The 72,089-nt window shown below is 42.9% G+C and overlaps 1 long non-coding RNA gene across 1 annotated transcript; it reads left to right on the top strand.

The window, feature by feature from the left end:
- The first annotated feature begins 29,780 nt into the window (after positions 1-29,780).
- LOC139176721 (uncharacterized) lies at positions 29,781-47,077 on the top strand. Its single transcript, XR_011561139.1, has 4 exons — positions 29,781-30,016; positions 34,356-34,421; positions 39,263-40,583; positions 45,911-47,077. It is a non-coding gene; the product is annotated as an uncharacterized lncRNA (long non-coding RNA).
- The last annotated feature ends 25,012 nt before the right edge of the window (positions 47,078-72,089 follow it).

The following is a 72,089-nucleotide window of genomic DNA, read 5'->3' as shown; positions in this document are numbered from 1 at the left end:
TGGAAAATAAATTGGAGTGCCCAAGTTCCCTTCATGTAGCAGCTAGCAGGAACACTTACGTGGAAGGCTGGCTGGGGTCATAACTGTGAAATATGGCCCAAGAGAAGGGAAGTTATGAGACTGATCAGATGCTGAAACCAAATGCTGATGCTTTTCTCTATTAGAACAGCTCCGGGACATAACATTACCTAAGAAACAATGATGCAATTTGTTCCATCTTTCTTACTCTTCCCTGTTTTGGGGGATCCCAAGCTTAATCCAAGCTTGGTAACTGAGGTGTGAAAATCACTTCAGGGCCAAAGCTGGTGACTTGAGGATCAATATCCCATCTGGTTATGGCTCATTTGTCACTTAGTTTGCTGGTGTCTTCTCTTACTAATTCGATGGGCATTATTTTGTTTTTGTTTTTGTTTTTTTTTTAGAAAGTGTAATTTCTTCATAATCTATTGCTGGTATCGTATTAAGAAACCCGATTTTATTTCTATTAGAAAAAGAGAGGCCTGTGGGATACTAGTTCCCTAACCAGGGATCAAACCCATGTCCCTTGCAGTTGAAGTGTGGAGTCTTAACCACTGGGCCACCAGAGAAGTCCCCCAAATCACATACATGCTTTGGGAAAAGATAAAACTTGAAAAAACACACCAGAAAATAGACCACTTAGAGACTGTGTGTGTGTGACCTAAGTTGCTTCAGTCACGTCTGGTGTCTGACTCTTAGTGGCCTTATGGACTGTAGCCCACCAGGCTCCTCGGTCCATGGGGAGTCTCCAGGCAAGAACTGGAGTGGGTTGCCATGCCTTCCTCCAGAGGATCTTCCTGACCCAGGTATCGAATGCATGTCTCTTACATCTCCTGCATTGACAGGCAGGTTCTTTACCACTAGCACCATCTGGGAAGCCCAAAGCTGGCAGAGTCGTATTTTAATTAGACACACTTCATTCACTTTCTTCACAGGTGGAGGCATATATACTCATACCCCTCTGACACACACACATCAGCTAAAGTCAATTTGACTTTTAATATTCAGCTAATTAACGAAACTTTTTATTCCATATCTTTAAGCAAGTTCATTATCTTCACTCTGAATTTGCATGCTTGCTAAAGGAATTAAATTTTATCTTGTTTGCTCACTCCATGATGCCTTTGGGGTGCCTTATCTGAGCCAGGTTCTGTTCCAGGCCCTGAGGTCTTCACAGCAGGCAGATGAGCCTCTGACTCATGGGTCTTTCACTGCAGAGATTTCCCGGGGATTTCCAACTCTGTGTCCAACTAGATTCCAGTTTGTCTTCTAACTCTACTCCTGCTTCCTGCTCCACTGCTGGTCTCATGGGACCCAGCCACTCTCACTTGACTTCTGCGCCAATTATGATGTTATTGCCTGCCAGTTCTAAATTTACCCTTTTTGCTTGGATTGTGTGATGGTTAATGTTGTGTTTCAACTTGACTGTGCTAAGGGACGCCCAGAGAGCTGGTAAAGCATTATTTCTGGCGTGTCTGTCTGGCAGGGTGTTTCTGGCAGCGATTCAGCATCTGATTCAGGAGACCAAGAGCGTCACTGTCAGAAACGTCACGGTACACTGTCAGCTGCAGCTTCTCAATCTACTTCCTCCCCAGATACGTGGGCTCCTTTTATGGTTAAAAGAACAGTGATTTCCCCCTCTATCCAGCTCTATTTTAAGCCAGTTCTAAAGGTACTTCAGAACTTGCGGGCTCCCTTACCAGGTAACATAGGCTTGGATCCCACCCACCACCCTCCCTGCGGTGTTGCACCCTGGTAAATCTAGCCATTTATATCCAGACTTCTCAGGCTTTGTAATTGCCACAGGGTTCTCAAAACCCAGTCCATCTACTTCCCTTTGAGGGTGAAGGCACCTCCCAGAGGAAGGTGAAGTTCAGGGATGGAAAAATGATGTGTTGAAAAATGGTCATCCTACATGATGTGTTATCTCAGGTTCTCCAATTGCTTCTCTGACGCCCAACGGGTGGGGGTATAAGAGAGATCTGAGTAGTCATCATCCATTCCTCCAAAGGCCCAAAGAGAACAAAAATCAAAGGAAGGCCAAGTTTTCTTTTCTAGACCTGGGATGTCCACCTTCTCCTACTCTTGGTCATTGGAGCTCCTGGTTCTCAGGCCCTCAGACTTGGACTGAATTAGGCCACCAGCTTTCCTGGTTCTCTAGCTTGCAGATGACAGACTGTGGAACTTCTTAGCCTCCGGAAAGAAGGTCCATGCATGCTAAGTGGCTTCCATCCCACCAGACTGGATTCTGTCTGTCCATAGGATTCTCCAGACAAGAACACTGGCGTGGGTTGCCATGTCCTTCTGCAGTGAATCTTCCTGACCCAAGGATCAAATCTGTGTCTCTTATGTTTCCTGCATTGGCAGATGGGGTCTTTATCACTAGCGCCACCTGGAAACCAGATGAGCCACCTCCTATATTAAATCCCCTCCTGTATACTTCTATCCAGATATCCAACTGGTTCTCTGGAGAACCTTGTATAGCACAGACTGCAAAAATGGATCTGAGCCCTTCATTTTTTCTCCCTTTACCCACTGACACTGAAGCTTTGTCAGTAGAGGGTGCTGGAGAGACAGTACAGAAGACAGTTACACTGCTCCTAGTTCCAGAATTAGAGAAAGGCACAGCAAGGTTAGTTCATGGATCACAAAACAGTCACACAATTTAACAACAACAAACAACTGGAAGGTGGGAGTGAAGCTGGGAGGATGATTCAAGTTAGGGCTCTCAGGGTCAGAAAGGGCTTCTGAGAAGCTTTTAGGAGCAATAATGTGGGGACATAGAGCAATTGCAATTGACCTTTACTGTTGCCTTCTGCAAAATGAAAATGAACATTCTCAAGTTGTCTAAATTCAATGTAATTAGCTCTCAGGGTGATGGGTTACAAGATTAAATCTCTAAAAATTTTGCCTCCTGGATCATCCAGAAACTGCCCAATGTTACTGTTCAATATTCCACTGTCTAACTGGGCAGTGCTCTTACTGGCTTTGGGTCACATAAGAAAAGGGGGAGGAGGATTTTGTTCAGTCTTTTTTGTCCTGGTTGAATTGACTAGAGCTAGCAGCAGCAGATTTGTGAGATCAGAGTCAGTGGTTTAATAATCCTAAGTTCTTGAGTAAAATCAGCTCCCTTTGGCTAACTTGGGTGTGTGTTCAGTTGCCAAGTTGTATCTGACTCTTTGTGACCCCATGGACTGCAGCATGCCAGGTCTCTCTGTACCTCACCATCTGCCAGAGTTTGCCCAAGTTCATGTCCATTGAATCGGTGATGCCATTCCAACCATTTCATCCTGTTGCCCTCTTCTCCTTCTACCTTCTATCTTTCCCAGCATCAGGGTCTTTTCAAGTGAGTTGGCTATTCGCATCAGGTGGCCAAAGTATTGGAGCTTCAGCTTCAGCATCAGTCCTTCCAATGAATACTCAGGGTTGATTTCCTTTAGGATTGACTGGTTGGATCTCCTTGCAGTTCCAAGGGACTCTCAAGAGTCTTCTCCAGCACCAGAGTTCAAAAGCATCAATTCTCTGGCCCTCTGCTTTCTTTATGGTCCAACTCCCACATCTGTACATGACTACTGGAAAGACCATAGCCTTAACTATACGGACCTTTGTCAGCAAAGTGATGTTTTTGCTTTTTAATACACTGTCTAGGTTTGTCATTGCTTTCCTGCCAAGAAGCAATCATCTTCTAATTTCATGGCTGCAGTCACCATCTGCAAGGATTTTAGAGCCCAAGAACAGGTACTTTGTCACTGCTTCCACCTTAGTTTATATCATTAAAGTCAACTCACCTGTTTGTTTTCCAAAAATTGTCTAGTGAATATAATTTTCAATAACAGCATTCAGTCTCATGAATAAAAATCAAATCTTTTTAATCATTGAATAAATCTGTCAATATTACAAGAACATCATTTGCTTTTTTTCTAGAAATAGATTCAAATTTATGATGACATGGTAGAGAATAAGAAAATAAATCTGATTTAAATGTTAAGATTCATGTATGGATGTGAGAGTTGGACTATGAAAAAAGCTGAGCGCCAAAGAATTGATGCTTTTGAACTGTGGTGTTGGAGAAGACTCTTGAGAGTCCCTTGGACTGCAAGGAAGTCCAACCAGTCCATCCTAAAGGAGATCAGTCCTGGGTGTTCATTGGAAGGACTGATGTTGAAGCTGAAACTCCAATACTTTGGCCACCTGATGCGAAGAGCTGACTCATTTGAAAAGACCCTGATGATGGGAAAGATTGAGGGCAGGAGGAGAAGGGGATGACAGAGGATGAGATGGTTGGATGGCATTGCCGACTCAATGGACATGAGTTTGGGTAGGCTCTGGGAGTTGCTGTTGGACAGGGAGGCCTGGCGTGCTGCGGTTCTTGGGGTCACAGAGAGTCGGACATGACTGAGCTACTGAACTGTCTCACTGACTGAAATGTTAAGATAAAAGTGGAATGTAAATGCTGGCTAGATTTCCTTTTATTTATCTTTATTTATTTTTTTTTTTTGGCTAAGCCATACAGCATGTGAGATCTTAATTCCCCAACCAGGAATCAAACTTGTGCCCCCTACATTGGGACCTCAGCATTCCAATCACTGGACCACCAGGGAAGCCCCTCCTTTTATTTATCTAACCATCATGTCAATAGCTTCTTACTATTTCTCTCAAAGTTGTTAGAAAATTCTGTGGTTTTGTCTTTCCTTTTAATCAGGTCTGAATTTAGAAATTTATAGCTGACATGTAATTATTGTTGTTTATGTTTTATTGCTGATCAACCTCTAATCAAAATTTTCACTTTCCACTTCATTAAAATTGTGACATGTTTCCTAGCTTTTCCCAAAAGCATCTCATCTAATAATTACCATATAGGGATTTCCCTGTGGTCCGGTGGCTAAGATTCCAGGCTCCTGGTGCAAGGTGCCTGGGTTCTGTCCTTGGTCAGGGAACTAGATCCCACATGCCACAACTAAGAGTTTGTATGCCACAACTAAAGATCCCATGTGCCGCAACTGAGACCTGGCACAGCCAAGTAAATAAATAAAAATAATAAATATTAAAAAATGACTGTATGTCCCAGCAACCCATGTTATAAGTTGAAAGCCAGTATTTGCCTCCCACCTCTGATATGAGCTGGATCGTGGATTTCAAGACAGCACCATGTTGTTAGTTCCCAGTGGCCAAGAGTGCAAACCCCAAACCTCAAAGACAGCAACCCCATATCTTAGGATGATTTACTTTGCATAAATAATAAGACATGGGATACCCAGACAAGTACAGGTAGCATGTGAGTGACTTCCTGTCTGTATTTAGTTTATATTTATTGCTGCTGCAAGGTATGTCTCAAATAGTAATAGAAATTCTTGCAAGTCCATGATCAAGCTAGCTTTCCCAAGATTTCATTTAATGATCCCCTATGGCCTGTTCTATTCTAATTGGAAAACATACATATTTTTCTGCATGCATGAGCAATGCCTTGGGATTTCATCAAGTTGGGTTTTCCCCCATCTGTATTTTCTACTGAAATAATAGTTTTGTCTACATTAATCTGACAACTTGGGTGTGAATTCACTCAAAATTTATATTTTTGTTGCTTTTGTTGCTTGATTTACCCTGTCTCCAAGTATAATATAGGAATTCATGCTAATGTTGCTTATTTTATAGTGTGCTTTGTTTTTTAGCCACCAATATTCTATGAACTATCATACTGGCATTTGTCTTCATAATGATACATCTAAGGAATAGATTCAATTTACTAGCATATTTGTGGTATTTCTTCTTCTGCACTCCACTATTATTCACTGATGTGATGTATATTTTTTGACTATATGATTTTATAATTTTTCAACACTGGTTGTCTATTATTTCAACTCTAGAACTGTTTCCTCATATATAATGTACGCATATTGTATTTACATGAGCAACATTATTTTTCCTATAAAACAATTTTAAAATCATTTCCCATCCATGGATGATATCAAGTATTTAGATTTTCCCCCATAAATATTTGTCTTAAAGAAATAGGATTGTGTTTTATACTCAGTTATGTCTTATAGACTAGAAAATAAACACTTTTGCAAGGCACACTAAATGAATAACAGGGAACTAGCACTTACTAAGCACAGAATTTTTGCAAACTATTTAGTTAATTTTAAATAAGATTGCGACATAAAATATGTAGGGCATCTAGTTAAATTTGAATTTCATAAAAACAACTTTGTATTCTGTTTATTTGTTTTAGGATAAGTATATCTCAAATAGTACAGGGGATATACTTATGCTAAAATAATTTGTAGGTTATCCAAAATTCAAAAAAGGAACCAAGTGCCCTCTATTTTCTTTGCTAAATCTAGGGACTCTGTCCTCAAACAACCCTGTCTGGAACCAACTTATACTTATTTTTTCCCTTTCCTCCCCTTCTATATTTCTTTCCTCCTACTAAAGAAGAGATTTCTTTGGGGAGTATGGGAAACTTGAAATAGCTTCCAAAATAGAGATTTGGAAGCTTAAAATTTTAAATGAAGTTATTCATAGCTTGTCCCTTATGTCTGAAAACATAGCAAAATAAAGACTATCTTCACTTTTTAGCACATCGGGTTATGGATTTTAAATTAGAATAATAGAACACTCATGCCGGAAGCAACCTTGATAGTTGCCTTATGAACAGCTTTGCTTCATAGACGTAAGGCACATGCCCCAGATGCCTCTACAACAGGCTACCTCCAGTTAGGGGGATATGTCTAACAGAACTGATTTTTGCCAAAATACGTATGTGACACACTGACAAAGGAGAAAGTTGAGGCCATACCAGGTGTGAGGTTGTAGGAAGGAAGGGGAAGAGGGGGCAGGATGAAGTGGGGAAGTTGGGTTGAAGAACATCTTGTATTTTCTTGGCAGCTCCTGGACCCTTGTGGAAGGTTTCCCAGTCTCTCCACCCATTTCTTCACTTTTCTTGGGACCACCACCAACAATATCAGTAGAACACAAGGTTTCTGTTTTGCACAGTAAGGAAACCATCAGCTCAGTTCAGTCACTCGTCATGTCCAACTGTTTGCAACCCCATGGACTGCAGCACACCAGGCCTCCCTGTCCATCACCAACTTCTGGAATTTGCTCAAGGTCATGTACATCGAGTCAGTGATGCCACCCAACCATCTCATCCTCTGTCCTCCCCTTCTCCTCCTGCCTTCAATCTTTCCCATCTGGGTTTTTTCCAGTGAGTCAGTTTTCCACTTCAGGTGGCCAAAGTATTGGAGCTTCAGCTTCAGCATCAGTCCTTCCAGTGAATATTCAGCACTGATTTCCTTTAGGATAGACTGGTTGAATCTCCTTGTAGTCCAAGGGACTCTTAACAGTCTTCTCCAACGCCACAGTTCAAAAGCATCAATTCTTTGGCACTAAGCTTTCTTTATAGTACAACTCTCACATCCATACATGACTCCTGGAAAAACCATCTTTTGACTAGATGGAACTTTGTTGGCAAATTAATGTCTCTGCTTTTTTAATATGCTGTCTACATTGGTCATAGCTTTTCTTCCAAGGAGCAAGCGTCTTAATTTCATAGCTGCAGTCACCATCTGCAGTGATTTTGGAGCCCAAGAAAATAAAGTCTGTCACTGTTTCCATTGTTTTCCCATCTATTTGCCACAAAGTGATGGAACTGGATGCCATGATCTTCGTTTTCTGAATGTTGAGTTTTAAGTCAACTTTTTCACTCTTTTCTTTAACTTTCATCAAGAGGTTCTTCAGTTCCTCTTTGCTTTCTGCCTAAGGGTGTGTCATCTGCATAACTCAGGTTATTGATATTTCTCCCAGCAATCTTGATTCCAGGTTGTGCTTCATCCAGCCTGGCATTTCACATGATGTACTCTGCATATAAGTTAAATAAGCAGGGTGACAATATACAACCTTGACGGACTTCTTCCCAATTTGGAACCAGTTCATTGCTCCATGTCTGGTTCTAACTGTTGCTTCTTGACCTGTATACAGATCTCTCAGAAGGCAAGTAAGGTGGTCTGATATTCCCATCTCTTGAGGAATTTTCCATAGTTTACTGTGATCCACATAGTCAAAGGCCTGAGCGTAGCCAATGAAACAGAGTAGATGTTTTTCTGGAATTCACTTGCTTTTTCTATGATCCAACAGATGTTGGCAATTTAATCTCTGGTTCCTCTGCCTTTTCTAAATCCAGCTTAAACAATAAACAAAATGTAAAGATAATCTATGAACTAGGACAAGATATTTTCAAATGATGTTACAGACAAGTGGTTAATTTTCAAGATATACAAAAAACAGCTTAAACAATTTTAATATAAAAAACCCAAACAACCCAATCAAAAAATGGCAGAAGACCTAGATGGACATTTCTCCAAAAAAGACATACAGAAAGCCAACAGGCTCATGAAAAGATGCTCAGTATTGTTACTTAGAGAAATGCAGATCAAAACTAAAATGAAGTTATCACCCCAAACCAATCACAATGACCATCATTAAAATGTTTACAAATAATAAATGCTGGAGAGAGTGTCGAGAAAAGGGAACCCTCTTACATTGTTGGTGGGAATGTAAGTTGGTACAGCCACTATGGAGAACAGTATGGCGGTTCCTTTAAAGGCTAACTAAAAATACAGTTGTCATATTATCCCTCAGTCCCACTACTGGGCATATATCTGGATAAAACTCTAATTAAAAAAGATATATGCACCCCAATATTCATAGCAGTACTACCTACAATAACTAAGACATGGAAGCCACCTAAGTGTCCATCGGCAAATGAATGAGTAAAGAACATGTGGTGTATATACACAATACAATATTATTCGGCCACAAAGATAAAAGAATGCCATTTGCAGCAACATTAATGGACCTAGAGCTTATCATACTAAGCGAAGTAAGGCAAAGACAAATATCATATGGTATCACTTATAAGTGGACTCTTTAAAATGATATATTAATACATGAATTTATTTAGATAACATGAATAGTCTCCCAGACATAGAAAGGAAACGTGGTTACCAAAGAGGGTAGCAGGATAGGGTGCTGCATGCATGCTCAGTTGCTCAGTTGTGTCTGACTCTTTGTGACTCTATGGACTGTAGTCTGCCAGGCTCCTCTGTCCATGGGATTCTCCAGGCAAGAGTACTGGAATGGTTTGCCACAATCTACTCCAGGGAATCTTCCCAACGTAGGAATGGAACCCACATCTCTTATGTCTCATGCATTGGCAGGCAGGTTCTTTACCACTAGCGCCACCTGGGAAACCCAGTGGGGTGGGGTGAGGGAGATAAATTAGGAGTTTGGGATTGACATACACACACTGCACTGTGCTGTGCATAGTTACTCAGTCATGTCTGACTCTACACGACCCCATGGGCTGTAGCCCTCCAGGTTCCTCTATCCATGGGATTCTCCAGGTGAGAATACTGGAGTGGGTTGCCATGCTCTCCTTCAGGGGATCTTCTCAACCCAGGGATTGAACCCAGGCTTCCCGCATTGCAGGTGGATTCTTTACCCCCTGAGCTACCTGGGAAGCCCCATATACATACTGCTGCTGCTGCTAAGTCACTTCAGTTGTGTATGACTCTGCGACCCCAGAGACGGCAGCCCACCAGGCTTCCCCATTCCTGGGATTGTCCAGGCAAGAACCCTGGAGTGGGTTGCCATTTCCTTCTCCAATGCATGAAAGTGAAAAGTGAAAGTAGAGTTGCTCAGTCGTGTCTAACTCTTAGCAACCCCATGGACTGCAGCCTACCAGGCCCCTTCACCCATGGGATTTCCCAGGCAAGAGTACTGGAGTGGGGTGCCATTGCCTTCTCCACATATACACACTACTATATATAAAATAAACAAGCAACAAGGACTTATTGTGTTATACAGTATATATGCATATATACAGTATATATCTGAATGACTTTGCTGTATACCTAATACTAACACAACATTGTAAATTAACTGCACTTCAATTTTAAAAATGGTAATAAAGATAATAATAATAAAGTCCAGAGCAAAGAAAAAAAGTGTTTGGCAAAATTTACCTGTTTTTTTTTTTTTTTTTTTTTTGAGGGGGTAGGGGAAGAGATCCCTGGGGACAGGCCTCTTTTTTTTTTTCCTTCTTTTTAGCTAAGCTAGGTCTTTGTTTAGGCCTGCAGACTTCTTGAGTTGTGGCATGCAGGTTTATTTGCCCTGTGGCATATGGGATCTTAGTTTCCAGATCAGGGATTGAACCTGAATCCCTTCTGCACTGGAAGGTGGATTCTTACAATTGGACCACCAGGGGAGTCCCCTCAAGCTTCATTTTAATATCTATGTTCCTTTCGAAGAGAAGTTAAAAGGCCTTTCACGTCACAGACACCTCCTTCAGTCACTGGAGTATGATTCTGGTAAATTGTATTCCTCTTTTAAAAATTAACAGAAAATATCACCTCTGACTCGGAATCTCCAACGCAAACCTGATACCTCCTCTTTACATTGCTCATGCTTGCACAAGTCAGCTTTTAAATCCCGTTCAGCTCCACCTGAAGTGTCAGTTTTGGGCTAGACTTTTATAGCTTGTGATCTGTAAGCAAATATAACGCTGTGGACCAGGAGAGCTAACATTCGAAGAAAGAAAGGGAATCTCTTTTGGAATGTGAATAAGCATCACAGTATTTATTAATTCTCCAAATGTCAGCTTTCACACATAAAGGCTTGTCAAAGTTGGGTTCAGCTAGGGAAGTGATTCATGCTACGGTACATCTGCTCCCCCCAGACTAAAATGGTATCTCTAATTCAAGGATAGTTAGAATAGTTACAATTGGAAAGTGAAAGTGTTAGTCACTCAGTCCTGACTGACTCTTTTCGACCCCATGGACTGCAGCCCATCAGGCTCCTCTGTGCATGGGAGTTCCCCGGGCAAGAATATTGAAGTGGGTGGCCATTTCCTTCTCCAAGGGATCTTCCTGACCCAGGGATTGAATCCAGGTCTCCTGCATTGCAGGCAGATGCTTTACCATCTGAGCCACCGGGGACATGGTACCAAGTAGCTTGCAAGAGTGCAGAATAGGATACAGGAAGCACACATTCAGAGCCTCCAGGGCTTTCTGAATTGGTGGAATGATTTTTCTCTGAAATATATTAAAACCAGGGAGAACGTTGGTGACCCAGAGTCCGATCCCTGCATCTGTGAAAGCTTTGGGAGATTTCAAACTAATTTCACAGCACATCCCCTGCTGATGTTTTCATCACAAGCATCTCTTCTTATTGATCTCAAAAGAGGACTCAATTCCCCAGGGACACGTGGACCCAATTATCAGTGTTTCTGTTACAGATGTCTCCACTTTTTAAAAAAGTTCTGGATAGAAAAAATGCTTTTTAAAAAAATCCAGGACTTTGCTTTAGTCTGTTGAAATGAAACTAAAAACCCCAGAATATCCTGTGAAGAAACAATATACACCATAAAGAAGCAGAAGTGTTATTGGCTTGTCCTTCTAGAACAGATCTACACAGAAATTTCAACCCATTAAAAAAAAAACCTAACTCCTGTCACTACTGCCTGATTTCAGAAGCAGTCACCGAGCTGCTGACAAAAACATCTTTCACACATTAATCTCAAATGTCCTCGTGAGTCGTTGTTAAAAGTTGATGTGAATGCTTGGCTTGTGTCAATATATCCAAGTTTCCATTTGAGATACATTCTAAAGACAGTGCTAATGGAGGAAATGGGATTTATGTGTACTTTTCTAAGGTGGCCAATGGCTATTTCAAAATCCAAATGGTTTTTTTAAAAAAAATAAAACTGAAATGAGTCAAATCATCTGACATAGAAAGATAACCAAAGATCTTTTTGGAATCGTTTGATTATTTTTAACTGAATTTTTATTTTCTATTAGAGTATGGTTGCTTTTTAACACTGTGTTAGTTTCTGGAGGTACAGCCAAGTGAATCAGTGACACATGTATCCAGTCTTTTTTAGATTCTCTTCCCTTGTATGTTATTACAGACTGTTGGGTAGAGTTCCCTGTGCTATACAGTAGGTCATTTGATTTTTACTCTGGGGGTTTGCTTGGTGCTGGAGAGGAAGGGTGAGTTGAAAGGGAGTCAAGGTGTAGGGCTTCCGTGGTAGTTCAGACCATAAAGAATTTGCCCGTAACACAGGAGACCCAAGTTCGATCCGTGGGTAGGAAGATCCCCTGGAGGAGGGCATGGCACCCCACTCCAGTATCCTTGTCTGGGAAATCCATGGACTGAGCAGCCTGGTGGACTACAGTCCATGGAGTTGCAAGGAGTCGGACATGACTGAGAGACTTTCAGGGTGCAGGAATGCCGCCTGCCCCCGGAGCACTCGGACTGACATCAGGAAGACGCAACGCACGTAATTTCCTCCTGACCGTGCCTTAGGGGCACAGCCTGGCACACCTTTCGGAACAACCTGAGGTGAGGCTCCTGCCCTCTGCCCCAGGTGCCCCTGTCGGCCAGAGATGAAGGAGGCTGGAGGAGTGAGGACCACTCAGCACCCTGGTACACATCAGGGGAGCAAGGGGTTCACGCACATGGGGTGGAGCTATGATCAATGGAAGGTGGGATCAGGGGTCAATTCGACTTCCTCCCTCTCAGTGGGCTGTTTAGACCCCCTCCTTCCCACCCCCTCTCGGAAGCCAGGCCCATGGGTGGAGCAGTTAGTCCTGCTGGATGCTAGGCAGTGGCCAGCTTGGCAAAGACTCTCCTCCCTCCTGCCTCCCCCGGTTTGCACAGCCTAGTAAAGTCAGCCTGCTGAGACATCACAGTGGTCTCACGCCTGGATGTACTCACTGGCGGGCCTGTGATCTAGAGTCTAGTGAAACATCTGCTGGTGGGGACATCCCTTCCTAAAAACCCCGAGCTCCATAGGCAGGCTTGCTGCCCTCTGCCCTCCTCCCGTCCACCTGCCTAGAAAATAGACAAGATACCTGGAGGTACAACAGCCATTTCACTACGAAGACATAAGCCAACCTGCTGATGATGGGGCAGAAAAATGCCATGATCTTAGGTTCTTGTTTTTAGTATTTAAAATTTTTATTTTAAATTAATTTTTATTGAAGTATAGAAGCATAACAATGTTGGGTTAGTTTCTACTATACAGCACAGTGAATCAGCTATGTGTATGCATATAGCTCCTTTTTTGTGTTTCCAACCCTTTCAGGTCACTATGTAGCACTGACTAGAGTTCCCTGCACTATACTAGGTTCTCATTTGTTATCTATCTTATACATATATCAGTAATGTACATACTTCAATCCCAATCTCCCAATTCATCCCACCCCTTTCCATCTCCTCCTGGGGCCCATATGTTTGTTCTCTACAGCTGCGTCTCTATTTCTGTTTTCCAAATAAGATCATCTGTATCATTTTTCTAGATTCCATATATATGCATTAATGTATAATATTTGTTTTTTTCTTTCTGACTTACTTCACTCGGTATGGTGGTCTCTAGGTCCATCCACATCTCCACAAATGATTCATTTTCATTTCTTTTTATGACTGAATCATTTCTTTTTTTTTTTAATTTTATTTTATTTTTAAACTTTACATAATTGTATTAGTTTTGCCAAACATCAAAATGAATCCATCACAGATATACATGTGCTCCCTGTCCTGAACCCTCCTCCCTCCTCCCTCCCCATACCATCCCTCCAGGTCGTCCCAGTGCACCAGCCCCAAGCATCCAGTATCGTGCATTGAACCTGGACTGGCATCTCGTTTCATACATGATATTTTACATGTTTCAATGCCATTCTCCCAAATCTTCCCACCCTCTCCCTCTCCCACAGAATCATTTCTTATGACAGAATTGAGCCACTGTATGAATCCTGTTCTTCCTAACTCCATACTCCTTGTTATGTGAGTCAAACAAACCCTTGTTTGTTTAAGCTAACTCTAATAAGCGGTTTTGCTAATTATGCCCGATCCTACCTGGTACCCTGGCCCTGTGCATTTTTTTTTTAATTTAATTAGTTACTTAATTTATCTTTTGGATCTGTGGTCCTCATTTCGGTGCTGGCTTTCTCTAGTTGCAGGGAGCAGGGGCCATTCTCTTGTTGCGGTGTACAGGCTTCTCCTTGCAGGAGCTTCTCTCGTTGCGGAGTACAGGCTCTAGGTGCTCAGGCTTCAGTAGGTGTGTCATGAGGGCTCAGTAGTTGTGACTCCTAGGCTCTAGAATGCTGGCTCAATAATTTTGGCACTCAGGCTTAGTTGCTCCAAGGCATGTGGGAGCTACCCAGATCAGGGATCGATCCCATGTCTCCTGCTTTGGCAGGCAGATTCTTTACCACTGAGCCACCAGGGAAGTCACCCTGTGTATCTTTGTGATCTCCATGAATGTTCTAATCCATCCCATAGGCACACTTGCTAGCTTGATCAGAGATGGAGAAGTCAGCGAGAGGCAATCTCTCCTGGGCTTCTGAGTTCTCAGCATCCAGAGGCACATCTGGGAGAGGTGAAAATGAAGATCCTTTTCTCTGCCATGTCAGGGGTTCCAACTGCATCACATGGCTCCTTCTAGCCCACATGAATGACTCATCTTTCTGTCTCTTCCTCCAACCTCTACAGCACATCTGAATTCAGAGCTCCAGTCCCCACATCTTTCCTGGTAGCTCCGCTGGTAAAGAATCTGCCTGCAATGCAGGAGACCCTGGTTTGATTCCTGGATCAGGAAGATCTGCTGGAGAGGTGGCTCAGATGGTAAAGAATCCGCCTGCAATGCGGGAGACGTGGATTTGATCTCTGAGTTGGGAAGATCCCTTGAAGAAGGGAAACGCTATCCACTCCAGTATTCTGGCCTGGAAAATTCCATGTAGTATATAGTATATGGGAACGCAAAGAGTTGGACATGACTGAGTGACTTTCACATCCCCTCAGCAAATTGCAGTATCTTGTTCTATCCATTTGCCAGGTGAGAATTCTAACATGGTCACAGAGATAATATCATTAGCTCATCCTCCCAAGCTGGTTGAGTGAGTTCAGTTTGATCTGGTTCTCATTTCATAAATCAGGCTCAGTAGGATAACCCCCAGCAAAGAATTTGCCTTTTTGTTCGAGGAAAGGTTTTCACATTTGGATTTGATTATTATAAATTTTATAATACAAAAATTTTCTGGTGCTGGAGAAGACTCTTGAGAGTCCCTTGGACAGCAAAGAGATCAAACCAGTCAGTCTTAAAGGAAGTCAATCTGAATATTCATTGAAAGGACTGAAGCTGAAATTCCAATACTTTGGCCACCGATGTGAAGAACTGACTCACTGGAAAAGACCCTGATGCTCGGAAAGTTTGAAAGCAATGAGAGAAGGGGGTGGCAGAGGATGAGATGGTTAAGATAGCACCACCAACTCAATGAACATGAATTTGAGCAAACTCTGGGAGGTAACAGAGGACAGAGGAGCCTGGTATGCTAGAGTCTATGGGGTTGCAAAGAGTTGGACATAACTTAGTGACTAAAAAATAACTGGTCTTTTTAGTAGGGCCTGGGACCTTTAACTTTGAAGTTTTTCCTCCATTTTGCAGGGCTGGAGAAAGTACCTTCGAAGTGGCCACAGTTCGGAGTTCCTATTTCATGTCTATGGAATTAAAAGCTGTCAAGTATCCTGAATTCCCCAAACCAGACAAGCTGTCAAGTATCCTGAATTCCCCAAACCAGACCCAACGGAGAGGACAACATCCCGGGAGCAAGATATACAATTGGTCTAAGTTTACCAGGGACTTCCCTCGTGGTCCAGTGGCTAAGGCTTCACACTCCCAGTGCAGGGGGGCTTGCGTTCGATCCCTGGTCAGGGAACTAGATCCCACAACAAAGATCAAAGATCCCATGTGCCACAGCTAAGACCCAGCACTGCCAAATAAATGAATATTTAAAAAAATAAGTTTAAAAGTCATCTCATAGAGGTATTGATTTTCCTTATGACCCTGTTCATGTTTGTGGTAAGACTGATGGTAAATATGTATGTGAATGGAAGAAATACTGTAGGATTGAATTTATGGCTCAGAAATTCAAACACTCATTTAAAATTGCTTGGACGTTTCCTCCAGAACATTATATATACCTCTTTTTATTATAGAAAAACCAAACACAATGGATCTCATTTACAAAGGTGCCAATAAAGTATAATTTATTCACCCAATTAAATCAGTCAAGTCCTGAGTCGCATCTCCAGAGCTTATGAATTGCATCATCTGGGCATATTGATCAAACAGCTGAATGACCTGATTAGATTTAGTGCTAATGAGAATTATTATATTGAGTCCTACCTCTGGCACTGAATTTTCTAATAATGACTCAGTCTACCTAAAAGAGAATGAATGTGACCTGGGAACCAAGAGTCCTGCCACACATCAAAGACTCAGCTGGTGTTTTTCCCATCATTCCAGGCATCTTGGTTTTATGATGTTATCTAGATGTGCGAATATTTTGAAAATTATGGTGAAATCTGAAAATATATAGGGTGTGTCAAATTACCTCTCACGCATGTCTTCTAGAAAGGTGATTCTTCCCTCAGATTGGGAAGTAAATAAATCACAGGTGTTGGGATTCAGACAGACCTGGCTTCCAAATTCTGCTCTGTCAATATTCAGCTGTGTGCTTTTGGGCAAGTGACTAAACCTCTCTGGGCCTTGGCTAGATTATCAGTAAAATGGGGCAATAGTATCTGGTAGGGTTACTGTGCTAGATTAAGGAAGCTGGAAAGGCCCAGGGTATACCAGCTGTTCCCTCCAAGTTATTGTCACCAAATTAAGTTTGCTGTTAGGAAAATCTAGTGCTTTAATGCTTTTTAAATAAAACTTGTATTTTTCTTATTCTTTTTAAATTAATTTATTTTATTATTTATTTAGCTCTTTGTGTTTTAGTTGCAGTGTACAGACTCTCTAGTTGCACACAAGACCCAGAGCATGTGAGCTCAGAAGTTGTGGCAGCATGTGGGATCTTATCAATAGTTCCCTGACCAGGGATCAGACCTATGTCCCACGCATTGCAAGGCAGATTCTTTACCACTACACAAACCGGGAAGTTCCTAGTGCTTCAGTTCTTGAAGACTAGCTGAATTAAACTTCAAGAGATTAAAATGTTAGAACTCACAAGTGCTTAGAGATTGTCTGGAGTTAGATACTTAGCTTACAGACACGAGAAAAAGAGAGCCAATGAGGGCCAGTGGACTGCCTCAAGTCATGTGGTCAGTAGACAGCAGAACCTGACTGAGTGTGCAGGTCTAAATAGTCCTGTGCTAGTATTTAGCTCAATCACTAATATCTCACCGACATGATCTAAATGAAATTTAATATTTAGAGTCTCAAGTAATAAGGGGCCTGTTCCTAGGCTGATTAATTACATAGCTCAGTGATATCATCAAAACCCAGACTTTCCCCCCATCTTTGGGTATTACCATCTCATATATCAACACTTTCATGAGACCCACTCCTTCACTGTGACAAGTTCAAGGAGCCGCATACATTCTAGTAAATCCAGGAATTGTCAGGCCTAAAACTGAACAGAGTAGCTATTCTTGGAGGGCTTCCCAGGTGGCACTACTGGTAAATAACCCACCTGCCAATGCAGGAGACTTAAGAGATTGGGGGTTTGAACTCTGGATTGGGAAGATCCCCTGGAGGAGGGCATGGGAACCCACTCCAGTATTCTTGCCTGGAGAATCCCACGGTCAGAGGACCCTGGCTGGCTACAGTCCATAGGGTCACATACAGTCAGACACGACTGAAGTGACTTAGCACACACAAACACTATTCTTGAGGCACGAAGGAGACTGGAGGGTTTGGAATGTCCTGTGTGCGTGCATGTGTGCTAAGTCACTCCAGTCGTGTCCCATTCTTTGCAACCCTATGGACTGTAGCCCGTCAGGCTCCTCTGTTCTACATGAGGCTTCAGGGATCAATGAATAAGGTGTTGGTTATTTCTGCTTCTAGCATATTTTACCTATAAAGTCATATCTTTACAGCAACTAAAAAAACCTTTACGGAATATCGGACTCATGGTAAACAAAAGAAGAAAATAAATATCTATATTAATATCAGGCTAGACTGTAGAAAATTCTTAAAGAGATGGGAATACCAGACCACCTTACCTGTCTCCTGAGAAATCTGTATGTAGGTCAAGAAGCAACAGTTAGAACTGGACGTGGAACAATGGACTTCTTCCAAATTGGGAAAGGAGTATGCCAAGGCTGTATATTGTCACTCTGCTTATTTAACTTATATGCAGAGTACATCAGGCAAAATGCTGGGCTGGATGAAGAACAAGCTGGAATGTAGATTTCTGGGAGAAATACTAATAATCTCAGATATGCAGATGACACCACCCTTATGGCAGAAAGCAAAGAGGAAACTAAAAAACCTCTTGATGAAGGTGAAAGAGGTGAAAATGCTGGCTTAAAAACTCAACATTCAAAAATGAAGATCATGGCATCTGGTCCCATCACTTCATGGCAAATAGATGGGGAAACCGTGGAAACAGTGAGAGACTTTATTTTCTTGGGCTCCAAAATCACTGCAGATGGTGACTGCAGCCATGAAATTAAAAGAAGCTTGCTCCTTGGAAGAAAAGCTATGAAAAACCTAGACAACATATTCAAAAGCAGAGACATTACTTTGCCGACAAAGGTCTGTATAGGCAAAGCGATGGTTTTTCCAGTAGTCATGTGTGGATGTGAGAGTTGGACTATAAAGAAGGCTAAGCCCTGAAGAATTGATGCTTTTGAACTGTGGTGTTGGAGAAGACTCTTGAGAGTCCCTTAGATTGCAAAGAGATATGGCCAATCAATCCTAAAGGAAATCAATCCTGAATATTCATTGGAAGACTGTTGCTGAAGCTGAAACTCCAATGCTTTGGCCACCTGATGTGAAGAATTGACTCACTAGAAAAGCCCTTGATGCTGGGAAAGATTGAAGGCAGGAGGAGAAGGGGATGACAGAGGACAAGATGTTTGGATGGCATCACTGACTCAGTGGACATGAGTTTGAGTAAGCTTCTGGAGATGGAAAAGGACAAAGAAGCCTGGGATGCTGCAGTCCATGGGGTTGCAAAGAGTCAGACAAGACTGAACGAAGGAACAGCAAGTACACTTCACAACAAGACACATTATTGAGATAAGGAGGGATGTGACAGTAAAAGGGTCAATTCTGTGAGAAGACACAATAATCCTAAGCAATTTGCATTCGACTCCCAGATTTTGACTTCCTGGGACTTCCTGATGCTGACTCCCATTTAACTTAAAAACTCAGCTTTAAATGCTTTATCCAAGACAATGCCTATTATTTCTACCAAAACAGTGATGCAGGAAGGATAATTACAAATGGGATAAGAAAATATGTTTCCACTTTCCTCTTGTTATGCAACAAATGCAGAGTGAAATTAATAGTCTATATTCTCTGAATTTAAGAAAGACAGCTGACTTCAATATTGAAAAAGCAAATCAGAATGTGCCCGCTTAGTATGTGTGCAGCACAGATTATTATCTGGGGATAAATATCCAAAACTCTCCACATATCACTCCCATCTGGACTCTGCCTTCATCTAAAGCTGACACAGAGAAGGTAGGCATGATTGGGGCTCTTCTCAAATATGGTGACTCTCACAGAAGAACTGTACAAAAAAGATCTTCACGACCCAGATAATCACGATGGTGTGATCACTGACCTAGAGAGAGACATCCTGGAATGTGAAGTCAAGTGGGCCTTAGAAAGCATCACTACGAACAAAGCTAGTGGAGGTGATAGAATTCCAGTTGAGCTATTCCCAATCCTGAAAGATGATGCTGTGAAAGTGCTGCACTCAATATGCCAGCACATTTGGAAAACTCAGCAGTGGCCACAGGACTGGAAAAGGTCAGTTTTCATTCCAATCCCAAAGAAAGGCAATGCCAAAGAATGCTCAAACTACCGCACAATTGCACTCATCTCACATGCTAGTAAAGTAATGCTGAAAATTCTCCAAGCCAGGCTTCAGCAATATGTGAACCGTGAACTTCCTGATGTTCAAGCTGGTTTTAGAAAAGGCAGAGGAACCAGAGATCAAATTGCCAACATCTGCTGGATCATAGAAAAAGCAAGAGAGTTCCAGAAAAGCATCTATTTCTGCTTTATTGACTATGCCAAAGCCTTTGACTGTGTGGATCACAATCAACTGTGGACAATTCTGAAAGAGATGGGAATACCAGCCCACCTGATCTGCCTTGTGAGAAATTTGTATGCAGGTCAGGAAGCAACAGTTAGAACTGGACATGGAACAACAGACTGGTTCCAAATAGGAAAAGGAGTTCGTCAAGGCAGTATATTGTCACCCTATTTATTTAACTTATATGCAGAGTACATCATGAGAAACACTGGACTGGAAGAAACACAAGCTGGAATCAAGATTGCCGGGAGAAATATCAATCACCTCAGATATGCAGATGACACCACCCTTATGGCAGAAAGTGAAGAGGAACTAAAGAGCCTCTTAATGAAAGTGAAAGTGGAGAGTGAAAAAGTTGGCTTAAAGCTCAACATTCAGAAAACGAAGATCATGGCATCCGGTCCCATCACTTCATGGGAAATAGATGGGGAAACAGTGGAAACAGTGTCAGACTTTATTTTTCTGGGCTCCAAAATCACTACAGATGGTGACTGCAGCCATGAAATTAAAAGATGCTTACTCCTTGGAGGGAAAGTTATGACCAACCTAGATAGCATATTAAAAAGCAGAGACATTACTTTGCCAACAAAGGTCTGTCTAGTCAAGACTATGGTTTTTCCTGTGGTCATGTATAGATGTGAGAGTTGGACTGTGAAGAAGGCTGAGCACCAAAGAATTGATGCTTTTGAACTGTGGTGTTGGAGAAGACTCTTGAGAGTCCCTTGGACTGCAAGGAGATCCAACCAGTCCATTCTAAAGGAGATCAGCCCTGGGATTTCTTTGGAAGGAATGATGCTAAAGCTGAAACTCCAATACTTTGGCCACCTCATGGGAAGAGTTGACTCATTGGAAAAGACTCTGATGCTGGGAGGGATTGAGGGCAGGAGGAGAAGGGGATGACAGAGGATGAGATGGCTGGATGGCATCACTGACTTGATGGATGTGAGTCTGAGTGAACTCCGGGAGTTGGTGATAGACAGGGAGGCCTGGGGTGCTGCGATTCATGGGGTTGCAAAGAGTCGGACACGACTGAGTGACTGATCTGATCTGATCTGATCTCTTTTTTAGAGTTGGACACTACTTAGTGACTGAACAACAACAGTAACATTTAAAGAACTTCCACCAAGTTTAGGGTATGTGCATGCTCAGTTACTCAGTCATGTCTGACTCTTTGGGGCCCAATGGACCCTCCAGTTTCCTCTGTTCATGCAAGTTCCATGCAAGAATACTGGAGTGGGTTGCCATTTCCTACTCCAGGGGATCTTCCAGATCCAGGGATCAAACCTGCATCTCTTATGGCTCCTGCATTGACAGTCAGATTCTTTACCACTAGCGCCACCTGGGAAGCCTTCTCTTTCTCTCTTTTTAAGCACTCTCCAGTCCTTTTGTATTTAGGCATGGTCATATAACTGGTGCAGGTCAAAGGAATATAAGTGGAAATGACACATATCCCTTCTACATGGAAGTTTCTAACGACCAGTATATACTCTGTCATATTCTCTCTGTCATATTCAGCCAGTTCACAGCTGTTCTGTCAGCCTGGGTTCCTGCAGGATGTCAGTGCCACAGAGCAGTGCACTCAGATGGTATGCACTGGACACGTGGCATGAATAAAAGATAGGATTTATTCTTTTAAACCCCTGAGGTTATGGGACCATTTCCTATCACAGCCTGATGTCCTGGGTAATAAAGACATCATCTTGTGACTTCCCTGGTGGCCCAGTGGCTAAAACTTGACTCTCCACTCCCAATGCTAGGGGCCCAGGTTCAATCCCTGTTCAGGGAACTAGATCTCACATGCTGCAGCTGAAGACCCCACACACTGCAGTGAAGATCACAGAGCCTGTGTGCCACAACTAACACCCAGCACAGACAAATTAAAAAAAAAAAAAAAGACAGCATCTTGTGAAGGAGGGTTTTTGCTCTCTGTTGTTGCTGTCACAAATCCTTGTAAATGTACGTACTTAAAGCTACATGGCTTTACTATTGCACGGCTTTGTAAATTCAGAAGTCTGGTAAGCTTGGCTGGTTCTTCCACTCAGTCTCACAGGGTTGAAACTGAAGTCTCTGCAGGACTGTGTCTTTTTCTGGGGGCTCTGGGAAAAATGCACTTACCTATCTCTACTTACAATATCCTTTTATAAAAACTGGTAGTTTGGTAAGTGAACTTTTTTCTTGAGTTCTACGATTCACACTAGAAAACTATTGAATCTATGGAGGGGGTTGTGGGAACCTCTGTTTTATAGCTGGTTGGTCAGAAACACAGGTGACAATCTGGACTGGTGATTGGCATCTTGAAGTGGGGGTGGTTTCGTGGACTGAGCCCTTTTCACGTGGGTTATGATTCTATTTCCAGGTAGGTAGTGTCTGAGTTGAACTGAATCCTAGGTGTGGGTGAAAATTGTCACCTGCCGTATCAGTAAATAAAGAATCCTGTGGCTACCACTGTAACAGCCTCAGACTGAGCACCCTAAGGGGATTCCAGATGGAGAAAAGCAGGGTACTGGCCCTAGATAACTCAGTTGCATATAAAAGGAATGATTCCAGCAAGCTCAGACTCTTGCATCTTCCCATATATAGAAAAGTCCTAAATTCATTAACTTGAATTATCTGCTTTTCCTCTAATTAGCAGTAATCTTTTGATGTTCATCATGTTTTTTGTTGCAAAAATTCCTATATATCCTGGCTCCTCCCTTAACTTCAGAGCAGTCCCTCAGAGCTATCTGAGAGGACATCTCCTTAGCTTAAATCCTCAGTTTTGTCGGCCAAATAAAACATAATTCTCAACTTTCAGGTTGTGCTTTTTTTTTTTTTCCAGTTGACTAGGCATCTGCTTGGTGTCCACAGAGAACTGGAAAGTTGCTTGGTGGGGAAAACCCACACATCTGGTGGCCAGAAGAATTCAGTGAATGTGAGAATAAAGGAAATGAAAAAGAGAGTTTTTCCCAACTCAGATGCCATATTTTTATGGAAGTACAGTAAATTCCCTACATACTAATGAGTTCCATTCCAAGACTTCGTTCATAAGTCCAACTTGTTTGTACGTCCAACAAAGTTAGCCTAGTTACCCAACTAACACAATTGGCTATATAGTATTGAAGGAATAGGGTGTTATAATGATAAAGTACTATAAGGTGGTATAATAATAAGTATTATAAATAGGTTTATAATTCTTTTCACACAAATAATACACACAAAACAAATGCAAGAAATAAAACACTTACTTTTACAGTATAGGACCTTGAAGAGTACAGTATTACAGTACAACAGCTGGCCTCAGGGGTTGGCATCCAGTGAACGGTCAAGAAGAGTTACTCCCTGGAGGAGGGAGAGGTGGGTGGGAGATGGTAGAGCTGAAGGATCGTCAGCAATAGGAGATGGAGGGCAAGCTGTGATTTCACTCATGCCTGATGTTGATGTCACAGGTTCTGATTCCTTGCTGGGTTCAATTCTATCTATATAGATTCTATAGTACTGTCCTCTATAGATTACTGTAAAGTACACAAAAGCACAACCTCTCATAGAAGATGCACACACAGAACAATACGTACCAGACACGAGCTAACTTAAAGTGATTGGACAAGCCAGTGCACACTCGCATTTTTGAAAGTTTGCAACTTGAAGGTTCATATGAGGGGACTTACTGTTAGAGAGGGGCAGACTAGTGATGTGTTTTGAAATGTGGAGTCTACAGCCCAGTTGCCTGAGTTTGAATTCCAAGTGTTCTAACGACTGGTTTTTATAAACTAAACATCTGTGTCTACATCCCTTCATCTTCAAAAAGAATTAGAAATTATAGTAACTTGATAGTGTTGTGGGGAGAATTAAATGGGTTAATACGTGTAAAACCAGCTCAGAAGAGGGAGAATTTGAGTATTAGCTCTGATTGTAATGTGTGCAAACTGGATAAAAAGACTGACAGGGTGATGAATTAACTAATTCCATTCGTAAGCAAATCTGAACCCTATTATGCACATATGGGCACTAAATGGCTAAATGGGTGGTTTTCTGCTGTTGAACTCAGAGTGGAAGGATCTGAGCAGACCATCCAGGCTGCTGATAACCTGCCAAGAGCTATGCTTCAAAAGAGAGATCAAGAGGGAACAGGCTAATGACCAGGCATGGGCGACTGGGCATCAATCACAAAAGTTGACTGAACAGGCAAAAGCTGCCCACATCTTATCCTGGGAAGCCGGGTGAGCTGCCTCTCTGGGGATGGTGATGTCCACTGAGGCTGACTTCAGAGTAGATTTCAATCCCAGCTAACTTTGGGGTGCTTTCCTGCACTAATCAGTAGGAGTGATAAATCAATGTGTCTCTTTCTGTTCAAGGTAGGAAAAATCGAGTTGGCAAGACCAGACACAGAAGGTTTGACCTGGGAAGGGGAGCGTCAACACAGACTAGTGTAATCAAGATGTGTAGTGTAATGAACAAGTATGATTTCCAGACACTTCTTAGCACGTGTAAGTCTTTGAGGGGGTTATGAACGTGGTCTCTGGAGGCAGTCTACTACTTCAGTCTGATTGCCAGCTCCACCAGGCATTATCAGTGTGATTCAGGGTAACTTACTCAACCATCTTAAATCTTAGTTGCTGGCCTGTAATTGGTGTAATAAGAGCATATGCACCTGGGTGTTTATGAGATCTATCTGGCTTAACTCAAGTACTATTTTTAGAATAGTACCTCAAGCAAGCACTGAATAAATATTATCATTACTTTTATAACCAGTAGGTGATTTTTTGCTTGTTACTTCTCAATCTAGCTTCCCTCATTGGTAAAATGAGTCAAAGTGAAAGTGTTAGTTGCTCAGTCATGTCCAACTCTTTGCGACCCCATGGACTATCATCCTCCAGGTTCCTCTGTCCATGAAATTCTCCAGGCAAGAAAACTGGAGTGAGTTGACATGTCCTTCTCCAGGCAATCCTCCCCACCTAGGGATCAAACCTGGGTCTTGTGAATTGCAGCCTGATTCTTTACTGTCTGAACCACTAGGGAAGCCCATTTGACTCTAGTGTAAGCATTGTTTCAGGTGTTGATAATTCAGGGGTGAGGAGATAGAAAGCCATCCACTGGGAGCTTACATTTTCAATGGGAGGCAAGGCAGAGAAGAGTTGAAAATACAACAAAAGCAAATAACCAAAAACATAAATAAGGTATAGATGGTAAATTGCCTGTTAGAAAATACTCAGTCAAAGCCATTACATTGTATCTAAATTCTTCAACTTTAAGAAGAGACCATACAAATAGCAATCCCATAAGGTTGCTGTAAGGATTAAATGAATTATAATGGCTCATAAGAAGGACAGATAGACTGGGGGGACAGAAGCCTTTATCCACACAGGAGAGAGTGTCACTACGTGACACTCGACAGAATGAGACCTCCCTGATTATAAGTTCAATGCATTAAAAAAAAATTTTTTTTTAGTTAATTACTTTCGGCTGCACTGGATCTTCGTTGCCGTGTGCCAGGGTTCTCTAGCTGTGGCCAGCAGGGCCTATTGTCTAGTTGTGGCCAGCAAGGGCTACTCTCTAGTTAAGACTGTTGTGGACCGTGCACTCCAGGGCTCACAGGCTCAGTAGTTGTGGCTCATGGGCTTAGTTGCCCTGTGACACATGGGATCTTCCCACACCAGGGATTGAACCTGTGTTCCCTGCATTGGCATGCAGATTCTTAACCACTGGACCACCAGGGAAGTCCAAGCTCTTTGCATTTTAATCCAGAATCTGAATTTGCCTTCCAGTTGGGAGGGTGACATTCAATGTATAAAGGAAAGAAATAACAAATATAGAGAGTCATAAATCATGAACCTGCAAGTAGATCAGGGAGTAAGAGAGAGAGGCACATTTTTTCTGACTTCTTAAAAATTATATTTCCTGACAGGAGGGAAAGCCAATCCCTCAGTCTGCAATAATGGGATACATTTTATTTCCCATTTCCCAGTGATTTTGAGAGGCTTAAATAGCCTTTATGATTTTAAACATGTTCCAAAGACTATAATTCAAACAAATATACGCACTCCTATGTTCACAGCTGCACTATTACAATAGCTGAGCCAAGGAAACTACCTGTCCATCAACAAAGATAGATAAAGAAAATGTGGCATATATAATATATATACACACAACTGACTATTATTCAGCCACAAAAAGAATGAAATAATGCCATTTGCAGTAACATGGATGCACCTAGAGATGATCATACTAAGCGAAGTAAATCAGACAAATATCACATAATATCCCTTATATATGGAATCTAAAATATGACAGAAAGGAACATATCTGAAAAAGAGGCAGACTCAAAGATGGACAATAGACTTGTGGTTGCCAGGGAGAGGGCAGGGGCTGGGAAAGGGATGCACTGGGAATTAGCACTATGAAGTGGTAAACTGGAGAATTACCATAATGTATTTAAAAGCTAATTCTCTGCTCGCATCTAGGACTATAAGAATCAGTATTTTACAGTTAACCTTTTTGGTTGAAAAGCCTCTCTTCTCCAGGCCAAGTAGAATTCCTTTCTCTCCAATCTCAACCATCCAGTCCCCTTCCTGAGGAAGCCACAATTTCCCAGTGCTGTGTCAGTTCAGTTCAGTTCAGTTGCTCAGTCGTGTCCGACTCTTTGCGACCCCATGAATCGAAGCTCTCCAGGCCTCCCTGTCCATCACCAACTCCTGGAGTTCACTCAAACTCATGTCCATCGAGTCGGTAATGCCATCCAGCCATCTCATCCTCTGTTGTCCCCTTCTCCTCCTGTCTCTAATCCCTCCCAGCATCAGGGTCTTTTCCAATGAGTCAATTCTTCACATGAGGTGGCCAAAGTATTGGAGTTTCAGTTTTAGCATCAGTCCTTCCAATGAACACCCAGGACTGATCTCCTTTAGAATGGACTGCTTGGATCTCCTTGCAGTCCAAGGGACTCTCAAGAGTCTTCTCCAACTCCACAGTTCAATAGCATCAATTCTTCGGCACTCAACTTTCTTCACAGTCCAACTCTCACATCCATACATGACCACTGGAAAAACCATAGCCTTGACTAGACAGACCTTAGTTGGCAAAGTAATGTCTCTGCTTTTGAATATGCTATCTAGGTTGGTCATAACTTTCCTTCCAAGGAGCAAGGGTCTTTTAATTTCATGGCTGCAATCACCATCTGCAGTGATTTTGGAGCCCAAAAAAATAAAGTCTGACACTGTTTCCACTGTTTCCCCATCTGTTTCCCATGAAGTGATGGGACCGGATGCCATGATCTTCGTTTTCTGAATGTTGAGCTTTAAGCCAACTTTTTCACTCTCCTCTTTCACTTTCATCCAGAGGCTTTTGAGTTCCTCTTCACTTTCTGCCATAAGGGTGGTGTCATCTGCATATCTGAGGTGATTGATATTTCTCCCAGCAATCTTGATTCCAGCTTGTGTTTCTTCCAGTCCAGTGTTTCTCATGATGTACTCTGCATATAAGTTAAATAAACAGGGTGACAATATACAGCCTTGACGTACTCCTTTTCCTATTTGAAACCAGTCTGTTGTTCCATGTCCAGTTCTAACTGTTGCTTCCTGACCTGCATACAGATTTTTCAAGAGGCAGATCAGGTGGTCTGGTATTCCCATCTCTTTCAGAATTGTCCACAGTTTCTTGTGATCCACACAGTCAAAGGCTTTGGCATAGTCAATAAAGCAGAAATAGATGTTTTTCTGGAACTCTCTTGCTTTTTCCATGATCCAGCGGATGTTGACAATTTGATCTCTGGTTCCTCTGCCTTTTCTAAAACCAGCTTGAACATCAGGAAGTTCACGGTTCACATATTGCTGAAGCCTGGCTTGGAGAATTTTCAGCATTACTTTACCAGCGTGTGAGATGAGTACAATTGTGCAGTAGTTTGAGCATTCTTTGGCATTGCCTTTCTTTGGGATTGGAATGAAAACTGACCTTTTCCAGTCCTGTGGCCACTGCTGAGTTTTCCAAATGTGCTGGCATATTGAGTGCAGCACTTTCACAGCATCATCTTTCAGGATTGGGAATAGCTCAACTGGAATTCTATCACCTCCACTAGCTTTGTTCGTAGTGATGCTTTCTAAGGCCCACTTGACTTCACATTCCAAGATGTCTGGCTCTAGGTCTGTGATCACACCATCATGATTATCTGGGTCTTGAAGATCTTTTTTTGTACAGTTCTTCTGTGTATTCTTGCCATCTCTTCTTAATATCTTCTGCTTCTGTTAGGTCCATACCATTTCTGTACTTTATCGAGCCCATCCCTGCATGAAATGTTCCTTTGGTATCTCTAATTTTCTTGAAGAGATCTCTAGTCTTTCCCATTCTGTTGTTTTCTTCTATTTCTTTGCATTGATCACTGAAGAAGGCTTTCTTATCTCTTCTTGTTGTTCTTTGGAACTCTGCATTCAGATGTTTATATCTTTCCTTTTCTCCTTTGCTTTTCACTTCTCTTCTTTTCACAGCTATTTGTAAGGCCTCCTCAGACAGCCATTTTGCTTTTTTGCATTTCTTTTCCATGGGGATGGTCTTGATCCCTGTCTCCTGTACAATGTCATGAACCTCAGTCCATAGTTCATCAGGCACTCTATCTATCAGATCTAGGCCCTTAAATCTATTCCTCACTTCCACTGTATAATCATAAGGGATTTGATTTAGGTCATACCTGAATGGTCTAATGGTTTTCCCTACTTTCTTCAATTTAAGTCTGAATTTGGCAATAAGGAGTTCATGGTCTGAGCCACAGTCAGCTCCTGGTCTTGTTTTTGCTGAGTGTATAGAGCTTCTCCATCTTTGGCTGCAAAGAATATAACCAATCTGATTTTGGTGTTGACCATCTGGTGATGTCCATGTATAGAGTCTTCTCTTGTGTTGTTGGAAGAGGGTGTTTGTTATGACCAGTGCATTTTCTTGGCAAAACTCTATTAGTCTTTGCCCTGCTTCATTCCGTATTCCAAGGCCAAATTTGCCTGTTACTCCAGGTGCTTCTTGACTTCCTACTTTTGCATTCCAGTCCCCTATAATGAAAAGGACATCTTTTTTGGGTGTTAGTTCTAAAAGGTCTTGTAGGTCTTCATAGAACTGTTCAACTTCAGCTTCTTCAGCATTACTGGTTGGGGCATAGACTTGGATTACTGTGATATTGAATGGTTTGCCTTGGAAACGAACAGAGATCATTCTGTCGTTTTTGAGATTGCATCCAAGTACTGCATTTTGGACTCTTTTTTGACCATTTTGGCTACTCCATTTCTTCTGAGGGATTCCTGCCCGCAGTAGTAGATATTACCCCATTCTAATTCCAGACATCTGAACATCTCGAGGCCAGTGTCCACCATCCTCCCCACTTTCCCTCTCCCGCAGTGACTTGGAGAACCGGATCAGAACTTATCAGGGCTATCTATGCCTCAGAAAGGTAAGACAAAGGGATGAATAAAGTAGGGTTTAGCAGCAGAAAAAAGAACTGAAGGTCCTCTCTCTCCTTCCCGTTCGCCTTCGGGTGGGCGCACTTTCAACTTGCACCTTGGATGAAGCGGGTCCAGGACCGTTCATTCGTGGGCGTGGCCGGGGCGTGGCCACAGAGGGGCGGGACCGGGGCGTGGGCGTGGTGGGGCGGAGCTGAAACTCTGACGGATCTCAGAGAGCGTGAGGCCACAGAAGGTGGAGAAAAGTTGTGGATTCCGGGCGCCGACAGCCTGCAGGGCCAAAGCAGCCGGGAATAGGACCACTCAGCAGGGATCCGGCTTGACCTTCGGAGAAGCAGCCGGACCCGCCCAATTTGGCTGCCTGTGTCGATTTCGGGGTCAGGGGAAGCCTCTGGCCGGCGGCGTGAACCCGAGGGCTGCAGGATGCGCTCCAAACACAGGGCCCCGGGGCTGTGCGGGGTGCACTGCAGGACAGAGGTAAGGAGGCGGCGGAGGCGTCTGTTTCCAGAATTTGGAATTTGTTGAGGAAACCTAGAGGGCGCTGACGCCACCAGCAGCGCCTCCTCCTCTGCGGGGCCAGTTCCGTGAGTGGGCAGACACTGGGGCAGGCAGGTGGGGAATGGGGGCAAATTTGGTCCTTCTAGGATCTGTAACATGAAACCATCTGATGCACCTGGAATCGGACCATGTTCTGTTCCCCTGAAGTGAGGAGGGGGCGTGGCCGAGGGAGCGCGTTTAACTGTATCCTGCTCGGATTTCCCCGGGGTCTACCTCCACCCTACACTGAACACATTTTGGCACTTAGGATCCGGGAAGTGGGGTCCGGTTATGTGAAATCCCTTTCCGCAAAGCTTGGGGTCTCATCTAGCGCCCCACCCCCTATCTGCACCCTTAGCTTGTCAAACTGGGAGTGCGGAGCACAGGGGGAGAGCCTGGCTTTTTGCACCCCTTGCGTCCAACCCCAGGTCCTAGAGCAGCTCTTGAATCGTTGAGGAAGGCGCGCTCACAACTCAGCTACTTCAAACCCGAGCTTGGCAGAGTTCGGGGACTCTGCCTGACACCCCAAATTTGGTCTGGTGTAATTTAGGAGTTGCAGGTAGTAGCTGGTCCAAAGACGCTGGTGGCTGCTGCAACAGAACAGGGCTTCCCAGGGGTCCCATACCTGAAACCTTTCACCCCAGTTCCCTGTCCACAAGGGGAATGCGCTGCCTCTTGGAGTAGAATCATGGGACCTCCGACACAGCCCAAAGCCTGGAGCATTGGCTAGCCGACCAGTTGGTAATTCACCATTGTTATTTTCATACCGCACCTTGGGGCTGAGGTCACCGTGCGGATTAGGCAGGTAGGGCGGAGAGAGTGATCTTCAAGCTTCAGGTACAGCTGGCATCAGGAGCCCTTTCTTGCTCAGCACCGGCTTCGGTGGCTCTAGGGACAAGCTAGGAGCCAGGCCTTAGCCCCTCTGGGTCGGGCACACTTCTGCCAGGGTCCTGGGATGCAGGAGTTCAAAAAACGAAAATGTGTTTTTCTTGCCTCCTGCCCTGGAGTGCGGAGAAGGCAATGGCACCCCACTCCAGTACTCTTGCCTGGAAAATCCCATGGATGGAGGAGCCTGGTAGGCTGCAGTCCATGGGGTCGCTAAGAGTCAGACAGGGCTGAGCGACTTCACTTTAATTTTCACTTTCATGCATGGGAGAAGGAAATGGCAACCCACTCCAGTGTTCTTGCCTGGAGAATCCCAGGGATCAGGGAGCCTGGTGGGCTGCCGTCTGTGGGGTCGCACAGAGTTGGACATGACTGAAGCAACTTAGCAGCAACAGCAGCAGCCCTGGAGTGCAGGGTCTTCGGGGCCACATGAGTGACATTGTCAGTGGGTCCAGGGCGTCTCTGAGTCTTGCTTCCGGGCCCAGGTTCCACTCTAGCCCCTGTGCAACCTGATGGTCAAAAAGCCAAATTCAACTTAATGGGAATCTTTTTTTCTCTCTTTCCTGAGACTCTTTAAGCTGGGCTTGAAGCACTAGGATAGAAACATAGACACACTGCCAACTGATGTTAAAAAGTTTCATTTGCTTTTCAGAAGTTCTTATGCACAATTGAAATTCAAGAGAAATCCATTCTCTTTGAAACTTGAAATTCTCCTTCTGTCAGTCTAGTCTTGAAACGGGTTTCAGTCTATGAGTGTTGTGCACGTGTTATGTGTGTGTGTATATATATCATTTTTGTTTTGTTTTTAATGTGCCAAAACTCAGGTTCATATACAGATGGGCCAAAGAAACAACAGTCTGACACAACACTTGAGAAAAAACTGGCTATTTTGAATCTACTAAGAGGTGAAATCCTTCTGTTTTTTATGGGCAATGTAGGGTACTTTTCAGGAGTAATTCTGACTCCATACTTGCAGACTCTAGAAATTGACATCCTCATATGAAGAGAATGGATTTTTGTAAGCTGTTTAAACAAAATGGACCGTGTAGTGTCCCTGAAATTTATCCTCAATAAAGCAGGCCCTTACATGAAAAAAATAAAATAAAATAAGGTACCAACGTCAGGTGAAACAGTCTTCTAAGATCTGCTATTTGAAAGAGTCACTCCACAACTGGGCCAGCCAACATTCTGTGACAAGAGTCCTCATCTTGAGAAAGTTATTTCTTCATCATTATTCTAATGCTGCTGCCCCCCACCCCCAATGCACACATTTCCACTGCAGATAGATATTTTTATTCAAGGAGACCGTATAGAAAAAAAGAAACACTTTGAGAAATTCTATTTCAAGTCAACCAGGAGTCCAGATCAGAGAAAATTACTGAGTAACTAGAACAAATATGTCAGGTGTAATTATCAAACAGGGGCAAGAGGGAGGAAACTGCATGTTGAAACTGCACATTGAATGGAAGTATTGCTAAGTTCTCTCAGCTCATGGCACTACATGAGATTTATTTAGCGTCAAACATCAATTATCCAGAAAGGCATATAATGAAAAGCAAAATTGTCCTCCGTTTCTCCCTGCTGGTAACAGGGAGCCATTTTAAACGAGTAAGGCTCCTAGATTACCTCCTAGTAGGGCTGTTTGTTAATTTCCCAGAATATTTTCCCAAGAATACTGGAGTGGGTTGACATTTTCTACTCCAGGGAATCTTCCTCACCCAGGGATTGAACCCTCCTCTCCTGCATTGCAGGTGGTCTCCTGCTTTATAGGCAAATTCTTTACTGCTGAGCCACCAGGAAGGCCCAACAGTTACTTTACCTGTAACCATCTTCCTCTCTACTTATAGCATCCACATAGTGTTTGCCTATCAGTACACCCAGCTTCCCAGGTAGCAGCTAGTGGTAAAGAATCTGCCTGCTAATGGAGGAGACGCAAGAGACTCAGGTTCAATCCCTGGGTGGGGAAGATCCCCTGGAGAAGGCAATGACAACCCACTCCAGTATTCTTGCCTGAGAAATCCCGTGGACAGAGAAGCCTCGTGGGCTACACAGAGTCCCAAAGAATGGGACACGACTGAGTGCAACTCCCACCCCGCCCTCCGCCGTGCGCGTGCGCGCGCGCGCGCACACGCTTACACACACACACACACACACACACACACACACCCCCCAGCTTAGAAGAAAATACTACATTTCCCAGACACCCTTGCAGAAAGGAATGGTCACATGATGGCAATCTGCCCAATGAGATGCGAGTGTTGGTTTCAGGGCAGGGCTTCAGGGGAATCTCTGGACCCCAGATCTAAGACTGCAGGACAGAAGACCTTCGGCCTTGGGGAGGCCTCCTCTCAACTTGTGAGCAGGCTGCGTGAACTGGGTGGGTTTCTCTCCCTTCTCGTGTGGGCTCGTGTGGATAGCTCAGGCAGCCCCTGGGTACTGGTCTCCCAGCTTCTTGCATTAGCATTAGATTTTCTCCTTGGAGCGAGTTTCCCTTTGCTGTGTGTCTCAGGAGGGTCCTTGAGTTAATTTCTGTGACTGACTTTGACCAAACCCTTTTACTAGTTGGACTTTAACGAATCCCAGCTCTGACGTTCAGGGGCTGAGCGTCTAAGTCGGCAGAGACTTGGACCCCAAGGCTGCTGCTACTGCTGCTAAGTCGCTTCAGTCGTGTCCAACTCTGTGCAACCCCATAGACGGCAGCCCACCAGGCCCCCCGCCCCGCCCCTCCCCGTCTCTGGGATTCTCCAGGCACGAACACTGGAGTGGGTTTCCATTTCCTTCTCCAATGCATCAAAGTGAAAAGGGAAAGTGAAGTCGCTCAGTCGTGTCCAACTCTTAGCGACCCCATGGACTGCAGCCTACCAGGCTCCTCCATCCATGGGATTTTCCAGGCAAGAGTACTGGAGTGGGGTGCCATCGCCTTTTCCGGGACCCCAAGGCAGATTTACCCAAAGACGAAGGGGCGTGAGATTTAAAAAGAAGTGATGTGTGCGTCCAGGGTCCTGGCTGTTCTCAGATAAAGAACTCTGAGAGAGAGAGAAGAGGATAGAATAGGCCATGCGAATACATTTTAGCAATATGCAAATTCCACCTTACACTCTGTAGTATGCAGGCTTTCTCCAAGGATGCAGCTGTGCTACTCATGTGCCAGGGAGAAGCAACCATGTGCTTGCAAGTCACAGAACAAATTATTTTCACATATATATGACATCTAATGAAAAGTAGCTCAGATTTCTCAGCTTCATTTGTAAACTGCTTTTTGATATAGCACAGCATCTTTCTTTTTCCTTCCTTCATCCTCCCGCTTAGCTGTCAAAGACCGTGGAGGTCACTGACATCTTACAAAGATTGTTCTCACTGTAAATTCTCTTCCTGTGATGTGTCTCATCCTCAGAGCAGAGATTGCCTTCCTGGAAGAAGCCACAGTGTTTTCTGAGGAGCTCAAGTTCACAATCCACAGGTGAGTTGTTATGCATCATTATTTATATTCAAGTGCTTCCTTGGTGGCTCAATGGTAAAGAATCTGCCTGCCAATGCAAGAGATGACCCAGAGATGCAATCCATCCCTGGGTTAAGAAGATCCCCCAGAGGAGGAAATGGTAACCCATTCCAGTATTCTTGCCTGGGAAATCCCATGGACAGAGGAACCTAGTGGGCTACAGTCCATGGGGTTGCAAAGAGTCAGACGTGACTGAGCAACTAAACAACAGCAACAACAATTTATATTCAAAGCTTATTGGCTGCTGATTGTACGTACCACCCTTCATTATGGGCTACTATTTTTCTTTTGGAAGAAAGTTGTATTTCTGAGCTGAATGTCAGTTTTAAATCTTTTAAAGCAAATGCATAAGTTTAATTTTAGTTGAAAGTCAAAAGCCCACGTGAGGTATATAATTTGCCTGAGCTGATCTAAAGAACAGATTTTTCTCTATGTTGTAGAAATAGATTAGGAAGACCAAGCATCATGGGCAAATTGTCCTGCTTTTCTAATATGTCAGACTGTGTCATTGGATTAGAACTCCTGTCCAAATGAGGATACCAGCTCCTGTCCAGAAGGTTCAGTTTTCTTCTCTCATGAATGCTGGTAGGAATATAAAATGGTGCAGCCAATCTGGAAAATAGTTGGGCACTTTGAAATTCAAGCACACATTTACCATGCAAGCCAGTAATGGCACTCCTGGGCATTTATTTGTCCCAGGTAGATGAACACTTGTATCCACACTAAAACCTGTTCATGAATGTTGATAGCAGCTTTGTTCGTAATAACCCCAATCTGGAAACAATCCACATGTTCTTTAACAAGTTAATAGTTAACATGTAGAGCATCCATAGGAATGGACTGTTATACAATAACTTGAATTGATCTCAAGTGTTTTCTGTTGAGTGAATGCCCTCCCCCGACCCCCACAAAAGACCATATGTCCTGTGTTTCCATGCATTTAACAGTTCTTGAAATGACAGATTTATAGAGCTGGAGAGGAGACTATTGGTCATCAAGAATTCATGGTGCTGGTGAATCGCCGGATTCCGGATGATCATGAGTGTCACCCTTGAAGCTCTCTCTGGGCCTCCCACAGAGCCAGCATTGTTGGCACTGCCTGGTTGGGAGATTATCACCCAGAAGCTTCTCTCTGGTGCACACCATGGTCTCCGGCTCTCTTTCCAAAACCCTTCACTTAGTTCTCTCCTGGGTTCCTAGTCAGAGTAGTGACAAGTGTGAAAGCGATCTTAGGAAATATGGGGCCAAATAGAGCTTCATTTCTCATTCAGTACATGGACAGCGGTTGTAACACCCACTGATGGAAAGAAGACCGATGCTACTGCACTGAATTTTGAGATTAAACAGAGGGAGGATAGCTTGTCCAGGCATGAGGCATTTATCAATACACGTCCCTGTGGCTTCATAACGTGCTTCTCAATTCTGATATAGCATTTTGTGGTCAGCTGGCTCTGTGACAAAAGGAAGATCTGCCAGCTGATGTTTATGACTTTCCATAGAAGCTTTCAGATGAAATTTGTCTTACGTTTTGCTTGAGGAATGAAGGGCCAGAAGTCTAAACCTCCTAGAATTCCCAGAGGGATGTACCGTGTGATTCAAGAGAGAGAGGACACAATCTTAAATTTCTTGTAAATCAGTCTTTAGGAGATGTCATAAACCTATCCATAATCAAAGCTTATTTAAGATTTATGTCACATTTACTTGTCTTTTCTGTATTTGACATGCAAGGAGAATTTAAAGGTTTACTTTGAAGGTTCAGTCTGAATGTTTTAGTCTGAAGTCTGGCTGGCTGTGTGTCTGCTCAGTTTAAATGGAAATATTCTTGTCCTATACCAGGAGTTTTAAGGATGCCTAGCCATATACTACTACTCAGCTTCCCCTGCTGTTAACATCCCACTACCATTCCTTTTTTTTTTAAGATTTATTTATTGTTGCACTGGATCTTCACTGCTGTGTGTAGGCCTTCTCCAGTTGTGATGAGCAGGGGCTACTCTCTGGTTGCAGTGCTCAGGTTTCTTGTTGCAGTGGAATCTCTTGTTGCAAGTGGAACGCAGGCTCTAGGCACGTGGGCTTCAGTTGTTGCGGCTTGTGGGCTCAGTAGTTGTGGTGCACAGGCTTAGTTTCCTCATAGCATGTGGGATCTTCCCAGACCAGGGATCAAACCCATGTCCCTCGCATTGGCAGGTGGATTCTTTACCACTGAGCCACTAGAGAAGCCCCCTTCCCGATTCTTTTTTTATAGCTGTATAATGCTTCATTTATAGATGTGCCACTACCAGCTATTCAATCCTTCCCCTGTATTAGGAGTTTTTTTTTATTTCCAATATTTTGTAGCTACAAACCATGCTATAAGGAGTAAACTTGTGTGCACGGATTTTGCGTATATTTGGAGGAATATCTTCAGGGTGGCTTCCTAGAAGTGGAATTTCTGGGTCAAAATATAAGTGCATGTGAAGTTTTCTTAAGTATTACCAATTTCCCTCCAGAAGGATGGTGCCAACTGGGACTCTCGCCATCCACACACGAGAATGCCCGTTTCCTTGCAGCCTTGCCAACAGAATGTGTTGGCATGCTTTTTAATTTTTGCCAGTCTGTTAGGTGAGAAATTGTATCTTGATGTTGTTTTAAACTTTGTCTAATTATAAGTTCGTCTGAACCCTTTTTCATATGTTTGTGAGCCATTTTTCTATCTTGTGAATTTTCTGCTCACATGTTAGTTACATCACTGTTTCAGTCTGAATTTCAGAACTGCCCATTTCAAGGGGCATTTAATTTCTTCTTCCAAAACATGTAATTGGTGGAACTTCCCTGGTGGTCCAGGGACCAGACCATGGGCTGTCAATGCAGTGTGTGTTTGATCCCTAGTCAGGGAATGCCCACATACCGCAGCTAAGAGTTTGCATGCTCCAACTAAAGATCTGGGGCAGCCAAATAAATAAATATTAAAAACCACCACTGCCACCAACAAAAAAACCCCATTAATTGGTTTCAGGTTAAATATCAGTATCTGAATCTGACAGTGTCCTGAGAAGCCTTCAGCACTGGCCATAACATGTGGTTTGGAGGGAGTGTGGTGCTGGTGGGGGCTGGGCAATGTTGCATTGAGACTGGATTGGTCTTGTTACCAAGAAAGTTTGAAAGAGATCCTGGGGAAGTTCATTCCTGACTTCTAATCATAGTTCTTCCTCCCATCACAGAGGGACCCTTCAGATCTGAGGAATCTCACAGGACAGTGGGGCAGAGAGGTTAGGAGTGAGTAAGGACCAAATTCTGGCTACAAAGATGTGAATGCCAATCACCCCTAAACTACCTGTGTAGCTTTGGGCTTGCACATGTCCTCTCAGTGGTCAATACATATTTATTGAGTGAACAGTTGAATTTAGTAGTGTAAGACTCTGATTCAAAAATAAAGCATGTGGGATTGTCAACACCAGAACGAATGGGTGACACAGCAAATAAAACTGTCAGGAGTGTGGGACCTTTAGAGTGTTTGTCTAATCTGGGAAAGGTTTCTTCCTCCTGTCTGTCCTTAGAGCTGAGTTATCATTTCAGATATACTGATGTGCTTTGTCTGTGTTTCTTTTCTTCTTTTTTAAGATTTTTTTTTTGAATGGTGACCATTTTAAAAGTCTTTATTGAATTTGTTACAGTATTGCTTCTTTTTTTTTTAATATTTTGGTTTTTTTGCCCTGAGGCCTATGGGATCTTAGCTCCCCAATCATGGGTTGAAACCACACCCCCCACTTTGGAAGGTGAAGTCTTACCCCCTGGACCATCAGGGAGGTCTCCATATGTTTCCCCATGGCAGCCATCCACCATTCTGATGGTCTTGTTTTCTTGCTGTATCAAGGATGGGCCATCTTCTTAACCAGGATATGCACTCCATGTATTATCAGTGACTTACCATTTGTCCTTAAGTCAGCTCCCTTGAAAAAAACATATAAATTCATCTGAAAAGGAAACTTGACATTCACCACCATAAACAGAAAACTGGCTTGTGACAAAAAAGAGATAATCGTAAATATAAATACCACATATGCAAAGAAAGAATGTTGGATTCCACCTAGGTACCATTACTTACAAAAGGGCCTGGGCTGGAGGCCCGCTGTCTCTCTATGTCAAAGGAGAAGAGCTGCTATTAGAGAAGCGTTAGACTTTCTCCTTGATGTCTTAGTACAGAGGGTTGAAGGAGAACATGAAGGAGATAGCTGTCTCACTTGGTGACTCGGTGTTATTTAAGATCTGGTCTGTGCATCACCAGAACTATATCTAGAACCAGGAGCAATGGCTGCCCTCGGACCAACTGGCCCCCAACTTCTTCACCATCAGAAATTAGGATAAATGCGGCTTAGATGTACCCAAGTCAGACCCCTGATGGTCAGCCCCAGTGGTCCAAGATACCTGATTCAGACTCAAGGGATCTGTTAATCGCTGACTCCTTTGGGGGTTGTCCACCTAGCTGTGTAGTTCCTAGAGATGGTTAGAGTGTGATTTTCATTTTACAAATATTTTTCTGACCATCTCTTATGTATAAATTCTGGTTAATTTCCCCCCTCCCTTCTCTTAACTCTTTCCTTCTTTCCTTCCCTTCCTCCCTTTTGTTTACTGTCTCTCTACTCTCTCTCTCTTTATTTTTTCTCTGATAAATAATCCTGGCCCTCATGAAACTCACAGATTCTTTAGAGGTAGAGAGAGGGCAAATGTGTAAATTAACAAATAGTCTTCCCTTGGCAAAAATGTGGTTTTTGAAGAAATGAATCCAAAAATAGATATGATAGCAGAATTTAACATTCTATTTTCAGAGTTATAGAATAAGATGAAGCAGTACTAATGAGCTTCCATAGAAGGCATCAGAATTTTCTTACTGAACCAAAGAAGACTTGTCTGTCAGCATAAGTCAGCAGAGGACCTCCATGGCAGCTGCAAACGAGATGGAAACTCTGAACTGGGAGTTCTCTGACCCTCCAAGCTACTGTCCAAGCCCCTGAGGAAGTGATGTGGACAGCAAGTGACCTGAGAAAGAGAAGAGAGAGGACAGTGCAGTCCATGTGGAAAACCAGAGGAGCCTTCCTGGAGGAGGAGGCTTGGGGTGATAAGTGAGGCTTGGCTTGATGAATATAAGCTGGCGAAGGTCCACTTCTCTTCATGAGGCATTAGTAAGATGGGATCAGAAGTTCTACTTCCTGGAATTTCAACTCTGCCTATCAGCATCTCAAATATTCCTAAAACCTTTTCATCCTTGTGGGGTTCCGGGCTGGATGGTTTCTGAGAACAGGATACCAGGAGCCTGGGCTCACAGGAGACATATTGGGCTCCCTTCTCTGGGGTGCTTTCTTTTGATGTTATGGTTAATTATACACAAGCCTGGGCTTCCTTGGGGGCTCAACCAGTAAAAAATCTGCCTGCAGTGCAGGATACCTGGGTACAATCCCTGGGTTGGGAAGATCCCCTGGAGGAGGAAATGGCAACCCACTCTAGTACTCTTGCCTGGACAATTCCATGGACAGAGGAGCCTAGCAGGCTATAGTCCATGGGATCCCAAAGAGTCGGACATGACTGAGCGAGTAACTTTCACTTTCATACACAAGCCTGTGCCTGGGATGTCTCCAAGGCAGAACGGCCCATCTGCAGCAGTGCCCTCAGAGGAGAAGGGGTTCAGTACACTGTCTATTTTTAATGTTCCCGACCTACCAAACATGTTGCAGCTCATTGATGAATACATCTCATGCAGCCCCTGCTGTTCTCTTTACAGAGATACATGTAGTGACTCCTGAGTCTCCCAAAGCTTGACCAGCCCTGTCCTTTAGGCAAAACAGTATTTTCTCTGTAAATCTCCATTAGTCATTTGTTCCTGCCGTAACACCTGAACACAGCACACGCTCACTGCCTCACAGTTCTGCAGGTCAGAAGTCCAACTTGAGACTTCCCTCGTGGTCCAGTGGTTAAGAATCCGCCTTCCACTGCAAGGGACACAGGTTCCATCCCTGGTCGGGGAACTAAGATCCCATATGCTACGGAGCAACTAAGCCCGCTTGCCACAACTACTGAGTCCACACGCCACAATGAAAGATCCCGCATGACGCAACAAAGATGTGTGCTGCAACTGAGAACCGACACGGCCAGGTAAATAAATAAGTATTTTTTTAAAGTATTATTAAAAGAAAAAAAGAGGTCTAATCTGAGTCTCATTCAGGTGTCAACAGCACTGCTTTCCTTCCGGAGTAAAGCTTTTGCTCATTCGGGTTGTTTCTTGTGGGCTGTGGTTTCTGTTTCCTGGCTGGCTGTTCACTGTCCTCAGCTTCCAAAGGATGCTCTCATGATTTGTGTCAGAGTCCCTTTCCTCCATCTTCAAAGCCGATCATGGTGAGTTGGGTTCCTCCCATGCTTCCGGTCTCTCCCGCCTCTTCACCCGCTACTGTGTCTCTCTACCTGATTCTTTCGCCTTCCTCTTCCACTTTTAATCATCCATGAAATTATGTCATGCCCTTGGGGATAACCGAGAATAAATCTCCCTGTTTTGAGGTCTCTAATATCAATTCCATCTACAAAGATCCCTTTGGCATTAGGATATAACATATTCACAGGTTTCAGGGGTTAATTGATGGGCATCTTTTGGGGGACATTGTCTACCACAAAAGTGAATCAAAATGCTAAAATGTCATGGATGGTCATGGAGTCCACCTTCTGTTGTGAGTGAGCTTCCGCCTTCCTGATCTCTCCCATATATACTGGGAGCCTGGTGCTAAGAGAACAGGTGTATTTCTGGTGGCTGAGACAGTAAAGAATCTGCCTGCAATGCTGGAGACCCAGGTTCAGTCTCTGGGTCAGGAAGATCCCCTGGAGAAGGGAATGGCAAGCAACTCCAATATTCTTGCCTGGAGAATCCCTTGGACAGAGGAGCCTGGTGGGCTACAGTCCATGGGGTTGCAAAGAGTTGGGACACGATTGAGCAACTAACACTAACACTCCCATAGGTCATAGAAAGAGCCCAGCTTGGCCCAGCAAGACTGGCGCCCTCACTCCTCTGTGAGTGCCTTCCCACTTGAGCATGAGTTGGGGGCAGTGCAGTCTCCTGGTTAGGACCACCTGGGAATGAATCCTAGTGCCATACTCTCCAAGTCTGTGACTCTGAACAAGCCACGTCACTCCTCTGCCTCAGTTTCTCTTCTGCAGTGTGGGGAGCCTGGAGGGCTTTCTCTGTTTAAGGCTCAGTTCTAGACCATGTGGATATCGCACTAACCAAGGCCGACCAGGTCCCACTCTCAAGATATTTACACTGCAGCAGGAAAGTCAGCCTCTAAACAAAACTGTAGAGAAATCTATGGGCTAATTTCAAATGGTAGAAAGTGATTTGAAGAGTAAGCCCCATTATTAAGTGATAGCCATTAGCAGGGAGGAGAATGTATCGAGAAAGCATCCTCTAGGAAGGACAGCTCTGTTAAGAGATGAAGCAGGACTTCCCTGGTGGTCCAGTGGTTAAGCATCCGTCTGCCAGTGCCAGGGTTTGATCCCAGGTCGGTGGAGATTTCACATGCCTTGGGGCAACTGAACCCCTTTTGCCACAACTCCTGAGCCCAAGCCCTAGAGCCTGGGCTCCTAAATAAGAGAAGCCACTGCAATGCAAATCCCGCTCACTGCAACAGCGAGTAGCCTGGGTGCCCAACAACGAAGGCCCAGTGCAGGCAAAAATAATAAATAAATAAATAAAATTTAAAAGAGGAAAGGGATGAAGCAGAGGCCTGAACAGTAGGAAGATGCCAGCTACGGAGAGGTCCAGGGAAAGGATTACGGATGAAGCCACGAAGCCCTAAGTGTCAAGGCCCTGTGGCAGGGGCATTTCCTGGGAGATCCCTGGGTGGGGAGGGAGATGAGAGAGGCTCAGAGCACAGAAGGAGCAAATCTACCCCCTCCACCTCCCGCTCATGAGATGAAGTAGAAAAAAAACCAAATATTGAATTTGGATCTTGTTTTCTGTTTCAGGGGCTTCCCTGATAGCTCAGTTGGTAAAGAATCCACCTGCAATGCAGGAAACCCCGGTTCGATTCCTGGGTCAGGAAGATCCACTGGAGGAGGGATAGGCTCCAGTATTCTTGGGCTTCCCTTGGGACTCAGCTACTAAAGAATCTGCCCGCAATGCGGGAGACCTGGGTTCGATCCCTGGGTTGGGAAGATCCCCTGGAGAAAGGAAAGGCTACTCACTCCAGTATTCTGGCCTGTATAGTCCATGGGGATGCAGAGTCCAACATGACTGAGTGACTTTCACTTTCACTTTTCTGTTTCACGATTGCTGAAAGAAACTCAACTCCCGGTAGAGGCAGAAGTGAGGCTCTGAATTCCAGAGTCGGAGATAAAGACAGAGCTTCTTCCTGAGGACCTCTAAAGGATTTCTGTTTTGTATGTGGATTTTCAGGAAACTCTCTTTTGCTTGCCTGAGAGTTTTTTACTTAAAAAAACTACAGCAAAAGCCGGTTGTCTGCTTAGTCGACGTGCTACACTTTTGCATTTAGTTCGTGTGTAGGTAGCTGGATTTATTTGTTTCTCCCCCTTTTGGTAGTTTCTTGGTTGCTTAGCAATGTTTTGTGCAGTGAACATGCTAAAAAAAATTCAAAGGGACGGCGCTACTCAGGCATATAAGGCACATATTGTGATTTTAATCCTGATTAGAAGGGTATTGTTTGGTGACAATTGGGTTTCTTCTATAAATGGAATATAACTTTATCTCTGTTAATTTCATTAAAAAGCCCCTCTGTTTCTGTTGTGTTCTGTTTAGTGTGGTAGCCCCACTGACTGTTATTCAGTGTCATTTAGACAGAGGACTGCAAAGACCACTTAATGAGCGAAAAGAAGATGGGGTATTACATACTGTTATAATTTAAATCCCTAATTATGAAATTAGATATTTTAATTATATTTTAATTATGCTAATTGGCACCGGTTTTTGAGCCATGCAGTCTAAATCCACAAAGCTTTGAAAATAATTGTTCACACTCCCTTCTTCCTTCCCTTTATATTTTATTCAAAACACTAGAACTTATCACTTAAATTTGTGTCATCCTTTGATTATGTGCTCCTTGCAGACAGTTGCTGACTGGTTGCTTCTCCATCCCTGGCTCAAGACTGGCAGCTTGTTAGAGCTCATTAAATATTTGCTGAATTGAATTAAATTTGAAATACCATATTAAAAATCTTGCATGAGCCTCCAGGGTCCTTAGCAGTGATTTTGTTCTCAATGTAGCAATGTGCTTGCATTTCAGGCTTAATAAAAACATTGGAGCTTTCTCTCTAAATGGAAATCAAAACTTTTATGGCGTACTTGTACTCTGTGGGGTTTGGCTGAAGATTTTTTTCCCACTTGCCCTTGGGGTTGGGATGTCGGGATCAATCTTGGGAGCTGTTTCTCTGGAGGAAAGAAATTTTAAGGAGTCAGCAGAGTGATCATTTTGAATTGCTTGGGATCTGACTTAATTTTTTAAATAATTTTATTTATTTATTTTGGGCTGTACTGGATTTCATTGCTGCTCTGGCTTTTCTCTAGTTGCGGTGAGCCAGGGCTACTCTCTGTGCATGGACTTCTCATTGCAGTGGTTTCTCTTGTTGAGGTGCACAGGCTCTAGAGCGCACAGACTTCCATAGATGCAGCACACAGTCTCAGGAGTTGTGGCTCCCAGGCTCTGCAGCACAGACTCAGTGGTTCTGGCGCACGGGCTTAGTTGCTCGATGGCATGGGGGATCTTTCCGGACCAGGGCTCAAACTTGTGTCTCCTGCCTTAGGCAGATTCTTTACCACTGGGCCACCAGGAAAGCCCCCTGACTGCATTTTTTGAATAGTAGAAATTGTGAATGTCGGAAATTTTGCTCAGGTGTCAAATTGAGAAACCAATGTTTTCTCGCTAATTTGAGAAGGATTTGATTGCAAATAGATGAGTAGTGGCAGAACATGAAGAAAATTCAAACCCAGATCCTTCTCCAAACACTGTTAGCCTCCCTCACTTGGTCTTGTAACACCCCATCCCCTTGCTCCTGTGTTCCAGCCATGAGGGCCTTCTGTGGGTTTTGTAGATCACCAAGCTGGTCCCTATTTCAAGACATTTTGCTTTTCTTCTCTTGGTCTAGAATGTTATTTTCTTCTGTCTGCACAACTACTTTCTCCTCATCAGTGAGTTTAATCATCTCTTTCTAAAGAGTTTTCCAAGGAAATCCCACCCCAGTCATTCTCATTACCCAGCTTTATTTTCTTTATAGCATTCATCACTCCCTGAAATAATCCTATTTTTTATTTATTTAGTATCAGTGGCCCTCCCTAGAATGTTGGCTTCATCCAGACAGAGAGGATGCCTGAATTACTTGAGTTTTCCCCAGGGCTAAGAACATTGTGTGACCTGTAAATATTTGGCAAATATTTTGTGGGATTTTTCTTCAGCTTCTGGATCTACAGTCAACTCATATGCTGTGGTACCTGATAATAGGAAGGAATAAAATATGATTTGATAAAGCTTATTAAGTTCAAGTTTCTCCAAGTCAGAGTCCCCTGGTCTTGTCCTATCTCTGAATTTTTTCATAATCATTTCCCACTGGTTTGAAGATTTAGGGAGGGCAGATTTTAGTTGTGAGATGGATCAATTTGTTGGTGCCTCTGCCTGGCAGAGGGATGATGCACAGGATCCTGGTCTAGACTTTGAATTTTCTTGTTAGGGAGTTCCCGTTAGGATGGATGTGGAAGAAAGTGTTAGCAAGAAAAAAAAAGGACCCTCTCACTTCCTGAAATTCATCTCTCTGCAATATCTTTTTCCTTAAAATCTGGAATACCTGGATCTCTCCCTCTGTTTGGGAAGAAGAAGAGAATTAATATGTGAACCACAGACATATTTCAGCCAAACCATCAGGAAGGCACTTGAGGGGTGGAGGCTAGTCTGTAATTATCTCCTGTGACTGTATAACCTGTATTCTGCTTTCACTTACCAGCAGTTACATCTTGGATGTAACACAGTTTCTTCAAGCCTTGGTTTCTACACTTTCCTATACCAAGGTTTGGTGGAACCAGTTTAGAGGCATTAAAAACAGGCCATTTGCTTCTTCTGGCAAAGTTGCCACAGGATTGAATGAAACATACAAGGCAGAAAGTGTTAAGTGAACCTGAACTAAGCAGAGCCTCCTAGGAAAGGCTTTCCCACATCATGGGCATGAGACCACTGACAACTGGCCTTTTATACTCAGAGGATACTGCTAATCAATGGAATGATGTGGATCTAAGGCAGTGGTTCTCCAAACTAGTGGTTTCCAGTGGAGAGAGGGAACGAGGGGGCAAGATTGGGGTAGGGGATGAAGACCTACAAAATATTGTATGTAAAATAAACTACTAGGATATATTGTATAATACAGGGAATATAGCCAATATTTTATAATAACTATAAATGGAGAATAATCTTTAAAATTGTGAATGTTTTTTCCAGTAGTCACGTATGGATGTGAGAGTTGGACTATAAAGAAAGCTGAGCGCCAAAGAATTGGTACTTTTGAACTGTGGTGTTGGAGAAGACTCTTGAGAGTTCCTTGGACAGGAAGGAGATCAAACCAGTCAATCCTAAAGGAAATCAGTCCTGAATATTCATTGGAAGGACTGATGCTGAAGCGCCAATACTTTGGCCACCTGATGCGAAGAACTGACTCATTGGAAGAGACCCTGATGCTGGGAAAGATTGAAAGAAGGTGGAGAAGGGGACAACAGAGGATGAGATGGTTGGAGGGCATCACCAACTCAATGGACATGAGTTTGAGCAAGCTTTGGAAGTTGGTGATGGACAGGGAAGCCTGGCCTGCTACAGTCCATGGGATCACAATGAGTAGGCCACAACCGAGAGACTGAACTGCACTGAACTAAACCTATGGCTCAGAGGTTAAAGCATCTGCCCACAATGCGGGAGACTGGGGTTTGATCCCTGGGTCAGGAAGATCCCCTGGAGAAGGAAATGGCAACCCACTCCAGTATGCTTGTCTGGAGAATCCCATGGACGGAGGAGCCTGGTGGGCTACAGTCCATGGGGTCACAAAGAGTTGGACATGACTGAGTGACTTCACTTCACTTCACTTCACTTCAACAGGAGCTTCAGGGACTCTTGGAGTCCATAAGATTCTTTCATCATCATTGTCAGTAGCAGCAGCAAAAATGTTATTTGCTTTTTCCATTTTGTTCTTTCTTGTGTGTACTGTGGAATTTTCCAGAAGTTGTATGATATTGCAACAGATTGAATGCAGAAACTGATATGAGAATCCAGCTATCTTCTGTTAAGCCAGACGTGAGATTGGCAAAAATGCAAAACTATACCACTCTTATCACCTTGTTTGTTTTGAAAAGTAGTCATTTTTAATTATATGAACACAAGGATTTATTGGGCTTTCCTAGTGACTCAGAGAGTAAAGAATCTGCCTGCAATGAGGGAGACCCAGGTTTAGTCCCTGGTTCAGGAAGATCCCCTGGAGGAAGGAATGGCAACCCACTCCAGTATTCTTGCTTAGAGAATCCCAAGGACAGAGGAGCCTGGTGGGCTACAGTCCATGGGGTTGCAAAGAGTTGAATAAGACTGAGCAACTAACACACACACACACACACACACACACACACACACACACACACACACACGGGTTGATTGCTACTTTTTAAATTGAGTTAATAAATTTTTTTAATTTCTCAAAAAAATCTGAAATAACTTTTGAGACTTGAATTCCACTGAGGCACAAGGAAATTCAGCAGTATTTGAACTGGGCTTGTATGGTATGCACCTCAGTTCAGCTCACCTTCAGGAAGGATGTTTTTCCTATCTGGAAATAGAAGGCAGCTGGTCTTAAAGGTGATGGGGACTTGGCAGTGCCTGTCATTCATCAGTTCTGTGAGTCTGTGAGATTGCCAGGGTTCATCCTGAAATTGGGAGACAGGAGGGAAGATTATCTCATGAAGGAAGATTCTGGGCTTTTCATCCAGGGCTTCTTAATGCAGCTTCTACTGTAGAGTCCTCCCCACTTTCCCCTCCTCTATCCCTTTTAAAAAAAGTATCTATTTCTTTTTATTTATTTCTGGCTACACTGGGTCATCATTGCTGCATGCGGGCTTTCTCTAGTTGCAGAAAGCAGGGGCTACTCCCTGTTGTGGTTTGCAGCTTCTCATTGTGGTGCCTTCTGTTGTTGCGGAACATGGGCTCTAGGGCTCACGGGCTCTGCAGTTGTGGTGCATGGGCTTACTTGCTCTGTGGCATATGGGATCTTTCCAGACCAGGGATCAAACCTATGTCGCCTACATTGGCAGGTGGATTCTTAACCACTGGACTACCAGAGAAGTATCTCCACCCACCTCCCATCCCTTTTTTTCTGGCCTAGACTTACACCTGTTGGCCAGTATTTTGATGCTTTCATTGGTCAACTTGCACCCTTTTGGACTCCTAGCTAGTAAGGTACCAAGATGAAAGGGAAAAGCACATTTGTGGCTTGATGAAAATTGATACTGGGTGGATATTTCCAGTGCTTCTTACAGCATAAATTCAATAACTTAATTTTGGCAATTTCCTGTTGTGGTGGCGGGCAGGGGAAGTGGGGGGTGGGAAGCCATGAAGAGTCAGATTCTATTTTGCAGCAGGGCTAGATTGCAGGGCTAAAATCCATAGACTCAGATATAGCATTTCTATCACTGAGAATGTTAATAAACCCCTAAGAGGATTTGCTGACCACGAGATCCACAGACCAAGGGGTAACAGCAGTTGTACACCATTTGTATGTAAATTTCACATATAATGGATATTGTGTCAGAAATTTTATTGCAATTAGAGTACAAAGCACTATAATGTTTGAGCTCAGATCCAAAGAAAAAGGACAGCCTACGTGTATATGTGCACAAGAAAAACCCAGCTCATTCTTGTTTTCTGTAAGAAACTCAATCTCAAATCTCTGATCACAGTGGTTGAGCTTGGTTAAAAATACAACTGTCACTCACAGGCTGAGGAATGAACTTTAAATGGAGAGAAAACATCTAAGCCTTGCCTTATTAAGAGTTCTTAGAATGCAGCGCCAATGTGTACTTTATCAGTGATGCCCCCAATGACTGTAAAAAGTGCTGTATGTGACTGAAGGACAGATATTTTGGGAGTTAATTACAGCTAGTCATAGAATAGGAAACATTGTTCTTTGCTTTTTTTTTTTTTTATTCTATAAAAAGTGGATTGACATGAGGAAATCAAAAGATCTAGATTCAAGAATGTGGGTGTCATTTAGTTATATAATTAATTAGTTCCTAAATTAGTTGCATAATTAGTGTCACATGAGGAAGGAGCCAATAGTGGCTGCCTCCTCTTTTTAAGAAGTTTAGATCACACTCCAAACTACATCATTAGTAGGATTTCCTTGCCTTGGCTGAACTATTTTTTTAGTAATGTTGAAAGATTACACTTCATAGTACTGTGATGGAAGAAGAGAATGTGATAGACTGGCTTTTAGATACTGTCACCAGCATCTAAATCAAAGCACCTCCACTGTGACTGTGGGTTTTAATCTTCTCTTCCTCCCCCTTCTCCAAGTTGCCAGATTGAGAATTGCCTTAGAATCAGTTTCAGTGCTACTGGATATAAGAGATATCTGATATTCTTTTTAATTTTAGATGATAAAATCTCAGAGTGTCGAGATAATCTTAAACCCAGTACACACTGCTGATGTCTATTCGAAATGCTTTCACTCCAAGTAGAGAAAACTCAAGTGGCTTGACCTACTTGAGATCATGTTTGATTTTGCCCTCTTAGCAAGATGTCTGGATCTAGGCAACTTCTGGTGTCAGTGTTCCAAAATATTAGGCTTGCAATCTACCTGATGGGCTCTGACTTTCCCTCATGGTCACAGAATGGTTGCTGAAATTCCTAGCATCACAGCCATATTTAAGGCAAGAAGTTATACAAACCCCTGATGTTTGTCTCATTTATCAGGAAAGGAAAGCAGTGCCAGCAGCCCTGCAGGTATCTGGTTCGGTCTCATAGTGTGGTCAGCACAGCCCACCTCCCTCTTTGGTCCCTCAGACTGTGCTATCTCCTGGGTTTGCAGGGCCCCTGTGGCCTCTCACAGCTTCCCAGTTCTGGACAACCCATCTCCATCCTCAGGGGAAGAACCAACCCCACAGATCCCATCCACGCCTGCCAGACATATCTGTCTCATCACCATCATTTTTCTGAAGCAGAAAGTGATTTGGTTCTTAACACAGCAGTTAAACAGAAAATTAACACATGTAGCAAAATGCTAGAGCTCCTACTTCAGGGTGTTAGTAAACAAAATGATGTTTTCAAAGACAAAACGTTTTTGGTCAGCCTGCCCGTAACTCCAGAAGAAAAGGGGAAACATAAGATTGTCCTTCCCCAGGGACCAGCTCTTAACTCATAGTTCACCATCTGTTCAGAACCAAAGGGATGTTTGGATACATTTCCCTATGAGCCTACTGAAGAGAGTGCAGAAACAAGGACCTGACTGTGAAAGTCAGAGACCAAGACCAATGGGAAATCCTGGGAGACAGAAACAAGCTGTATTTAGGACAGCTTCCACCTGTGTGGTGGCAGCCCAGACACTCAGAACAGCGGGAACCCTTGAGGGGGTGGCAGATGTCTACAAGACTTGATGACAGAACAGTGAATCATTGTGCTTGTGTAGACTGATGCTCCTCAGTGCAATAGGTGATGTGCTCTATTTATTAATAGTCAGCGCAGTTCAGTCCTATAGCTTCTTCTTTGTTTTTGATACTATACTTTTTTAATCCAAAATAATCACTGGAAATAAGTTATGATGATAAGGGAAAGAAAATTTATCAAAGAGTTTGAAATGAACAAAAGAGATTACTAGGTGCCCTTTCAGTATGCTTCTGGTTTTCCAAAGAATGTTCTCGGTATTATCAGATTGTATAAAAATGTACACCATAATTGCTCCTGTGTTGACTATGCTAATTTACATCTCTACTATTTTATTTAATTCAAATTCCAATTTTTTACTGCTGACATATAAGAAAATAATTGAATTTTATATCTTGACCCACTATCCTGCAACTTAGCTGTACTTGCTTATTCCTTCAGAGAATTCCCTGTAGATTATATGGCATTTTCTACATGGATAATTATGTCATCTGTAAGTAAAGAGAGTTTGATTTCTTTCTTTCCAATCTGTATACTTTTTAAAGCATTCAAATTAAAAAATTTAAATTAAGTTTAAAAACTTCTTTATTTTTAAATTGATTCCTTGTTAATTGTGGTCTGAGAGGATACTTTATATGATTTCTGTTATTCTTATTTGATTTGTTAAGCTGCGTTTTATGGCTGAGAATGTGTTTTATTTTGGTGAGTATTTATGCGAGCTTGAAGAGTGTGTGTATGCTGCCATTGCTGGATGAAGTATTAGCCAGTTAGTTCAAGTCGATCGTGATGTTCAGGTCAACTATAACCTTCCTGATTTTTCTACCTGTTGGATCTATCTGATCTGTCAATCACCTACAGCTTCCTCTGCTTCTTCTTCTTTACCTTTTGGTCACACTGTGCAGAAGGTGGGATCTTAGTTCCCTGACCAGGGATCAAACCCACACCCTTACAGTGGAAGTGCAGAATCTTAACTGCTGAACCACTGTGGAAGCCCCAGTCTTACAGCTTCTGAATGGCTTCATGGCAGATGGGTGAGGCTTGTATTCTTTGGCTTTTTTTACCCAGATGATTTAACAAGATTTAAGGTGGCAAGAGTTCCTCGGGTTCACATTTGCTGTAGAGAAGATTCTGAAAACAGTATTTTTTAAACGTATCACTATTGTTGTTATCACCGTGTTTTGTGGCACAGAGTTGAGGACTGAAACGCAAACATTAGGAATGGTTAGAGAGATGAAAGCAAGATGTACATTTTGACATGCAAAGCTGGGGTCACGGCAGCTATGGAGTCATTGGCTTGTGCTTACACTTGTCATCTTGCTTCTTGAACATCTGGGTACCTCCTGGCTCTTACTAAGACTGAAAATATCTCATGACTTCAAAATAGTAATCCAGGTAAACTTTGAGTTTCTGGTGGACATCTCTTCTCTGTCTTGAAAGTCATTCTTGGAGCTGAGGGGGCTCACTTGGAAGCAAGTGGAAAAAAATGTGATTGACAATAGCTTCACATCAAAGCATCCAACAGCCAAAATGAGCTGTGGTCCCTGTTGCAAAAGCCATCTACAGAATCCTCTTGTCTTTCCCATTCACTGAAAGCATTTCTAGGGGCTGCTCAAGTGTTCAGCCCAATGGGCTAGACCTGCTTTAAAATCACTGTCAATTCACAGATCATTCAGTTTGGGGTTTGGTGCTTATCACAATATATTTTGTTACAATCTCTTATCTGTTTCTCTAGGCTGTAAGCACTTTTAAATTCCCAGTGTTGGAAGCAAAGTAATGCTTAATAAACTATTTTGTGTAAACGACTCACTAACTGAATGAATGAATGAATGAGGAATTGCATGATGGGTAGAGCTTGCCTTTTCCAGTGGGTATAAACAGAGATGCTACATTCTTGGAAGACCAAAGCAGACATCATCCAGAGTTGTCTTCTGCCTCCTTTTCAAGTTTTATTTCAAAGGGAGAAAGTGACCAAGCAGTCTAATGCCTCCTATTTTGAGATCTATATTCAGTTCAACATCCATTACAGCTACTGAAAGAGACTGGACAACTGCCACCTCATTTAAACTGTTTCACTTTGGGGAATCTCTGCTGCTGAACAGTTTCAAAACTTGAGTGAAAGATACAGGGGAAAGAGCCTTTACTTCTGTAGCTTGCTTCCAGTTGCAAAAGATAGGATACTTGGTTAATAGTGGCTGAAAAAAGAGGAGATTGTTATCTCTTATAATAAGTCCAGAGGTGAGTAGTTCCATGGTTGGTTAATTCTGCAGCCAAGTCATGCCATCCAGTGGCTTTCTGCACCTTTTCATTCAACCACATCAGTAGGCTGACTCCCCCATGATCTCACGATGGCTGCAGAGCCTCCAGACATCACAAATACACAGCCATTTTAGCAAGAGGGGGCCTTGTCTTCATGCAACTCATTTTAATTATGGAAGAAAACTCTTTCCCACAATATGAAAATTACCTTTGAAAATAACTCAGTTTGGTTATTTCCTAATTTGTTGCCTGGGCAATAATGTTGTTATTGACATTTCTGCATTCCTGCCCAATGTGAACTGAGTGAAGTCGCTCAGTCGTGTCCAACTCTTTGCGACCCCATGGACTATAGCCTACCAGGCTCCTCTGTCTATGGAATTTTCCAGGCAAGAATACTGGACTGGGTTGCCATTTCCTTCTCCAGGGGATCTTCCTGACCCAGGGATCAAACCCCAGTCTCCTGCATTGCAGGCAGATGCTTTACCATCTGAGCCACCAGGGAAGCCCCACCTGTGCTATAAGAAGTGCTTTTTTTTTCTTTTGAATTATATTTTATTTGACTAATATCCCTGTAAAATCCACTTCGAGATGTGAATAAATAATTGCCTTTTTTTGTTGGTTATTGTTGGATGATGTTATCAAGTGAGATGTCATGTCTGCACACAGAATGAATGCATTGGGCTGCAAACTGGGTGGATATGCACTTATTCCCAAGAGAGCACAGCATGAAAACTGCAGTCTCTGCATTCTGTCAGCCCTGGGTGCAGTGTAGTTTCAACAATACAGTAAATGCCGTAAAGAATTTTTTGTGTTGTGAGGGTGGTCATGGATGAGAATTTCCTACATTTCCTGCTCTTCTTTTTTATCTGTAAACCTGAAATTTATCTTAAAAAATAAAATCTACTAATTAAAAAAGGTGATATAAGAAAAGACTTGGTGGATTCTGTTGTAAAAAGAAAAAAAAACTCTGTATTTGAAATATTTTTAGGGACTCTTATTGTGAAGAAATGTGAATGATGAAAGTGTAAACCGTGTAGTAAAGAGCAGTGTTGCCAGAGCGGAAGAGATGAGAGACAGCAGGCACGACTCGGGAGTGTTCTGACAGGTAACATAGGACTAAAGGAGGCACAGGCCCCCCAGGGGACTTGTCCTGTGGAGAACCCGTGACGCCAGCTGGCATGTACAGGGCTGTGTGTCCTGAGTGATTGATGTCTGTGTCGTTGGGAAGCAGCTCTCAGGGGAAAGAAACACCTTCTTATGTGGCCAGGACCATCACACAGAGCCTGCCTTGACCTTAACAGTGGGGATAGAGACTGAGTGAAGAGCTCAGCGGTCCACCCCAGGAAGAAGATTGTGCTTCCTTATGGTCTAGAAGAACAGCAGAACCCTAAGTAAAGTTTTCCTGTTTAATTTTTGCTGTGCGGCATCTCTGTTGCTGCGTACGGGCTTTTTTCTCGCTGCGGCAAGCAGGGGCTGCCCTCGCTGTGATGGCTTATCTGGTTGCGGAGCAAGGGCTCCTGCGTGCACAGGCTTCAGTAATTGCACCTCGTGGGCTCTAAAGCGTGGGCTCGATAGTTGTGGCGCATGAGCTAAATTGCTCCTTTACATGTGGAATTTTCCTGGCCAAGGGATGGAACCCACATCCCCTGCACTTTTTTTGCAGGTGGATAATAACCAATAGACCACCACTGAAATCCTAGATTTTTTTTTAAAGATCCCACCTACTTTATCCTATTATAATCCCAACTCAAGTTACCATTAAGATCAAAGGCACATTCTCCTAGGGAGGAGGATGTCCTCCTTAGAAATCCAAAACCATTTTCAAGGGTTTCTATTTGCATACGTCCATGTATTAATCCAGAAAAAAACTTTTGAAGCAATTGAGCAGTGGCTAGGATCACATTGCTGAGTAATCTGAGACACATTGCTTTTTGTGCAATGAAAGAGCGTTGATAGTGGCTGGTGTGGAGATGGATGGGCTTCTCCAGTTGCTCAGATGGTAAAGAATCTGCCTGCAGTGCAGGAGACCCAGGTTTGATCCCTGGGTCAGAAAGACCTCCTGGGGAAGGGAATGGCAATCCACTCCAGTATTCTTGCCTGGGAAATCCCATGGACAGAGGAGCCTGGTGGGCTACAGTTCATGGGGTCACAAAGAGCTGGACACAACTTAGTGACTAACACACACACACACAGATAGTCTCTGGTAGAGGAGCTTCTGGGGAGAGCAGTTCTGGAAGATAGAGCTACTTTCAGGAGATTAATCAGTCACTTACCAGGGTGGGTGTAATTTTCAGGAGCAGCTAGATGCAGATGCAACTGTGTTTAACATGAAGAATGTGACTTCCTTGGTGGTCCAGTGGCTAAGACTCCGCACTCCTAATGTAGTGCACCCAGAGTTCGATGCCTGGTCAGGATGCTCTTTGGCCAAAAATAAGTAAATAAACATTAAAAAAGAAAAAACAGGGAAGACCTCAAAAAGCCCCAGAGGTGACACAGATTACTAAAACAGATGAGACTCAGGAGGTCGTGTAAGGAGTTTGGATGGATTCCAGGCAGTATGAGCCTTGTGCTGAGAACAGGCTTGATGTAACCTCACTGGTGACTCTCCCACATAGGAATCCAAATCGAGAACACTCATGCTGACAAACTCATAGATTTCTGGTGAAGATCAAGAGAGTTAATCCAGAGAAATCAGTGTCTGGCACAACGAAGGCACTCGATGCATGCTGGTTTTATCCTCTTCTGCATCCTCTGTCCACCCTTTATCCTTTCTCCCACCTGCCAGACATAGAGACATGGGCGCCTATGGCATGGTTCCAGCTCCACGCTTCCTCCAGATCTCTGGGACGTTAGAAATGATCTCACCAGGGATGGGCCCTGCTTGTTCTGCCACCTGGGGCATTTCCTCTGGAGGACGTTCCCACCCTGGAGGACAGAGTGCCCAGTTCTGTCGTGGTGGGCTCTGCTACTCTCAGGCAGATTACTTATACAGAGGGCTCATATTGTACACACATTTAGCAGTCACGTGTTTAATTTAGAGCACTTATAAAAAGAGAGACTGAAATAATAAGGTAGATACCATGCAGACGATTCTCACCACCATCCACTTGAGAGGTATCTGCTGTAGAATGAGTGTAGGGTAGAGAAGTGACTATTCTTCCCCTGTTTAGCTTTAGTTTGTCCAGCAAGTTCATGGCCCTCGAATCTCTCCACGTGTGTGATACTGGTGTTTGTGGGTCTACAAATTAGCCAGTGACTTAAAGCTAGTTCTAAAAAGACTTCCCAGGTGGCGCTAGTGGTGAAGAACCTGCCTGCTAATGCAGGAGATATAGGAGACACAGGTTCTATCCCTGGGTCAGGAAGATCCCCTGGAGGAGGGCACAGCAACCCGCTCCAGTATTCTTGCCTGGAGAATCCCCTGGACAGAGGAACTTGAGGGTCTATCTTGCCTGGAAAATCCCATGGATGGAGGAGCCTAGTGGGCTGCAGTCCATGGGGTGGCTAAGAGTCGGGCATGACTGACCGGCTTCACTTTCACTTTTCACTTTCATACATTGGAGAAGGAAATGGCAACCCACTCCAGTAGTCTTGGCTGGAGAATCCCAGGGATGGAGGAGCCTGGTGGGCTGCAGTCTATGGGGTCGCACAGAGTCGGACACGACTGAAGCGACTTAGCAGCAGCAGCATAGTCTATAGGGTTGCAAAGAGTCAGACACAACTGGCTCGACTTAGCATGCATACACAGTTCTGAAAAAAAATCAATGGTTCTTTCCTACTAAATGCTACATATTACAGAGAAGGCAATGGCACCCCACTCCAGTACTCTTGCCTGGAAAATCCCATGGACGGAGGAGCCTGGTGGGCTGCAGTCCATGGGTCCCTAAGAGTCGGACATGACTAAGCGTCATCACTTTCACTTTTCACTTTAACACATTGGAGAAGGAAATGGCAACCCACTCCAGTGTTTTTGCCTGGAGAATCCCAGGGATGGGAGAGCCTGGTAGGCTGCCGTCTATGGGGTCGCACAGAGTTGGACACGACTGAAGCAACTTAGCAGCAGTAGCAGCAGCAGCTACATATTAGGTGCTTTATGTCTGGTTTAAGGGATATTAAAGCAATTTTAAATACTAGCATTTTTTCACCTAATGCACACTTAAGGGTTAAATTCTCATAAAAATGCAAATCCATTCTACTACCTTTCCAAGACTTTCTAAGAATTTGACATGTTTTTAAAAATTGAGAAGGTGATACTTGCTAACAGAAGTTAATATGTATGACTTTCCAATGGGGGTCAATAGTCTAATAGCAAACTTAACAGGGTTTTGTAGAGATAGGAGATAAGTCAAGGTTCAGGTCTCAAATAGGTACAGCTCTTAAACAACCAGGGAAGGAAAGCAAAACCATCACTGTTAAGAAACAAAGCAGAAGTGGAAGCAAATAGAAAAAAAATGATAGCTCCTTTCAACCATGCTATGGGTTCAGCCTGGCTGAACTGAACCCATAGTTGAGCTCAACCATGCTAGCCTTAGAAACAAAGTGTTTTCTCCTAAGTAAAAATTGTGTTTTTACTTTTAAAAAAAAATTATGAATTACTTTCAGTTCAGTTCAGTTCAGTCGCTCAGTCATGTCTGACTCTTTGCGACCCCATGAATCGCAGCACGCCAGGCCTCCCTGTCCATCACCAACTCTCGGAGTTCACTCAGACTCATGTCCATCGGGTCAGTGATGCCATCCAACCATCTCATCCTCTGTCGTCCCCTTCTCCTCCTGCCCCCAATCCCTCCCAACATCAGAGTCTTTTCCAATGAGTCAACTCTTCGCATGAGGTGTCCAAAGTACTGGAGTTTCAGCTTTAGCATCATTCCTTCCAAAGAAATCCCAGGGCTCATCTCCTTCAGAATGGACTGGTTGGATCTCCTTGCAGTCCAAGGGACTCTCAAGAGTTTCTCCAACACCACAATTCAAAAGCATCAATTCTTCGGTGCTCAGCCTTCTTCACAGTCCAACTCTCACATCCATACATGACCACAGGAAAATCCATAGCCTTGACTAGACGAATCTTTGTTGGCAAAGTAATGTCTCTGCTTTTGAATATACTATCTAGGTTGGTCATAACTTTCCTTCCAAGGAGTAAGTGTCTTTTAATTTCATGGCTGCAGTCACCATCTGCCGTGATTTTGGAGCCCCCAAAAATAAAGTCTGACACTGTTTCCACTGTTTCCCCATCTATTTCCCATGAAGTGATGTGACCAGATGCCATGATCTTTGTTTTCTGAATGTTGAGCTTTAAGACAACTTTTTCACTCTCCACTTTCACTTTCATCCAGAGGCTTTTGAGTTCCTCTTCACTTTCTGCCATAAGGGTGGTGTCATCTGCATATCTGAGGTTATTGATTTTTCTCCCAGCGATCTTGAATTACTTTAACCATACTTAAATATGCACAAACACCCTTTTATACAACATCTAGCTTTGTTATAGATGAACATTGTACCATCCTGGCTTCAGAAATTTCTCTTAGAGGCAGAAAATTTTAGAGATATAGTTAGTTGACTGTTAGCTCCCTTCCTATGAGGAACTGAGCCTTATACTGTGGTGTGGACACAGTATATTCTGGACACAGGCTGTGGGGGTCAGCCTGCGGATTAATTTGGTTTTGCTTCCCCTTCTTGTAGCACTAGAAGCTGGGCAGAGATAGTGAGGCCATTCTCACTGTTGCTGGCAACCCAAATCAATTCACAAAGGCCACCGCGCCCAGAGAACAATCCCTGCTATCTTTTTATTCTGGCTGTTTTAATTTTAGTTTTTTGAAACATAGTTGATTTACAATGTTGTACCAATCTCTACTGTACATATATATCAGTTATATATATATATATATATGGACATTCTTTTTTAATATTCTTTTCCATGATGTTTTATCACAGGTTATTGCGTATAATTCCCTGTACTATCCAATAGGACCTTGTTGTTTATCCTATATTTTGGCTGTTTTAATTTCAGTTCTCATGCTACTTTCACATCAGGTAGGACAGATAAGACAATGAAGATTCATAGATTTGGCTTAGGAGATTCGCTACGTAAATGAACCAAAATGGTCCCTGTATATAGGCCTTCTGTCACTCACTTCACATCTAAACTCATTAGGTAAAAAGCCTATTGACACCCAAATCAAATTTCTATACATGCAGTTGTTTTAAATATAACCCAAATAAACAGAGTATTTAAAATTTAATTTTCATTTTTTAATTGAAGTATAGTTGATTTACAATGTTTATTAATTGCTGCTGTACAGTTATACAGTTCAATATAACCCAAACAAGATTAAAAAAATTTTTTTTAATTTTTTTATTGGAGTACACTTGAATTACAATGTTGTGTTAATTATTACTGTACAGCAAAGTAACTCAGTTAAATATATATATATACACATTTTTTTATGTTCCTTTCCAGTATTATTTATCATAGGATATTGAATATAGTTCCCAGTTTTCTGCAATAGGACCTTGTTGCTTGTCTATTGTATATGTGCCAGTTTGCATGTGCTACTCCCTAACTCCCAATCTATCCCTCTCCCGCCTCCACCCCTTTGGCAAGCGCAGTCTATTCTCTATGTTTCTGTTTCATAGATAGGTTCATTTGTGTCGTATTTTAGAGTCCACATATAACTAATATCATATGGTATTTGCCTTTCTCTTTCTGACTGACTTCACTGAGTATGATAATCTCCAGTTGCATCCATGTTTCTATGAAAGACATTCTCATTCTTTTTTATGGCTGAGTAGTTTTCCATTGTATATATAGGTACCCCGTCTTTCTCCATTCATCAGTCGATGGACATTTAGGTTGCTTCTATGTCTTGGCTATTGTGAGTAGTGTTGCTGTGAGCATAGGGGTGCCTGTATCTTTTTGAATTACAGTTTTGTCTGGATATATGCCCAGGAGTGGAATTGCTGGATCATATAGGAGTCTGTTTTCAGTTTTCTGAGGAACCTACATCCTGTTCACTGTAGGAAGGTTCTCTTTTCTCCACACCCTCTCCAGAATTTCTTATCAAATAAACAGATTTTTAGCTACTTAAAGCCTGCGTGCTTTGCCTAACTCATGAAATGGCAGTCAACATCTGCCAGCCATAGAGAAGACCCTCAGCCACTGCTGCCCTTAGGAGCTCTCTGACTCAGTGGTTCCTGCCAGGTGCTGAGAGACAGCGCCTAGAAATGTGAGGTCCTTTCCAATTCCTCTCTCTCTCAGCCTTCCTCTCCTTCTGACTGGTGGGCCCCCTACCTGGCAGGAAGGTCCCATGCTGCAATCTCGGCCAAGTCACACCCAAATAAACCCATTGTGTGCTGCTGCCATCTCGTGGTTAAATATTTCACTCCATCAGCCCCAAATCCCTGGAACACACTTCAGAAAGAATGGATACTGAGTAACAGAGCCCAAGGCTTCTTACAATTCCTCTTTTATAAGCAATTCAGATCGATCTTCTGATAAATTCATTTTTTTGTCTGTTACACACCCTCCTCCCAAACACCTCTGTTATCTTGTTCTCAGTCATGTCTGACTCTTTGCGACCCCATGGACTATACAGTCCATGGAATTCTCCAGGCCAGAATCCTGGAGTGGATAGCCTTTCCCTTCTCCAGGGGATCTTCCCAACACAGGGATTGAACCCAGGTCTCCAGCATTGCAGGCAGATTCTTTACCAGCTGAGCCACAAGGGAAGCCCATCTTGTGCTTACCTGAGACTAACTAACCCTCCTGGGCCCCCCCACCTAATTTCTTACTTCCAACATGACCTTGTAATGTAGTGTCACTTGGAAGAGGAGGGTGCATAAGAGCTTGGGTTCTGGGCATTGGTGACCCTGAAGTTCAGGTAGATTGGAACCTCCTTCCACATCAGTAAACCATTCTCCCTATCCTTGGCTCACATCACCCTGCAGATCACAGGAGAGCAAACTTGTAGCTTTCTACTTGTCATCATGTTATTCCAGTGTCTCACTGGCCAAGAGTCGATCTGCAAGACTGAAAACCTGTTGCTTTTTCTCACTGAATCAAACACATGGTCCCTCCTCCAGCACATTCTGTCTCATTCTGGTCAGAGCCATGTCTCCATTTCTACTTTTCTCAGCTTGTAACCATGAGTCAATGGGGGAATAGCAATTGTTAGATGATTCTAGAGCTTCTTTAGGGGCAAGGCTATTAGTAAATTTTACATTGGTGTAGAATTTGAAGGAACCCTTTCCATTGGGGTTGAGCTACTTGCTGCTCACCTACAAGTTATTTACTAAGAAAGGTCTGGACCAGTGAGTTCAGTTCAGTTCATTCGCTCAGTCGTGTCCAACTCTCTGCGACCCCATGAATCACAGCACGCCAGGCCTCCCTGTCCATCACCAACTCCCGGAGTTCACTCAGACTCACATCCATCGGGTCAGTGATGCCATCCAACCATCTCATCCTCTGTCGTCCCCTTCTCCTCCTGCCCCCAATCCCTCCCAACATCAGAGTCTTTTCCAATGAGTCAACTCTTCGCATGAGGTGTCCAAAGTACTGGAGTTTCAGCTTTAGCATCATTCCTTCCAAAGAAACCCCAGGGCTGATCTCCTTCAGAATGGACTGGTTGGATCTCCTTGCAAGTTATTTACCAAGAAAGGTCTGGACCATGACTTCATAAAATCCAATCTAGATCTGTCACAGAAGAACTTAACATTACCAGTTATTTAAAACAGTGTGCTAATGCAAGTGGTGAATTGCATTAACATGAAACCAGTTGAACTCCTTCTGATCTCTGGGACATCTAGGCTGAGGAAGAAATGGGGTGGACTTTGGACAGCTGCAAAGGTGATGGAGGGTCAGATTCAAGTTTTCTTGGATTCATCATGTCAAATGTCTCCTCGGTAAAGTCATAAACCATGACTTTAGCTTTTGGATTTAGGGAAGAGCAGAAGTTAGAGGTGGTATAGGGGATAATGTGCTCCTTAGGTGGTGCTAGTGATAAAGAACCCACCTGCTAAATACAGGAGACATAAGACATTAGATCCCTGGGTCGAGAAGATCCCCTGGAGGAGGGCATGGCAACCCACTCCAGTATTCTTGCCTGGGAAATCCCATGGGCTGAGGAGCCCGGCAGGCTACAGCTCATAGGGTTGCACAGAGTCGGACACGACGGAAGCGACTTAGCACACACGCATGATAATGTTATCATTGCTTCACATTGATGTCATGACTTTTTTTTAAATGCCCTTAAACAGATGACAAACCTCCCAGCATCCTATATTGTCCTTGTGTTCTTGGCATCTAGCACAGAGGCTGCCACATACAAGGTGCTCAGTGACCACTGCAGAATTAACCACAGTCTGTTTTTCGGAATTAAACGCAAAGTATGTATCTGCCATCCTTCATGTTTTATGGCCTGCAGCACACTGGGTAATTTTGCTGTTGCTCTAATATCTTCTTGTATAAAGCAGTCAATTGCCCTGTGCCTGGCTCGGAATATATTGCTCATTAAATTGAGTTCCAGACAAGATGGCAAGGGTATTAGCCCGATGCTTCAAAGTAGCAGGAAGCCTCAAGGGCATAGTGTAATTATTCATTTGCTAAATAACACACACACACAACGGCTTAATTACAGTATTTTCAGCGAAAAAGAATTGTGGTGATTTCCACATCAGAGTATCTCATTAATGAGATTTGCTAACTGTTATTGGCAATATTCTAAAATGCCCTTTTGTTTTAAATCATTTCCTAAATGGCTAATGTTGGTGGTGGGAGAAGAAAAGTCCCCCAAACCTCTCATGGAAGTGAAATGTTAGCGATTCAGAAAAGCCTCAATGTTAGTTTCTTCCCGGGTGGCAAGACTTGATGGTGTGAAAAAAATGCGTTTTTGACATCTCTCTGTGTTTCCACATTATCAGCATTGAAGTTATCACAGAGAAAGGATCCAAATGCAAGGATTCTTCTCTGAAGAGTTCACCAACCCAAGCTCTTTAAAGGTCAAGGGTCACACCTTTTTATCCCAGCTTGCTGCTAGTGATCTATGCAACTCTGGTCAAGATACTTTGATTTTTCTTTTTTGGGATGTGGACCATTTTAAAAGTCTCTATTGAATTTGTTACAATATTGTTTCTGTTTTGTGTTTTGGTTTTTTTGCCTCCAGGCATGTGGAATCTTGGCTCCCCCGACAGGGATGGAACGTGCGGTCTCTGCATTAAAAGATGAAATCTTAAACACTGGACCGCCATGGAAGTCCCCTGATCAAGATACTTACCATTTCTGGGCCCCAGTCTACTTATCTAGAGTGTAACTAGGTTCCTTCACTGATTCAACACATATTTCTTGATTGTTCCAGACTCTTCTAGACACTAGGAATGCGGCATAGGTGGAAGGAGACAGGGCTTCTGATTTCCCGGAGCTATTTTCTAGCAGAAAAGAAAGACAATAAGCTTGTAATTGAATGTATGTCTGAGATAGTCCAAGCTAGGTATAATTTTATCAGGCAAATGAAATTGGGTAATTCCACTGAGAAATACTTGGGTGGGTGTTCCTGCTACGAGGAGGGTGGCCAGAGAAAGCTTCTTGAGTATGCTGGTCTGCTAGCAGAAATATGAATGATAAGAGGAAGTCAGATTTAGAGATTTCAGAAGAACATTCCAGGAGGAGGGAGTAACTAAGATCAGAACCTGGGACAGGAGTTCTTTGATATCTTTAAGTGACTCAGAGCAATCAAATTCAATGGTTTCTACACAGAGCGTTTCAAAACAGTGTCTCATCTCTTCCCCAGGTTAGTCAGTGATATCCTAGGTCATCCATTTCCATGGGTTTTATTTTCTTGTCCTTAAATGGGTTTACTTTTTCATTCTTCATTAAATGCGTGTGTGTGTATGTGTGTGTGTAGGTATTTTAAGCTCAGCTTCCTGGACTCCATTTACATTAGTGTTTCTGTTTAAAAACTTTTTATTTTGTATTGGGGTATAGCCAATTAACAATGTTGTAATAGCTTCAGGTGGACAGTGAAGGGACTAAGCCATATGTATACATGTATCCATTCTCCCCCAAACTCCTCTCCCATCCAGGTTGCCACGTATCATTGAGCAGAGTTCCCTGTGCTATACAGTAGGTACTTGTTGGTTATTCATTTCAAATATAGCACTGTGTACATGTCCATCCCAAACTTAACTGTCACCCCTGGCAACCATAAGTTTGTTCTCTAAGTCTGTGAGTCTTTCTGTTTTACATTTATATTTATATAATTCTTTATTTGGCAATACCCACCCCTCTTAGTTACGTATTGCAAGCAGAACAAGAAAATTCTTGCAATCAGACCTTCTTAGTTGGTTTACAACATTGTTAGTTTCAGATGTTTCAGTAAAATGATTCAGTTGTACATACATATATATATTCTTTTCCAGATTCTTTTCTCTTATAGGTTATTACAAAATATTGAGTAGAGTTCCCTGTGCTATACAGCCCTTGTTGGTTATCTATTTTATATGTGGTAGTGTGTATCTATTAATCCCCAAATCCTAATCTATCCCTCCCCTACTTTCCCCTTTGGTACTCATGAATTCCTTTTCTATGTCTGTGGGTCTATTTCTGTTTTGTAAAGAAGTTCATTTGTATCATTTCTCTTAGATTCCACGTATGAATGCTATGTAATCATCGTATGGGGTACAATGCAGTGATTTTATATATGCATATGTTGCAAAATAATAGTTTGCATTCTTGGGCCCCTTTGCCTTTCTCCCCCACCTTCCAGTTCTCCACCTCTGGGAACCATCAGTCTGTTTTCTGTTTCTCTGAGTTTGGTTCCTTTTCAGATTCTACACGTAAGTGGAATTATTCAGCCAGAACAAAGGAAACGCTGCTGTTTGCAACAATGTGGATTAACTCTTAATGTTTTGCTTTTGTTTCTCTTTTTTTGTCATTTCTTTTGCTGATGAGGTCAGGTGTGGAGATTTGTATACTCTTCCTTAGGTTATTTCATGAAAACTACTGACTAAACTTAATAAAGCCCCATTTCTGATAAATGGGTTTGTTAACAACTTCCATGAAAAGGGATGAGCTTAATTGCTTCAACTTAGAGGGGAAATTTAAGGGAACAGAATCTAATACATTTGCACTAATTTATTCCTGCCTTGTGAATTAAGAGCATAAAGCAAGAAGCTTGGTAATCCCTTGACAGACTAATAAATGAGAACCAGATTTTTTTAAATGGAAAATTGATATAATTAGAAAGCTATTAGCTTTTTCTCCCACTCCAACATCACGGAATAAGTAAGCCACAGGGGATCTGTCCTTCAAAATAATTAAATTTCCAAATTAGCTTTTTGGTTTTAAGAATGATCTGATTTAATCATTTTGTTAAGTCAAAATATATAACTGTGCATATTTAGTGGTCCGTTTCCCGCTTTTTCCCTCCCTGTAATTTTGGGAGCTCCAAAGCATGCATCCAGGGATTACTGTGTGCTAAGCCCATGCCTCCTGCTATATAGGATTTTGAGGTTGGTAGTATTATTATCCCATTTATGGGTGGGGAAAGTGACACACTAAAAGTTGAAGTTACCAACAGCCCTGGGGGTTGAATTCATGCTCTTATGTTATTCACTACACTGTCCTGTTAACTAAATACATAAGCAAGTAGGAAAATAGAGACGGGATATTGCACCAAACCTCAAGCAGCAGCAGTCAGCATCTTTGAAAGGGGCTGAAAGGAGGCGCCCTCGATCTTCCAGACTAATTCTGCTGGTTACAACTGTAGGAGTCCAAGAATGAATTCCCCCGAGACCACTTGCTCCAGCACCTCTGGGAATCTTCTGTGCTTCCTTCTTGAAGCTCTTTTTCGGGAAGACCTTTCAATGTTTCCCTATCTTGCTCTCCCCAAAGGGGTGCTGGTGACAGTGTGCGCCTGAGGTGAGAGAGAGAGGACTCTAACAGGGTCATGAACAGGTAGACCCAGGCACCCAAGGAATGTTTTTAGGATTCTGACTCTTTCTCTCCTCATCTCTGTGCTCTGCTTTCTTCTCTGTTGTCTTCTTTTTTATTATTTTAAAATTTGAAAAGTATTTTGGCTGCACCGCTGGTGGGATCTTAATTCCCTGAGCAGAGATCGAACCCACACCCCCTGCCTCGAAAGTGCAGAGTCTTAACCACTGGACACCAGGGAAGTCCCCTGTTGTCTTCTTTTTAATGTAGTTTCCTCATGTGTTGAAAGACAGCTAGCAGCATCTGTGGATTATCTTTCACCAGTTTAGCATCTAGGAAAGAGAACACAAAATTTTCTAGTAAATAACCCCAGGGATATTACTTCATGTTCATGGTCGAGGTTAGGCCACACCTCCTCCTGTATCGACATGTGTACAGAGCCTGTGGTACCATCACTGACCACTCCTGACAAATGCAAAATTGTTTATATCTGTTCATAGTTACATAAGAGGCTCTCTTTCCTAACATAAACTTACCCTCATTATATAAGTCAACAGATATCTATTTATAGCCTTGTAAGTGTCAGCCACTAATGGATATTAGTTTATAACAATATTAAAGCTTGTTAATGCTTTCTGCTCCTCAATGTGTTGTCTGCTGTCATCTAGAGACTTGTGATTCTCAGATGAGTTAATTTCCTTTTCTACTGCAACAAGTTACTATAAACTTCATGGCTTAGAACAGACCAAATAATTACCTTACAGTTTTGTAGCCTAGAACTTGATAAGGGTCTCATGGTTTAAAATCAAGGTGTTGGCAGGGTTATTTATATTCCTTCTAATGACTTGGGAGGGGAACCCATATCCTTGCCCTTTCTACCTCCTAGAAGTCGCTCCCATTCTTCATCTTCTACCTCTGAAGTTGGCCATAGCGTGTCTAGCCCTGGTCACATTGCATCACTCTGGATTCCTCTTCTGCGCTCTCTCCTGAATGATTACATGGGATAATGAATTGTTTACATTGAAATATGTATTACATTGGGATGAAATGATTACATTGGTATAATCCAGGACAATCTCCCCATCTCAGGGTCATCTGATTAGTAACTTGAATTCCATCTGCAGCCTTCATTCCTCTTTTCCATGTAATTTACTCACAGTCCCAGGGATTGTTATGGGGGTGCTCTGCTGCTGCTGCTAAGTCACTTCAGTCGTGTCCGACTCTGTGCGACCCCATAGACGGCAGCCCACCAGGCTCCCCCATCCCTGGGATTCTCCAGGCAAGAACACTGGAGTGGGTGGCCATTTCCTTCTCCAGTGCGTGAAAGTGAAAAGTGAAAGTGAAGGGGTGCTCAGAAGGCCATTGTGTTGCATACCAGAGAGGGACAGGACCTTTACATAGAAGCCACAGGACAGCACATGGTGACTTGTACAAGGCTATAAGTCAGCAGCAGAATCTCACTGCTATTGCTGTCCCTGTTTTGTCCTCCCTTCAAAGTGATGAGGTTTTTGTTTGTTTGTTTGATTTCATGCCATTGTCTAATAAAAACACTCCAACTGCAGCTGTTTAATGAAATAGCTGTCTGGATGTTGAGGCACGTTGTCCTTTCTTTTCTTTCCATTCGGGAATGGCATGTCAGTGCGCTGGTATCAAGACTTGAGCATCATTTACTGTGCCTCACAGCTGTGAGCTTTCATTCATGTTTCCCATAAGAGCTTTTGCGCAGTCGGTGCAACCAAATTTTCCCTGGGAAGCATTTTCCAGCAGCAGTGAGTAGCCAGGACCGGGATGGTTTCATAAGTCCCCAGCATTAAAATACAATGTATTTTATCTTTTCATCATCATTTCTGGAAGGCATGCAGAAGTAAAAAATCCCAGTTTGGCTGTTTAGAGCTGGGAACACCCCATGGCTGAGTTACACTCCTGTGAAATGGATTGTACGAATGGACCTAATTGCAAATGTCTTTTTTTTTTTCTCCTCTAATCAGTGTATATGAGCTACTGCCTGAAGGCTCTTTATCAGGTGTACCTTAAAAGCATCTTTACATGGAGAGCAGACTTGTGGTTGCCAACGAGGGAGGTGATAAGGGAGGGATGGATTGGGAGTTTGAGATTAGCAGATGCAAACTCTTACATATAGCATGGATAAACAAGGACCTACTGTAGAGCACAGGGAACTATATTCAGTATCTGTAATAAACTGTAATGGAAAAGAATATGAAAAAGAATACATATAGTGTAATATATATGTATACATATATATGTATATATGGACTTCCCAGGCAGCAAAGAATCTGCCTGCAAATGCAGAAGACACAGGAGACACCATAGGTTTGATCCCTGGATGGAGGGTTCCACCAGGGAACCCTGGAGGGGAGATCCCCTGGAGCAGGGTATTGCAACCCATTCCAATATTCTTGCCTGGAGAATCCCATGGAGAGAGGACCTGGGCAGGTACAGTCCATAGTGTTGCAAAGAGTCAGATACAACTGACGTGCCTTAGCATGCATGGAGATATTTAGTGTAACTGAATCATTTTGCTATAATCAGAAACTAACCTAACATTGGAAAACAACTATCCTTCAATAAAAAATAGAGTTAAAAATCATCTTTATTTGTTGAAATTTGTAGAGCAAGAAATAGCGGAGAAAAATTATAAGTAAGAGATGCTTGTTAATGTCATCTTGAAAATAAATTATGATGGAGGGTTCGCATTTGGGAGATTAGCTCCTTTTCCAGATTTATTAATTATTTATGAGTCAGAAACAAAATGATTTGTGCCCCTTGATAACTTTTAAGTTTATGCTTTCCTATGGGAGTGTTTTTTGCTTTTGGAAGCCAGTGACCCTTTACAATGACAGTCAGTTTCTCTCAATGCTCCTTTTTGTGTGGAATGAATTAAAGGAGAAAGACATAGTCTTGTCCAACAGACATAAAGTTGAGTGCAAGGCCCTCCTTCTACCCGGGTCAGCTGTCAGCCTGAATATTTTCCTTGCAGTCCTGACTGGGAAATAAAAGCTACAGTTTGGAGCCAGTAGACTTGTGCACCAGCTGTGCCATGTGAAATATTTTGATGGTTTCCCTACTTGAAGGTGAAGTTGAATGACATCAAAGTGTCTGAGCGTGACAGGAAGTTCTTAGTTCTCCTTTCCTCTCCCATGGTTCCTTTGAATTTGGGGAATTTTCTTAAATGGGACATCTCTGTGAGGCAAATGTGGCATCTTCCTTTGATACTGAGAGTAGACATGGCTGTGGAAGCCCCTAGAACACATTGAAGGCAGGGACTTGTTCTATGGAAGATTGAATGTGTGTGTCCAAGGAAAGTCTGAGCCCAGTTGCAAGAGCTGTCATGAAATCTTTAGCCTGAGCCAAATGATACCTTACAGGTCACCAGTTTAGGGGCCCAGAGTGCATATCCACATAGGGTACCTTCTTCCCTGGTGGCACAGTGGTAAAGATCTGCCTGCCAATGCAGGGGACACTGGAGATGTGGGTTTGATCCCTGGCTCAGGAAGATTCCCTGGAGAAGAAAATGGCAACCTGCTCCAGTATTCTTTCCTGGAAAATCCCATGGACGAGGAGCCTGGTGGGCTATGGTCCATGGGATTGCAAAGAGTCAGACATGACAGAGTGCACACACACTCATGCACCTTCCAGCAGTAAGTGTTCAGAAGACTTCTTTCTGATAGAGAGCATAAAGGTGATTTTAGAGTTATAGTTGTCTCCACATTTTCTACTCCATAGCTTAATTGTAATTCAGTCATTTTGTTCCTCGTACACTCTGGGGTTTGGTGAGTTCTGCAGAGAAGTCATCAGATAAACAATACATCTTACATTGCATTTGAGTAGGCCTGTATTGTACAACTCTTGACTCAAACCAGATATTATGGGCCCATTACTTATGGGCATATACTTATGTGCCTTGATTTGGGTAGAAATCATCATAGTACTCACTGCTGGGACTGTACCATGGGTGGATTGATGCATTAGACTCTAGGGCTGCTTAAACTGTTAGAGATCATTTGGCTTGGCTGAAAGATTCCATGTCCAGTCAAAAAATTATACATAAATGTGCAACTGGTTGCATATGTTGAGTCTGTGTACTCATGAGAGGAGAATTCTACTGTGTGGGGTTTTCAGAGCACATACTATCTGGTCTGTGCTGTCCTTAGGGCATCACATATATAATTCAGTCGACTCCTCCAACCACCTCTTAAGGTTGGCATTAACTTTATTCCCATTTTAAAGATGTGGAAATTGAAACTTAGACAGTTAAGTAACCTTTCTAAGGCCACCCAGTGATTAGGTGGGGTATTGGAGGTAAGATTCAAACCCAAGTCTGACTCCAAAGGTCATGTTCTTTATTGCATCTGTATGTTTCTCCATCTATATACCTATCTATATTTTATCTATCTATCTACCTATCAATCTGTCATCTATTATCTATCCTCTATCTACTTATCTATCCATCATCTACTTATCTGTATGCCTATCTATTATCCATCTACCCATCCATCCGTATCTATCTATCTAAATAAATAAGTGAGTCTAGTTTACCCTCCTGCTGCAAACAATGAGAACAATACACAGTATGAGTTATTAGGCAAATGTAAACTAAAACCACAATAAGATACGACTACACATCCATTATGTGTATATGCTAAGTAGCTTCAGTCACGTCTGACTCTTTGTGACCCTATGGACTGCAGTCTGTCAGGCTGCTCTGTCTGTGGGATGCTCCAGACAAGAATACTGGAGTGGGTTGCCATGCCCTCCTCCAGGGGATCTTCCCAACCCAGGGATCGAACTCATGTCTCTTATTTCTCCTGCATTGGCAGGTGGTTCCCTACCACTAGCGCTACCTAGGAAGCCCACATATCCATTAGGTTGCCTAAAATTAACATGCTGACCATGTGAAGCATTGGGCAATGTATGGAAGGGCGAGAACTCCTCTGTGCTGCTGGTGGGCATGTAAAATGGCACAGCCATGTGATAAATAACAATGCATAACATGATTAATATGACTAACACGGCTGTATGATATATATGTAAGTTGTTAAAAGAGTGAATCCTGAGTTCTCATTCAAGGCAAAAAATGTCTTTCTTTTCTTTTGTGTCTATATGAGATGATGGATGTTCTCTAAGCTTATTATGGTCATCATTGCATGATGTATATAAGTCAAGTCTTTACACTGTACATTTAAACTTATATATATAGTTCTGTATGTCAATTATATCTCTGTAAAATTGGAAAAAAATAAAATGGTCTGGTAGTTTCTTTTTTTAAAAAAAGAAAACTTTTTTCTTTTTTTTACTTTACAATATTGTATTGGTTTTGCCATATATCAACATGAATCCGCCACGGGTGTACACGTGTTCCCCATCCTGAACCCCCCTCCCACCTCCCTCCCCATACCATCCCTCTGGGTCATCTGGTAGTTTCTTAAAATGCTAATGAAATCCCATAATGTCAAGGGTTTTGCTGTGCTTTACAAAAGATGTATGTAAAAAGTTTTTTAAAAACTTAATTATTGCAACAAAACCTCCATTACAAGACCAAAGAGGAAAACCAAAGACCTGAAATTCACACAGGAATGTTTCTACAAATAACGAGACAGTCAAGGATCAACACCTGTTCGGTGTGACAAGCACTCGTGCACCTTCCCACAGTAAGTGTTCAGAGGACTTCTCTCTGACAGAAGGCATGAAGATGAGAGAACACGATGTACCTGTAGAGAGTATTGATGGTTTTCCATTAAAAGCTCCCTATAGTGGCTCAGAGCACTGATGGACTCCTACAAGTGAACTTGTATCCAGGCTAGTTTCTGGCTCATTGTTCCTTACCTCTGTACATGAAGTTCACAGGTGAATCAATCATAACGAACTGTACCAACTTTGCAGAACCTTCCAAGCATAATTAGGGCACCATGTGACAGTAACCCAGGAGCCACACCACAGTCTAAAAATGAATCAAGCCACCATCAAAAGTGTCTCTCCCCCTCTTCCTCTCAAGCTCAGACTTTCATCTAAAGATGGGAGACAAGTTTGAAGAGATGAAGTCACACTTACTCCGCCAGACATCAAATGCTTCTAATTAGCTGTCTAAGAGGCATAAAACAATATCTGGAAGATACTTTAAGACGGGAAGTAAAGACTTAAAAGCAGCCATTGGAAGGGATGGTGTGAGATGAAAGAAAGGGAGCTACCATCACAGCATCTTAATGGGCCAAGCAATAGTTCTGAAAGATGTGCCAGAGAAATCCTTTTTGTTCCCCAGTTATGGAGTCAGGGGAGGAGAGAGAGGAGCAGAGGTGTAAGACCTCAGACCTCAAATATAAGCAACCAAATGGTCTCCGTCCATGGGATTTTCCAGGCAAGAATACTGGAGTGGGTTGCCATTTCCTTCTCTAGGAGATCTTCCTGATACAGGGATCAAACCCGCATCTCCTGTGTTGGCAGGCAGATTCTTTACCCCTTCGCCACTTGAAAGAGAAAGTGAAAGTGTCTGACACTTTGCAACCCCATGGACTATACAATCCATGAAATTCTCCAGGCCAGAACACTGGAATGGGTAGCCTTTCTCTTCTCCAGGAGATCTTCCCAAACCAGGAATTGAACCCAGGTCTCCCAAGTTGCAGGCAGATTCTTTACCAGCTGAGCCACCAGGGAAACCCAAGAATACTGGAGTGTGTAGCCTATCCCTTCTCCCGCAGATCTTCCCAACCCAGGAATCAGACAGGAGTCTCCTGCATTGCAGGCAGATTCTTTACCAGCTGAGGTATCAGGGAAGCTACCTGGGAAGCAACCAAATGT

The sequence above is a fragment of the Bos indicus genome, chromosome 17, assembly GCF_029378745.1.
Source record: "Bos indicus isolate NIAB-ARS_2022 breed Sahiwal x Tharparkar chromosome 17, NIAB-ARS_B.indTharparkar_mat_pri_1.0, whole genome shotgun sequence".
In the NCBI taxonomy this organism is placed as follows: Eukaryota; Metazoa; Chordata; class Mammalia; order Artiodactyla; family Bovidae; genus Bos; species Bos indicus.
Note: the sequence above shows the minus strand (reverse complement) of the source record. Positions and strands in the feature narration are given on the sequence as shown.